The following is a 72,089-nucleotide window of genomic DNA, read 5'->3' on the forward strand; positions in this document are numbered from 1 at the left end:
CATGGTGGATGAAAAGAAAGATGAGGGGGCAAGAGATGCTATCAAAATCTTGCTCAAAGAGGCCCTTGAGCAAAAAATGAACGCAATGATGGAAAAATTTGCTCAGATCCTTTAATGGCTACCCAGGGGCAATACATCTACTTCCAAAAATTACTCTGGAAGTGCCACACCCTTTAAGGTACAATTTAACTTTTACATTCCCATATTTGAGGGTCAGATAGATGTAGAAACTGTAGATAAATGGTTAAATCTGCTAGAATGGTATTTTTTTGTTCATGATTTTTTCGGCCGAGAAAAGATTACTTTCAATCTTCTCAAAGCTGCCGCCCACGTCAAGGATTGGTGGGAAACCTATTACGAGCAGAAGGATGAAAGTACAACCTCACTGTTTTCAGCCGCACCCACTTGGAATTCATTCCAGAATGCCATCAAGGAGTAGTACTACCCTGTCAAAGGCTATGAGGATAAATACATAAAGTGGACCACACTGCGGCAAAGAAGGGACCAAGACGTGCCAGAGTTTACCAATATTTTTCATACCCTTCGCACAAAGTTGGGTATCAAGGATTCTGAGCTGCATTTGGTACTTAAATACCACGACTGCCTACATAGGTACATCCAAGACGAGATGGAGTTCCTGGACATCTCCTTGCTCGGCACAACATACCGATACACTGTCAAGATCGAGAAGAAGTTTAAACAGAAGAAGCGAGATTTTGGATTTGCAAATCTGAAGCAAGGGAAAGGCACCCCCAAACCGCTGAACAAAGGACAAAGCCAAGGTGGGGTGGCCAAGGACAACTCGCCAAATCTGCAAGCAAAGAACAACATCGTGAAGCCGAAGAAGGACACAGGAAAGTTGTGTGAGTTCCATAAGAGCTCCACTCACAGCACAAGTGAGTGTCGGGCCAAGCAGTCACTTATGGCCGAGCTAAAGTCTTCGGAATCAAATGGATGTTTAGACTTTGAGTCAGAACCCGATAACGGGAATGAAAAAGGGAAGTAGATTATGGATGCGGAGCCCAACACCATCGTTGCCACCACAAAGATCTAGAAAGAGGAACCTGAAGATCTAGAGGAGGAGGAGCGCCTCTTCCACTCCCAGATGTGGGTAAAGGGCTCCCCACCACAGTTCACTATCAATAACGGGAGCCAAAAGAACCTCATTTCGGCAGAGGTCATGAAGTGGCTAGGCTTACCGTCCACAACACATCCACAATCGTACACCATCGGGTGGCTTCACCAAGGATGGGATCTTTGCATGTGCCAATAGTGTCACCTTCCATACAACATCAAGCCCTTCACGGATGAGGTATTGTGTGACGTTGCTCCCCTTGATGTTTGTGATTTATTATTAGGTGAACCATACTTGTGGAAGCGGCATGTTGTATATGAGTCAAGGCCTCGTGCTATTATTTTTACTTTGGGAAATAAGTTTTACAGGATACCGGAGGTAGCACCGCCTACCACTGTCTCTTTGGTTACTGCAAAACAATGCATTAAGCTCATTTCCAAAACTGGGAAGTTTGTTTTCTTGATGATACTCCCTTAAGGAAATAAGAAGACGATGGCTACAACCTCCAGACAGGTCCACTCTGCACAACAACTGCAGATGGACAATGTCGTGGAGGAGTACGAGAACATCTTCACCTCCCCTGTAGGGGTTCCTTTGCACTGTCAGGTCAAGCACTCCATCGATCTGACCCCAGGTGCGTCACTGGTTAATGGACCAATCTATTGGCACTCCGTTCTAGAGAACAATGAAATCAAGAGGCAGATTCAGGATCTTCCATAGAAAGGTCACATCCAACTGAGTTCATCACCCTTTGGGAACTTGATCGTGTTGGTACAGAAGAAGGATGGGACATGGAGACTCTGTATTGACTGTTGGGTGCTGAACAAGATCACACTCCAGAATAGGTACCCAATCCCATGGATTGATGATCTTCTGGACCAACTGAAGGGGGAAAAATATTTGAATAAGATCTATTGGAAGTCAGGATATCACAGGTACCAATCGAACCCTCCGATGTGCGGAAGACTACCTTCAAAGCCAAGGAGGGCCTTTTCGAATGGTTGGTTATGCCTTCCAGGTTGAAGAATGCTCTTGCAACCTTCATGAGGCTAATGGATGACATCCTCATCTTCAACCAAAGTTGGGAAGAGCACCTCCACCACATCCGACAGGTTCTCCAAACACTGTGGCAACACAAGTTATGTGCCAATTTGGAGAAATGCACGTTTGGCATGACCCAAGTCCAATAACTGGGATACATTATAGATGAACAGGGGGTGCATGTGGATCCAACCAAGATCTAAGTCATTTGATATTAGCCATCTCCAAACACTCTGACAGAGCTCCACAACTTTCTGGACCTTGCCAACTTCTACCGCAGGTTCGTGTTGGGATTTTCTCATATCACTTGGCCCTTGAGTCAAGTCACCAAGGGAGGAGCGAAAGCAAAATTATTTTGGTCTAAATCTCAACAAAAGGCATTCACAGAGTTGAAACATTGCCTCTGCTTAGCACCAGTGCTCACATTATCAAACTTGCAACAACCATTTGAGGTCGAGACAAATGCCTCTGACTATGCTATTGGGGTAGTCCTTACTCAACACGAGCATCCAATGGCATATCACAGTGAGACACTTTCAAAAATAGTTCGGAAGTATCTCACTTATGACAAAGAGATGTATTCCATTGTGCAGGCCTGTTGAAAATGGAAGCATTACATTTTGGGGAAGGAAACGATCATCCACACAGACCATCGACCCCTGCAATTCATAAAGACGCAAGGGAAGTTGTAGAATATCAAGTATAAGAAGGGCAGTACCAGTTCCATTTGAATATCAAGTATAATAAGGGCAGCACCAGATCCATTTGAATATCAAGTATAAGAAGGGCAACACCAATAATGTTGTAGATTGCCTTAGTCAACCACCGATCATGGCATTAACCACCGTGCTCAACTCTTGTGGGAACGAGACTTTTGATTGGCCACTTCTCTACAAAAGCGACCCAAAATTCAGTCGCACATACTAGATGCTCTTGGAGGGTCAAAATGTTCCAGATTTTCACCTCCAAGATGCCCTATTATGCCACTTGGGTCACCTTTATGTTCCTTCAAGTGAACGTGCAAAGATGATTTGGGAAGCACACTTCACTAGGGCTGTTAGGCATTTCAGGGTTGAGACAATGGTGGTAGTACTGTAGAAGTATTTCTATTGGTCATATGTTTGATAGGATATCGGGAAGTACATCAGATCCTGCACTACCTGCGCCATTTCCAAACCGACCATCAAGAAGCAAGGCCTCTATACTCCGCTGCCTACCCCTAGTTGAGCTTGGGAATCCATCTCCATGGATTACATGTTGAGCCTTCCTTCTACTAAGCATGGAAATGACTGTGTTTTTATGGTCGTCTACAGGTTCTCAAAGATGGCCATTATGGCGGCCTGCAAGAAGAATATCATAGAAAAAGCCACTGCTAAACTCTTCTTTGAATGAGTGTGGGTACACTTTGGGATCCCACAGTCTATCATCTAAAATTGGGACAACTGGTTCCTCAGTACATTTTGGTCTAGTCTTTGGTTGATGTTGGACACCAAACTCACTAAGTCCACAGCCTTCCATCCCCAAACTGATGGTCAGACAAAGGTTGTCAACAGGATGATCGTAAACATTTTGTTCATGTACAATTCAAAGAATCCATGCACATGGGATAAGATCCTCCCCTATGCTCAACAAAGCTATAACTGGGCTCTCCACAACTCGACTGGCCACAACCCTTTTCAGGTGGGCTTGGGATTCCAGCCACTATGTCCCATTGATGTGGCCATGCCATTTGTAGCTACTCAGGAAGATTTGGCCCATGTCCAATTCGAAACAGATAAGGCAAACAACTTCATTGAGAACATGCAACATATCCACTAGAAGGTCCATGCCATTCTGGAGAAATCAAATGCCAAGTACAAGCAGTGACATGATCAACATTGGGTGCCACACAAGGTTTAGGTGGGCAACAAATTCTGGTTGCATTTGCAAAAGGAATGCCTTACCGGAGCCTATTGAAAACTCAGACCACTCTGATATGGTCCTTACACCATTACCAAGGTTGTGGGAGACAACACATTTGAGCTCAACATTCCCCCATTCCTTGGCATGTACCCAGTGTTCAATGTTGACCGCCTTCGGTCATACTTTTCACCATTATTAGACACATCCGACATTGCAGAACAACGCACACCAACAAAGTTAAATCCAGATTGCATGGAATAAGCTACAATTGATCAGATCATGGACATGCAAATCAAGCACACCCGCCAGCAGAAGATCCAACTGTATCAAGTTGTCAAAGCAGGCCAACTCCTTCACCAGGGATCAAGTTCAGCAGAAGTTTCCTCATCTCATGGAGGAACTCAACGCAATGGGGACCATTGCTTCCTAATGGGGGAGGAATGATCCAGGTGGATATTGGTGGCCATATTCCAATTCCACTTCGAACCCCACCATTGTGTCTTTCAGTTTTTCAATTTCTTGATTTATAGCACAATTTACTATTTTTGGCAGTTTTTCGGGTCCTGAACTTCCGAAGGCGTTTTGAGGCCCTAAATGACGTTTTTTTGGAAAAATGGTAAAAACATTAGTCCATGGATAGATTTTTCTCTTCCCAAAGTTGTAATCCTCGGATAGATCTTTCTAATGAGGTATTGTGCATGTTAAACGGAGATCGTATCACAAAGTTACGACCTCGGGAAGTTGATGTACCAATTTACCCAAAACAGGGCCCATAGTTTGGCACTTCATCTCCTAGGGTTAGGGTTTTGAATGTTTATGGTTTTCCATTGTTTCTAAAAAATAAATAGGCCTTCGAGCCTCATTGTAAGATAGTTAATAGGCATGTAGCCGCCACATCTCTCCTCAGAGATAAGCTACCATCGCCCGAGGTAGTTTATTTCCATTTCTGTTTGTAAGCATATTTCAGTGTTTTACATTAATGAAATGAAGTATTATTTTTGGTGTATCTCTGCATTTATGGTTGTCTCTGTAATTTGTTGTGTTCTTGTTTAAATATGGATCAAGGAGTAGGTAGAGGAGTATACAACCCTTACTTCTTAATTGTTGGTTTAGCAATGGAGCAAGCGGTGGGGGATCTAATATAATCCCCAACATCCTGACGAAGTTTCAACCAATAAAAATACTTTTGCAATACTGCCAATGTTTTCTCTAATCCGAAATGTCTAGCAACCCGACTGTAGTGCGCGTCCCAAATCATCTTAGCACGCTCACTTGAAGGAACACATATGTGTCCCAAGTGGCATAACAGTGCGTCCTGAAGGTGAAAATTTGGAACTTTCTTCCCTTCCAGGAGTGTCTAGTATATGCTGTCGAATTTTGGATAACTCTTGTAAGGATGCGGCCACCCCAATGTCTCATGCCCACAAGAGTCGAGCACAGTGATTAGTGCCATGACCGGTGATCGACTGAGGCAATCAATGACATTATTGGTGTTGCATTTCTTATACTTAATGTTCAAATGGAACTGTTGCAAATAGGTTGACCATTTCTGATGGCGATCATTCTTCAACTTCCCTTGTGTCTGTATGAACTGTAGAGGCCGGTGGTCTTTGTGGATGACCATTTCCTTCCCCTAAATGTAATTCTTCCATTGATGGTAGGCCTACAGAATGGAATACATTTTTTTATTGTAAGTGGGCTACTTTCAGACTGTGTTTGAAAGTGTCTCATTATGGTAGGCCACTAGATGCCCATGTTGAGTAAGAACTGCACCAATAACATAGTTAGAGGCATCTATCTCAATCTCAAATGGTTAATGCAGTTCAGGTAATGTGAGCACTGGTGTACAACATAGGTGATTCTTCAACTCGGAGAACACTCGTTGTTGGGTTTCGACCAAAAGAACTTTTATTTCGCTCTGCCCTTGGGGACTTGACTTAAAGGCCAAGTGATATGAGAGAACTCCAACACGAACCTACGGTAGAAATTAGCAAGACCCAGAAATCAGTGGAGCTCTGTTAGAGTGGTTGGGGTTGGCCAATCCCGAATGACTTGTATCTTGAATGGGCCCACATGTACACCGTGCTAATCAATGGTGTACCCCAGATATTGACCCTAGGTCAGGCCAAGGGTGCATTTCTCCAAGTTAGCACACAACTTTCATTGTCGAAGGGTTTGAAGGACCTGTCGAATATGGTGGAGGTTCTCTTCCCAACTCTGGCTGAAGATCAAGATGTCATCTAAATACACCACCACAAATGCACTGGTGAAGAGCTGCAAGATGTCGTTCATCAGTCTCATGAAGGTTGCAGGGGTGTTCATCAATCTGAATGGCACAACAAACCATTCGAAAAGGCCCTCCTTGGATTTGAGGGCAACCTTCCACACATCGGAGGGTTTGATAAGCACCTGGTGATAACCTGACTTCAGGTCAACATTGCTGAAATATTCCCCCCCTTGAGCTAGTCGAGAAGGTTATCAATCCGCGGGAATGGGTACCTATTCTGGACAGTAATATTGTTTAGTGCCCAATAGCCAATTCAGAGCCTCTAGGTCCCATCCTTCTTCTGTACCAATATAATAGGGCTCCCAAAGGGTGATGAGATTGGCCTGATCTGCCCTTTCTGTAGTAGTTCCTTAATATGCCTCTTGATCTCATCCTTCTCCAGAAAAGAGCGTGGATAGATCGGTCCATTGGGCAGCAGCGCGCACAGGGAGATTAATGGAGTGCTTGACCTGACAATGGAAAGGTACCCTTGTGGGTGAGGAGAAAATGTCCCTGAACTCCTCCACGACCTTGTCCATCTACTGCTGTTGTGCAAAGGAACCCTGCCTAGAAGTCGTGGCCACAACCTTCTCCTTGACTTGGGGGCGAATCATAAGGAAAAGAAATTTCCTAGTCTGGGAAATGATCTTAATACATTGCTTTGCAATGATCAAAGAAATGGAGGTAGGCAGGGCTACCTCCGATATCCTGTACGACGTATTAGCCAAAGTAATAATCACATAGCAAGGTCTAGACTCATATAAAACATGCCACTTCCACAAGTATGGTTGTCCTAACAATACATTAGAAACTTCAAGAGGGGAAACGTCACACAATACCTCATCCGTGAAGGGCTTGATGCTATAGGGATGGTAACACTACTGGCTGACACCAAGATCTCGTCCTTGGTGAAGCCACCCGATGGTGTACAGTTTTGGATGTGTTAAAGTATTTAGGCCTAGCCGCTTCATGAATTCAGCTGAAATGAGGTTCCTTTGGCTTCCGCTATCGATAATGAATTGCCGTGGATAACCCTTCACCCACATCTATGAGTGGAAGAGGCGTTCCCCCTCCTCTGGATCTTCAGGCTCAATTTTCTCGATCTTTGTGGTGGCCATGGTGGCACTGGGCTCCACATCAATGATCTGCTTCCCTTTGTCATTCCCCTTATCGGGTTCTAATTCAGAGTCAGAACCTACATCTGATTCAGAAGCCTTCATATTAGCAACCAACGATTGTTTGGCCTGACACTCACTTGTATTGTGAGTGGAGCTCTTATGGAACTCACACCATTTTCCCATGTCCTTCTTCGTCTTCGTGGTGTTGTTCTTTTCTTGTGGCTTCGATAGGTTGTCCTAGTCATCTCCACCTTGGCTTGGTCCCTTATTTTATGGTTTGGGTGCGCCTTTTCCTTCCTTTTGATTTATATATCCAAAGTCTCGCTTCTTCTGTTTAAACTTTTGCTCAATCTTTACGGCGTACCGATACACTGTGCCGAGCAAGGAAATGTCCAGGAACTCCATCTTGTCCTGGATATACTTGTGTAGACAACTACGGTATTTGAGCACCAAAATCTGCTTAGTATCCTTGATACCCAACTTCGTTCGAAGGGTAAGGAAAGTGTTTGTTGAACCCCAACACATCTTGGTCCCTTCCTTGCCGTAGCGTGGTCCACTTTATGTATTTATTTGCATAGCTACGAACAAGGTAATACAATTCCTTGATGATCTTGGAAAGAATTCCAAGTGGGTGAAGCTGAAAACAACGAGGGTTCACTCTCGTCATTTTGTTCACATCAGGTTTCCTACCAGTCCTTGACGTGTGGGGCGGCTTTGAGAAGTGAAAATGTAATCTTTTCCCAATTGGAAAAGTCATGAACTGAGAATATCCTTCCATTAGATTTAACCATTTATCTATGGGGTCTGGATCTATCAGGCCTTCGAATATGGGAATATCGAAGTTAAACTGTACCTTGAAAGGAGTGGCACCTCTAGAGTGGCTACTGGATGAAGATGCATCGCCTGTGGGTAGCCATCAAAGGATCTGCGCAAGGTTATCCATCATCGTGTCCCTTTGTCACTCGAGGGCTTCCTCGAGAAACATTTTGAAAGGATCTCCTGCCCCCTCATCTTTCTTTTCTTTCACCATGGGAGGTCATCGGGTTTTGCAAGGCTAATCCTACAATGGTTCAACCAGATCGAGCCCTAACTCCTTATACCCTAACCTCATTGGGGACATGCAAAGAAAACACAGAGAAAGAGCAGACCGCTCTGATACTAATGATCCGAACTTAAACACGAACACAACAAATTACATATAAAATCATAAACACAGAGATGCAGCAGAAAAACACTTCATTTCATTAATAGAAAAATACTAAACTATGCTTACAAATAGAATGAAAACAAGATAGCTCGGGAAATGGTAGCTTATCCCTGAGAAGAGATGTGGCAACTACATTCCTATGAACTGAGTTACAAAGAGGTTCAAGGGCCTTTTTATTATTGAACAATAAGGGAAAACCCTAAACAAACAAAACCCTAACCCGAGGAGATATAACACCAAGAGTTGATGGGCCCCGTTGGGGTTAGTTGGGAAGTCAACTTCCCGAGGTTGTAACTTGGTCATATTATCTCCGTTTGATGCCTATGATACCTCGTTCGAAAGATCTCTTGGAGGAATATAGCTACTAACATGCTTTCATTGGCAATCACCGAAAGGAATTTTTCCAAAAAAACGTTGTTTAGGGCCTCAAAATGACTCCGGAAGTTCAAGACTCGAAAAAATGCCAAAAATAGTAAATTGTGCTACAATTAAGGAAACAAATGAAACTGACTAGGTAGTCTAGGTGAATAGGTGGGTAGCTACCAATATCCACCTTGATTAGGCTGGAAGGGCTGAGAGTTGATGAATCAGAATAGCTTGAGGGACTGCTTTTAGGAGGACCAATTGGCCTGCAAAATTTACGACCAAGAAGGTCCAACTAGAGAGTTTTTTTGTCAATACGACATACCATGTCCTTCCAATAAGTTGTTCGTAGAGAGTTAGAAACCAATGGTACACCCAGGTAGGTACTTTGGAGTGATCTAATTCGGAAGCCTAGGGTCTGAGCCAAACAACTTTGCACCCTTGGGTGGGTATTGAAAAATAAGGTATCAGATTTATCCTCGTTGATGAGTGTGCTTGAGGCCTGCTGAAACTATTCAAGTACGGAACCAAAATGCTTGGCTTCTTTGAGAGTCGATTTTCAATATAGCATATTGTCATCCAAAAATTGTTGGTGAGTGATAGGAGGGGCCTCCTAGGAAATTTTAATGCCGTGGAGATGACTAAATTCTGACGCTGCTTTGATGAGACGACCAAGACCCTCTGCTGCAATAATGAAGCCCCTTGCCGCAAATCTCTGGAAACCTAAAAAGGCTATGATGGGGACCCATTTACCAGGATGGAATAGAAAGGGGTTTCAATCACTGATTTAACCCATTTAATCCAGGATGAGGAAAAGGCAAAAGCATCAACGACGGACAGGAGATAATTCCAACTCATACGATCATAAGCTTTAAAAAGATTGAGTTTAATGAGAATACTTGTAGTTTTGGATGAAGATAAGGAGTGGACTACCTCATTAGCCACAATAATTTTATCCATGATTTATCAACCCTCCACAAAGCCTGAATGCTCTAGACCAATGATCCATTTCAATAAGGCTTTGAGTCTTATGACTAGGATGCCTACTATAATATTATAAATAACATTGCAAAGGGCTATTGGTCGAAAAACACTTGGGTCCAACACCGCACCTTTCTTCGGGATAAGCGTTAAGAATGTTGCGTTCAGACCTGACCATATTCTTGGGAGAAGTAGGAGTCCTTCACTAATTCATGGATCTCAGTCCCAATAAAGTGTCAGACCACTTTTAAGAATTCAGAGGTGAATCCATCCGGGCCTAGGGCTTTGTTTGAGGGGAGTGCACGAATGACTTCTTCCAGCTATTCATAGGATATCACCCACATTAGGGCCTCATTCTGATCCTTCGAGATAATCCTAAGAATAAATTTCCTTATTTTGGAGATAGACTCATGTCGATCCTCACCCGACTCAGTGAACAGGGTCTGGAAATGGGCGATCAGCTCCTTTGAGATTTCCGTATGTTGCATAAGCCTACGACCGTCTGAGCAATGAAGGGAAAAAATCCTATTAAACTGTCTGTGTTTCAACATGGTCCAATGGAACACATTTGTGTTTCTTTCACCTTCTTTGAGCCATTGGACTGTCAATTTTTTTCTCCACAAATTTTCTTCCTGTTTTCGGCATTGCTCTAGGTCATTAAGGGTTTGACCCTCCTGTGCGAGGAGGGTTTCAGTCTGACCTGTTAAAATGATCTACTACTGGATTGATTGCATTTCTTCCTCCAGCTTCCATTTTTCATGATGAATGTTGCCAAAGTATGAATGATTCCATTCTTTAATCTTTCCTTATAGATCCTTAAGCTTTAATTAGAAAGTTTCAATTAGATTGTGCCCAGTCACCCAAATATATCTCCACCATTCTTCCAGCTTCGCAATGAAATCCAGATTTTCGAGCCATAATGATTCAAAATGGAAATGATGATTCCTTGGTGTCATCCTTAGAGCAATTTCTAAGCAGATGGGTGTTACACAGTAATTTGTCACTCTCCTATCACTCCCCATCCCTGATCCTGGAGAACCCTAGTAGTGACTACTGTGTTATACTTTCACCATGAAACCTATGCTCTTACATCTTGAAGTTTGAAGATAGTAGTCCCCACTCCCTTTAGAACATTTCCAGAGAATCCTTCTTAAAACCCAATTTCTAAGATCAGTGCTCTTTCCTAGTGTCTCACCCGTGATGATTTGTAGAGTTTAACAATATGACCCGCGTCGATCGATGCTACTTTTAGCCCAATACCCATGTCGGTATACTTATGGAAAGTTTTAATAAAAAGAAACAAAGTTTCACGTCTAGAAACTTCTAGTGGCAATGCACTGGATGTTTGTTTGGTTGGATAAGGGTCGAGAACTCCATAAAAGGTTCTTTCCCCCTTAAAAGTGGACCTTCCCAAGAAGATAAGACCTTCTTCCTCCTTGAGTGGATCTCATTCTTATCGTCCTCTCCCTATATAAACCACTTCCTCTTACCATTTTTGGTTACAATACACATAATACAACACATAATGAAGCTGCAAAATTATGAAATCTTTAGCTTTTGATAGAACAAGATTAGTCTTAGATGACAAAATACTAGCCTTTGGTAGCTAAAGTATGAGGAAAGAGAGTTAGAGCTTGGAAGCCATTTCATGTCAAGTTATGGGAGGAAAAGAGTGTTGAAAATGCATGTAGCAGGACTTGGATACCACAAAGGAGATCTCCAATGTAAAGGCTTCGGTTGTATTTCTCTTTGAAGATTATTTTAATACAACTAATGGTTTATTTCCTATATCGGGTATAATATTACATTTGATAGTTTAGAACTCCTTGACCTTTTAATTATATTGGATTCGATTTTATGCTATCATGTTTGATGTTGTTTCTTGCATGTTTGTTTCAAGTACTTGAACGAAAGGAATGAAAGGAAGCTGGAGCAGGGAAGCAAGATCACAATTAAGCGGATTAGCGTTATAAGAGGTAGGCCCTCTTATTAAATTATAATCTAAGGAAATTTACATTAGATTGTCTTGTTTATGGCTAGACCTACTCTCCTGGGCTAGAGGAATCATCTCTATCCGCAGAGAAGATATTCCTACACCACAAATTGGCGACTGTTAGATGATCCAAAAATACAATTTTATCATAGGTTATAAAATTAGAATAAAATAATTATTAATTTAAGATATTAAATTAATAATTATTATTCTAGAATGTTTAATTATTTAATGGAGACTTTTAGAATTAGCATATTGTTGTAACTATATATGACTCTCCAAATGTGTCGTATCTTAGGCTCTATTTTAGGAGATTAGTTAGCTAGTTGGTTTGAATAGCATTTATTGTAAATGGACACTTGTTATTTAATAAGTGATCCATAATTAGAGGTAGTTAGGACATGGAGCTTATAAATAGCTCATTGCAAGAGTGTTTGTGTTGTTCGGGTGTAAACTCTTGCTAAATCAATTATGTAATTTTTTTTATGATTAATAAAATTACGTGTCTGAGGACACTTCTGCCATTATTGTGGTATCAGAGCTCCAGTAATGCTGCAGTGGATGTGAAGAGGAGATTCCAGCCCTAAAAGTTTGTGCAAAACTCCATTGAATTGCCCAGCAAATAATTGGTATGAAATTTGTCAAAATTTTGTTCAAAAGGGAAGAAATTTTATTGTTTTACTGGTTTTAGATTTTTTAAAATCTGAAAATCATTTTTTAGTATTATCAAAAATTTCCTCTATTTTTGGAACTTTTGTTATCTGCTCCGCTTCAATATGATGTTGGCCATCATCACCTTGGCACGAAAGCGCTAGAGATCCCTCATGGCTGCTGTACTCATTTATGATGAATGCTTGCTGAATGGCTCTTGGATTTTTCTGCCATTATTGCCAATGAGCATTATAGTCATATTTGAATTTGCATGTTGCTAAGCATCCTCAAGCCAGGTAGCAAGGTGATCATGCACACCCCAAATTCCCTATCCTGGCACAATTGGTACCATTTCCTTTAAAAAGTCCACGAATTCCTTCAGTATTCCATATATAGCGTAATCCTTGAATTGTAAGTCGCTCTAAAGGGGCTACAGCTGTACGAGACACTCCACCTGCTACACCACCAGCAAATAGTGATTTACAGACGGTAAGAACAACATGTCCAGGTGCCTTCATGCCTTCGCTCGCTAACTTTGCTTCCTCGGCTAGATTCACTAACGTGGAGACAGCGGCTTCTTTGCTTTCTGCATAGAGCGGAGGAGTTTGGCGGAATGCGACTGCGTTGCTCCCTCCCACTACATCATTGGAAGCCATTACAATTAAAATTGCAAATCAATGTTTCATTTTACTTCGACTAGAACACAGATTTCCCAGAAGCAACATGATGAATCCACTGCCAACGGCTGGTTCGTAAAATTCAGAAAGGCAACACAACCGCAGAGAATTATAATTATGCCGCAATAGAAATCATTGTTTCAACAACAAGAAGTTGGGCTCCACGCTACGAGTCTCATACTTGCAGCGCATTCACTTTTTAATGCAAGTTTTAAAGACTTCCATAGAGTTCGTATAAATGAATGAGAGTTTAAAAGAGCTTAAAAATGGATCAATGTTAATGGAGAGATAAGGATTTTTCTTTGGTTTGTAATATGGAGAAATCAGGAAGTTTTTTATTAATTTGTAATATTTTTTTGAGAAATAAGGTGTGAGCAGTTGTAAGGCTTATTTGTAAATATTAGAGATAGTACATTTTGTAAATTTTTGGAGTAATAAGGAGATTTTAATTGTAATTTTTTGAAGGGATAAGTGTAACTCAAAGTAATTTTACTTTGGGGGGGGGGGGGGTATTTCATTTTTTTACCATATTGTGCAAAAGCACCATTGTAAAAAGTCAAATTTTGAATGTTGCCTTGTAGAAATTTGAGAAATTGACTAGAGCCAAGTGCAAAGCTCAGTAAATTTTCTCCTTTTTTGACGACTATTCGAGGGTCAAGGCCAAGCCCCGATAGATCGTGTTTTTTGTGTGGTGCGTTGTGTTGACTATCTTTTCCTTTCTGTTCTGATTCTTGGTGCGATGCTTCAACGCTAAAATGTCTAAGTTGATTAATTTGTTTTCTGATTCCAACAAACTTGAAGGCACAAAATCATATAAAACATGGCATCGTCTCATCGAAAGCACTCTCATTTACAATGAATTATGGCAGGGAATATGTGATGGAGGTGTTAAGCCGAATAAACCCACAGATGCAGCTGTACTAGCAAAATGGGAAATCAAGAATGCTAAAGCCTTAGCTCTTATTAAATCTTCTGTGAATGATGAAATGTATTTCCATATAGAAAATGCTACAGATGCATGGTCTGCTTTGAAAATTTTTAAAGACCTCTTTGATACTCAACCTGAATCAAAGAAAGTCGATCTACAATTAAAATTGTTGCAACAAAAATTAACTGAAGGCGGTGATGTTCTTGAATATATCTCAAGACTTAAGAATATTAGGCAAGAAATTATTAATGCTAGTTTTCCCACAATTGATGATAGCTTTATGGTCACAATTGTAATTGCTGGACTTCCTTCTTCCTACACACATTTTTTGGAGACTCTACAAGTAACTGGGAAATTAGAAAAACTAAAGTTTGATGAACTCTGTGAAATGTTGACTCAACATGACAAAACTTTTTGGAAGGAGAAGAAAGTTGGTGAAGATGTTTTTCTCACAGAGGCCAGCACTAGTAAGTCATCAACAGACAGTTCTCGAGGCAGAGGCAGAGGGAATCAAAATCAAGCACCACATAATCGAGGTCGAAGTCAAAGCAGAGGAAACAATTTTAACAAAGGAGGAAGAAATATTTTTCAAAGCAGAGGATACAATCAAGAAAGAGGCAATTTTCAAGGACAAGGATATAATAATCAAGGTAGAGGACAATCGCAACATAGAAGTAAAAGCAAAGGCAAAGGACAATCTACAGGAAGAGGAAGAGACTTAAGTCAAATTGTGTGTCGAAGATGTAACAAAGTTGGCCATTATGCTGAAGATTGTCGAACATCACTTAATAAAATTCCCAAGTTTCAGCAGCATTTAGCACAATTTGCAAATGATCAAGATGAAGATAACTCAGAATATGTTTTTACTTCCTCGCCAGCATCACAAATTTCATCCCATGTTAGAAGTGACTATGAAGATGCCTGGATCTTGGATTCCGGGGCAAATCAGCACATGACTTGTCGACGTGATTTTTTTTGGAATTTTCAAGATTGCCAACTTAATTCCATTTTTCTTGCTGATGATACAAAACATACTCCTTATGGAAAAGGATTAGTAAAAGTTTTTCTCCCTGGCATTGGAGAAAAAATGATTTCCAATGTATGGTATGTACCCAGTTTCAAGAAAAATTTGCTCTCTTTAGTCACGATTCGACAAGCAGGACATCAGGTGATTATGGAAGATGGTTTAGTGAAGATTAATTCAGTGAAACAAAACTTGAAAACAGTCATGACAGGTTATCAAGATGGAAAACTGTTACGCATGAAAGGGACAGATATTCCAAGGCATTCTGATTTTGCAGGGGCGGTGACTACAGGTATTTCACCTATAAGACTATCGCATGTAAGATATGGACATTTGAATTTTGAGAGTCTTTCTCAATTGCAGAAACAAGGAATGGTTAAAGGACTTCCCACTTTCAAAAGGGAAAATGCAAAATGTGAAGCTTGCATTTATGGCAAACAAAATTGAGAAAGTTTTCCAACAAGTTCATGGCGTGCAAACAGGCGTCTACAACTAGTTCACAGTGATGTTTGTGGACCACTACAAACTTCCTTTGGTGGATGCAAATCTTTCCTACTATTCATCGATGATTTTAGCAGAATGACTTGGGTTTACTTTTTGAAGAACAAGTCAGAAGCATTTGATAAGTTTAAAATTTTTCGCCAACTTGTTGAAAATGAAGTCAAAGAAAAGATAGGTACTCTCAGGACAGATAATTGGGGAGAATTCACTTTGAATGAATTCAAAACTTATTGCAGTGAAAATGGCATAAGACGACATCTTACTAATGTTTACACTCCACAGCAAAATGGAGTAGTCAAAAAAATGAATCGCACTTTGTTAGGAATGGCGAGATCCATGTTAACTTTCAAGAGGTTAAGTCCAACATATTGGGCGGAAGCAATTCATACAGCTGTCGACTTAAGAAACAGATCTCCAACTCCTTCTTTAGACGAAATCACACCTTATGAAGCTTGGTTTGGTTTCAAACCTCGAGTTAAACATCTTAGAGTTTTTGGGTCAGTTTGTTATACCTTAGTTCCGAAAGTAAAACGAACTAAGCTTGACTCACGAAGTTTAAAATGCACAATGATTGGCTATCATGATGAGAAGAAAGGGTATCGTCTTTTGACCAATGGAAAATTCATTGTAAGCAGGGATGTCATTTTTGATGAAACTGAGAGAAAAATTGCTGAAGAAATTGAAAATCTTCTTCACAAGTTAGAAACTAAGGGAAGTAAAAGAAATGGAAAAATGAAAATTCAACCAAATTGGTATGAACTTGATTTTCCTTCCTTTGAAGATGAGTCATCCAGTCCAACTACATCAACAACATCATCTGGGTCTTCAAGCAGTTCATCCGCATCTCCAAGCAGCAACAATTCTTCTGACAGTGATTCTCCACATTCTTCACCTGAACGACGAACATCAGTTTATATTAATCCTCTTTACAATGATGGAGACTTTACAGAAGCACAAACAAGTGAGCACCAACTACCAAAATGGGCAGTTCAACTTTTGAAAGATGTAAAGCCTGATGAGCAGAATAAAAGAGGCGCCCGAAGGGCACATAGAAGTGAAGGCAATTTTGCCTTAATAGAAAATGATTTTACTGAACCCTCCACATACAAAGAAGCAGTAAAACTTAAAGAATGGCAACAAGCTATGGTTGAAGAATATCAGGCAGTAATTGATAACAACACTTGGAAACTTGTTGATTGTCCAGCAAATGTTAAACCCATAGGATGCAAATGGGTTTACAGAATTAAGTATAATCAGAAGGGAGAACTTGAAAAGTATAAAGCACGACTTGTCGCAAAGGGTTTTGCGCAGCAGGAAGGCATTGATTATGAAGAAACTTTTGCTCCAACAGCAAAATGGAACACCATCCAATTAACACTTGCATTGGCCGCTCAAAAAGGATGGAAAGTTCATCAAATGGATGTGAAAAGTGCTTTTGTCAACGGGGATTTACAGGAGGAAGTGTATATGACCCAACCACCAGGATTTGAAGTTGAAGGACAAGAGCATAAAGTCTGCAAATTGATCAAGGCTTTATATGGATTAAAACAAGCTCCCCGAGCTTGGTATGCAAAGATGGATGAATACCTTAAGAAAGTTGGTTTTCAAAGAAGTGAATCTGATGATACTTTGTATGTGCGACAACAGGGAAAATATCTAGTCATTCTTGTTATGTATGTAGATGATTTGATCATTACTGGCAACCATGATGATCATATTGCACAGGTGAAAAAGGAGTTACATGCAGGTTTTAAATGACAGATTTGGGATTACTTCACTACTATCTTGGAGTTGAAGTATTCCAACGTCCACATCATATTTTCATTTCTCAGAGTAAGTATGCAGCAGAGATTCTTCAGCGATTTGGCATGCAAGATTGCAAGCCCGTTCTCACCCTCATGGAGAAAACTTGAAACTTTCAAAATTTAAAGGGGGGGAAAAGGTGGACAGTACAACTTACAGACAGTTGATTGGCAGCTTGATTTATTTGACAAATTCTCGTCCTGATCTATCTTATGCAGTTATTATTCTTTCACGTTTTATGCAGGAACCACGAGACAACAACTGGAATGCAGCCAAAAGAGTTCTTCGATATATCCAAGGAACAAAAGATTTTGGTCTTCTTTACACAAAGACTAAAAATTTTGTACTTGGTGGATATTCCGATGCCGACTTTGCTGGGAGTATTGATGATCGAGCATCCACATCAGGTTATTTAATGAATATGGGGTCAGTGGCAGTATCTTGGAGTTGTAAGAAACAAGCTATAGTGGCCACTTCTTTAGCAGAAGCAGAGTACATTTCAACATGGGAAGCAGCATGTGAAATTGTTTGGTTGCGCTGAATTTTGCAGGACTTGGGCATTTCTCAGGCAGAAGCTACATCATTATTCATTGACAGCCAGTCAGCCATCAAACTTGCCAAGAACCCAGTTTTTCATTCAAAGACAAAGCATGTGGACACCAAGTATCATCATATCAGGTCTCTCATTGCCAAAGATGTCCTCAAACCAGTTTATTGTCCTTCCGAAGATCAAATCTCAGACATTTTCACGAAACCGCTTGGCAGAATAAAATTTACTAAGTTCATGGATGAACTTGGTATCTGTTGTAATGTATCTTTGGATCATAGGGGGGAGCGACTCCACTGGGGAAATACATCTCCTTTTCATAACTCTGTTTTTTTCTACTTGTGTGCCTAGTTTGTTTATTTATGGTCTTATGGATATTTATTGACTTGTTTGAAGGCATATAGACACTAACCCACCCTCTGATGTGTTAAGTCTGGCACTATGTGAAGTTTTTTTTTTTAAATTTTTTCTTTGAATCCCTCGATCAACATTATTTTTGGCTAAACAGTTGTGCCGATCAGGCCTATCAGCGCTAGTTTTAGCTTGATAGTCATGTTGGTCATGCCGATCAGCGCTAGTTTCAGCCCAAAAGTCATGTCGGTCTCTGAGTTAAGAAAATATCAGTTTTTCCCCATTCCAGTGCTAGTGTGTCTTGACCCTCAGACTCTCTTCTTCTGCCCAAAAGTGACTAGGATGCTTTGTTTGCTGGGTTTCATTGATTAATTGGCTTGAAGTTTCATTGCTTGATTTTTTTTGAGTTTTTTGGATGGTTTCTATGACCCTAGGACATCTACGTCAATTTCCGTTGATTTGTTGATTCACTCATTGTTTCAAGTTTCTAATTTTCTGCTTCGTTTAGCCTGTCTTTCAGTCCTAGCCTCTTCATTGCTTCAGTTTTGATCGAATGAGTGAAAGAGCCTTGCTTTCTCTCTTGTTTTGAGTGTCCCTTTTCTCTTTCTGAGTATAGATTACATTGCTTGGTTTGTTGATTGAAGAATTTATGTGTTTGGTTTGTTTGATTCAGGGAATAAGTTGTTTTTAGTTTCATTGATCATGCTTTGGATTTGATTGATGTGTTTGTTCGGAATTGTCAAATTTTCATTAAAAATGCTCTATGTGTGAAAGATTCATTTTTCATTTTATGAAAAGAAGAAGATCATTCTAGTTTACTTAAGTGAAAATATTGCATTAGTAGCGTCATTGAGAAGCCATAATTGAATCATCATAAGCATAGGAAATGAAATAAACTTCTTTTATTGTTAAGGGAAGATTGAGTGCATTTAGGACATGTATTAGTGAAAGATTTCGTTCTTTGATTGTTGCATTGATTGTGTGCTCCCGATCCCTCAATTAGTCTTAAATTTCATCGAAGAAAGATTTCTTTTCTCATACAACTGCATATAGGAGTTTTCATATGATAGTGTTAGGACCTTGGAATTGAAACGTAATTCAAGATCAACCGTTAAAATTTATTAAATTAACCTAAGGAATCATTAAAACTTAACGCTCACATTTAGAGGTCTAGGCTAGAGACGTGTTCTGACGTCTTTAAACCTAGAAATTTTTGTTCGCTTCGGCATTAGACAACGTTAGTACGAACTTGTGCTCCCCATACCATCACGTATATAAAGGGATACCCCACTAGGTTTGTAATCCTTTATCTGTAGGAAGCCGATTCTTCCACCTTGTAAACGTGACACACCCACTACAACAAAACCAGCGATTAGCGTCCCTTTTTACTTCTTTTTTTGCATCTAGAGCCCATTTTTGGTGGTATTTGCATCCATTTATCAAATATGGTGCAAAACTTGACACCAAAATTTGCATCAAGTTTTGCACCAAATCTTACACCAAGTTTAGCACCAGGTATTGCAATAGGTTTTGCACCACGTTTTGCACCAAATTTTATGCCAAGTTTTGTGTCATCCTTTGCACCAGGTTTTGTTCCAGGTTTTGCATCAATTTTGGCATCTATTTTTGTTTGACATACTTTTGCATCCACTTTTTGCACCTACACTTGCATCAACTTTTGCATCGACTTTTGCATCCTTTTTAAAATCATTTTTTGCATCCATTTGTGCATCACTTTTGCGCCACGTTTTACATCGAGTTTTGTGTCTAGTTTTGCATATAATTTTGCATATACTTTTGTTGCATTCATTTTTCCATCTTGTTTGGCATCCATATTTACATCCTCTTTTGCATCTATTATTGTACCCACTATTGCATCTAATATTTTTGTGCCACAATTGGCCCCTAGTTTGGCACCTCCTTTTGCACCCACTTTTGATTATAATTTTGCATCCATGTTTGCATCTAGGTTTTCATCAACTACTACATCTATTTTTGCATCCCTTTTTGTATCCAATTTTGGACCAGGATTTGCATCGGGTTTTGTGTCTCGTTTTGCATCTACTTTTGCATCGACTTCTATTGCATCCACTTTTGCATATTCTTTTGCATCCACTGTTACACCCATTTTAAATTTCACTTTTTGCATCGCTTTTTACATCTTCATTTGCATCATACTTTGATTCTTTTTTTTCATCTATCATTAATCCACTTTTAAGGAATTTAGACTTATGTGATCCATAACATTGTTTAGATAATCTTCGGCAAAATCACATAACCAATCTTTTGCCGACGCGTTTCAAACCAACCAGTGTGGTTCATCGTCAGGACAAGTTGAAGAACCAATCCAGCTTAGCTTGATTAAATAGAGTGTGCAGAGACTCCAACAGCTATAATGCTAACGGCTAATTTTGACCTAATGATCCTGGTCAAACCCCTAAATTAGTTAATTAATATTTCTAGAAATAGCTAAAATAGGTAAATAAAGGAATTCATTTGTCAATTTAAAAATAAATAGATATATTATTATTATTATCTCAAATATTAAGAGAATCCCTAGTATACTATTAATATTTTAATTATAATGGTCATTAATAAATTATATCTCATAAAATATATTAAATAATCTATATTTATTATTATTCCAATATTATTTAGTTACACTAGGTAATTGTGTAATAATTATTTAATGGTCCATTGGTAAGTTAGATCTTCACTCTTTAGTTCTTTAAAATATATCATATTTATTATTTAAATATAATGGTCCTTTTGTTATGCCATAATTTGCACCATGTTTTGCACTCACTATTGTATCCACATTTGCTTCCAATTTTGCATCCATGTTCACATCCTCTTTTGCATCAAATATTGCATCTATTTTTGCATCCACTTTTGTGTCAGGTTTACGCATTGGGTTTTGCATCTCGTTTTGTATCTACTTTTGCATCTACTTCCATTGTATCCATTTTTTTCATCCAATTTTGTTTTGCCTGTTGCATCAATGTTTGCTTCCACTTTTACATCCATTTTTGCATATTTTTTGTCTATTGTTACATCCACTTTTGTTGCACCATATCTTGCGCCTACCATTGCAACCACATTTGCTTCCACGTTTGCATCCACATTTGCATCCTCTTTTGTGTTCAAGTTTGCATCAGATATTGTGTATGTTTTTGCATCCCCTATTGTATCCACTTTTGTTTCATCCATTTTTGCATCTACTTTTGTGTCCGTTGTTGCATCCACATTTGTTTGACCACAATTTGTGCCAAGTTTTACACCTACCATTGGACCCATGTTTGCTTCCACTTTTGCCTTCATGTTTGCATCCAAGTTTGCATTGACAACTGCATCTACTTTTGCATCCACTTTTGTGTTAGGTTTTTCATGTTGTTGTGCATCTACTTATGTTGTATCCACTTTTCATCCAATTTTACTTCTATTGTTGCCCCCATTTCTATGTTTGCTTTTGCATCCCTTTTCCAACACTCATCATATTTTCTGCATTGATGATATTCCTTATGGCATTGACAATTATGAACAATTGATGACAATGTCAATAATATTGACAATGATGAAAATGAAGATGATGGCGATGACATGAATTGTGATTATGATGATAAAGACGATAGTGGTTACAATGACATTAATGATGATGATGGCAATGATTATGATGATGACGACGATAATGACCTTGGTGAATCTTCCCAATTTTAGATGTTGTCATTGTCATAATCATAAGCATTATCTTTGGTGTCATCATCATCATTTTCATCTAGGTCATCATCAAAAACAATAATGGCATGAATGATGATGATGATTACAACAATGTTGATAGAAATTACATTAATGATGATGATGGGGATGATAAAAATGACAATGACGATGATAATGGTGGTGATGATGATGATCATCGATCATCTCTCAAAAATAGAGTTGTTATTTCTCTTACGTATATCAATGTGTCCTAAACAACCCTTTTCTAGCACTGATCACATTTTTTGGGTTGATGATATTTCTTACAACGTCTATAATTATAAACAATTGCAAACAATGTCCATAATGATGATGATGATGGAGCTGATGATGATGGCATGAATGGTGATTATGATGATAATGTAATGATGGAAATAACGATGACAAGGATGATGGTGATGATGATGACAATGATTATGATAATGAGAATGAACAATTACTAGTTTCACTACCATCTTCTGGATACATATTACTATCATAATTTTTAAATTTTCTGTCTCTCTTGAGGTATCTTACTATAATGGTGTTGTCAACACTAGAAATATATCTTGTTGTAATGGTGGTTCTAATGTTAGCACTAGCAAAGTTTTTGTTAAATTTTGGTTAAAAAAAATCGATTTATGCAATTATTTTGACAATCTATGTAAAAAAGTAAATAACATCCAATTATTTTGACTGTAGTCCCATTGATTATCATGAATTCACCAGTCTGAAGACCATCTTCTACATACATATTATTATTAAACTTTTTGCATTATATCCCTCTTATATCTTGTTGTAATGGCAGTATTAGCACTAAAAAAATATCTTGTTGTAATGGTGATGTTAGTATTAGCACTAAAAAAATCACTAAATTTTGGTAAAAAAAAGTTTATCATTTATTTATTTTTAATTTGGGAAATTTTTGTTTTTATTTTTTTTGTTTTTAATTCTATTTTTATGCAGTAATATTTTTTTGGTTGAATTTTGGTAGTAACTAGTTTTTGGTCGAATCATATGTATTAACCATGTTCTTTATGCTACAAGTCTAATTGTTGGGAAAAAATTGCTCTTTCAAATAAGTTGCAAAAGTTATTTTACATCCATTGTTGCACCCATGTTTACACCCACTTTTACATCCCTTTTTGCATCCTATTTTTCATCTTCATTTGCTTCTTTTTTTGCATCTATCATTACATCTACTTTTGTTGTGACAAAATTTGTTCCATGTTTTGCACATACTGTTGTACCCACATTTGCTTCCAATTTTGCATCCATCTTCACATCCTCTTTTGAATAAAATATTTCATCTATTTTTGCATCCACTTTTGTGTTGGGTTTTGCATCTCATTTTGTATCTTCTTTTGCATGTACTTCCATTTCATCCATATTTTGCATCCAATTTTGTTTCTCATGTTGCACCCGTGTTTGCATCCACTTTTACATCCCTTATAGCATCTTGTCTTGCATCTAAGTTTGCATATTTTTTTGTGTCTATTATTACATCCACCTATTTTATGCTATTATTTGTGCCATATCTTATGCCTATCATTGCAACCCACATTTTCTTCCACTATTGCATCCATATTTGCATCCTCTTTTGTGTCCAAGTTTGCATCAAATATTGTTTATGTTTTTTGCATCCCATTTCGAATTTACTTTTACATCCACTTTTGATTTGTCTAGTTTTGCAACTAATTTTGTGTTCACTATTGCACCCATGTTTGGCCCATGTTTACATCCCTTTTTTCATCCAAGTTTTCCTCCTTTTTGCATTCAAGTTTGTGTCCCTTTTTTTTTACATTCATTGGAGTATCCACATTTGTTTCACCACAATTCATGCTAAGTTTTATGCCTACTATTGTGCCCATGTTTTCTTCCACTTTTTCATCGATGTTTGAGTCCTATTTTGTGCTCAAGTTTGTATGAACTATTGCATCTACTTTTTCATCCACTTTTGTTCAATTTTTCTGTCTTGTTCTGCATCTACTTATGTTGTGTCCACTTTTCATCCAAATTTATGTCTATTTTTACCCCCATTTTTTTGTTTACTTTTGCATCCATTTTCCAACACACATCATATCTTTTGCATTGATTATATTTCTTATGACATTGAAAATTATGAACAACTGATGACAATGTCAATAATTATAACGATGATGATAATGAAGATGATGACAATGACATGAATTGCGATTGTTATGATAATGACAATGATGATAAAGACGATGGGAGTTACAATGACAATGATGATGATGCTAATGACCTTGGCCATTCCTCCCAATTTTTAAATGTTATCATGGTAAAAATCATAATAATTATCTTTGCGTCATCTTCCAAGTCATCATCATCTGATCATCATTATCATTATTTTCATCTTGGTCATAATCAAGAACAATAATGGCATGAATGATGATTATGATGTTCATGATGAAGATGACAAAAATTATGATAAAACTTATATTAGTTATGATGATGGGGATGATGACAATTATAATGACGATGATAATGGTAGTGATGTTGATGATCATCAATCATTTCTAAAAAATAAAGTGGTTATTTTTCTTTCATATATCATGTGTCCTAAGGTTGGTGATATTTCTTATGATACCTATAATTATGAACAATTGACGACAATATACAAAATCATGATGATGATGATGATCATGAAGAAGACATGAATGGTGATTATGATGATAATGAAATGATGACAATAATGATCACATTGATGGTGGTGATGATGGCAATAATGAAGATGATGACCCTCCCTCTAAACTAGCGAGGTACTCATAATGAGACAAAAAAGTACTCTCAAGTTGAAATATTCATATAAGAAGCGATCTAGATTGATAAGCATCAATGATGATTTACATCATCATAGCCAAAATTTTCAAAATAGTAAGGCCTTGACTAACAAGTTTATCTCTCCATTAGATCAGAGCACAATGTTGGGAGGCATAAATTTGGACACCACTGCTTTTCAAGGCACTTACCCCACCAAGATGTTTACCAGGTATGTCCTCACATGATCATTTCCTAATCCACTATCATAATATTTGACACCAGAAAATGTCAATCCTCATGACTATTCTTATCTTGGATTAATGTACTTGACTTATGGCGATCAGTCCTAGTCAATGTCCAAATTCTCAAAGAATATTGGTCCCAGATGTTTATCCAATCCACAATTATCCCTACTAGTGCCTTTACTAGGCTTACGATTGTTAATCCTAGCCATAGTACATGACACATGGATAACATGATGTCTACCCTCACTCCCTCTCAACCAGGGAGGAAACATCCACAAGCATAAGATTTTCTCAAGAATACCCATCATTTTCATAGAGAATAACATCATTAATTTGTTTTCATCACATGACGACTTTATGATTAAGCATTCATAGATTTGTGGCAAAATATTTCCCCTTTTGTATTTATGATGAAATACAATAAAAAAGTGAAAGCCAAAATCATTAAACATACACTATATTGATTTATCTAAGTCTAAACTCTAAGGTTGAAGTGAAAATTCATGTAAATCTTATATCTATGAGTTGTTCCAAACTTATGAAAACCTTATTCCCTAAGTCCTATATATAAGAAAATGAAAAAGAAAGAAAAATAAGGGCCAATAAATGGTAACTCATGTATTCACTCCCTCTTTGGAAAATATATGAATATATACACTCCTAGTCACACTTGATCACATGTATGTGATGGTTAAATCATGAATTCTTCTTTTCTCCTTGCATTTTCACTTCATCATTTAAGCACCTAATTGAGGATCTAAGGAATGTTTGTTTCCTAAGGCTTTCATGTCTACTCTTGGTTTACTTATGTCACACTACTGTCAATTTATGTGACAGAGTGAAATACATAAGTTTGTGGAGTTATTATAGAGGTGTATTGAGTTCGTAACCACACACACATGTATTACATCTCATTGATCCACATGTGTGGGTTGGAGACTCATTTCTTGACAACTTTAATGGAGACTACTTTGTGGCTTTAATGGTATAGCTTACAAAATATCTTGTTAAACATTTCGATTCATTCTTTCTTTTCCTTGAGACACTTATAATATTGAAGTCACTCCCAACAATCCATGGAGATGGGGAGTATAAATTACTTGTGCTAGAAATAGAATTGAGAAATAGAGGTTTTCCATTTGCGATATTGGAGTCATAGACATTGGATACATGGTAGTAGTCCTCAATGTCAATTAACTAAAATTGTATTGTCATAATGCGAAAAGAGGTAAACATATTGGTAACCTTGATGTCTTAATCATTTCAAATAATAACCATTCCACCCAAGTATCTCTAAGCATCAATCACTACTACTTGGAAATTCCTCCCCCATTTTCTAATTATATGAGGTTGAACCTCACTTAATATTTTTTCTTCTTATGTCAACATTATTTATGGGTGCTTTGCATACCATTTTTCTTTTAGGAGTTTGTTTTCAATTACTATTGACGCCCCTCATGTTCCAAGACTATTTTCATCAAAAATTTACATAGAAAGAAAGTATAAAGTGACTAAAAAGAAACATGTCTCAAGATTTAAGTGCTTGGACAATTCCACTTCATGACTCCTATATTTCCTTAACCTGGGACCAAATGGTGAACTTGATGGCCTTAAGGGAAATTGATCAATGAAAATCTAAAAAAGAGGTGATTTTTTACTTTATCACATACAATTTAATATACTAAAAAAAAAATCCATAACAATTTCATCAATCAATGAATCATTAAAAAAAATATCCAAAACAATTTCATCAAGCAAAGAATCATTGCATTATAAAATACAATCTATAAACATTTTGGGAAAGTTTTGCTAAAACATGCTTAAAAATCAGCATATTTAATATCAATATTTAACAATAATATGGACAATAACACATTTTGATAAATTAAATAACATATTATCAAGCCTAAAAAATGTCACTAACTGAAAACTAAAAAGCATGCAACTAATGGAAGTGACCACTCAAGGCCACCACAAGACAATTAATCTATTAAGACCAAGATTAATGGGGACAAAGATCTATAAAGGACAAAGGAAAACCTATTTTAACTTTATTGTTTTATTAGCCTGGTTCAAGATGAACATTTCAAGATATCATGAAGAACATAATTAGTTTTATTGCATTAAGAAAACCCAAGCACATTCTATAACTTAGCAAGAAAGAGATGTATAACACCCATCTCAGCAACACGACACATGACATTAAGTTACTTTACTATATATAATTTAAACTCCTATCATAAAATCAAAAATTTAGCATGAATGGATGTTTAAAATCCATTTTTATAAAAACAAAATATAATTTTTCTTATAGAAAAATATACCAAAAAATAAATATATTTTTCTAGAAAAAAAAATACTAAAACTAAATATATATTTAAAAAAAAACTAAAACATAAGCAAACTAGAATTTGAATTTGACATTCTTGGTCACTTTCGGAAACATATGGTGGAATGTAATCTCTTTATCCTCATCTTTAGCTTTTTCCTAAAAAATAAAAGCATACAAAAGTGGGAAAGAGCCATAAAGCACGGGGAAGCTTTTTCCTAAGCACAAAAGCATCTAAAAAGTGGAAAATTCCTTTTTTATATGAGGAAACATTATTCACCCAAAATATTTTTCCCAAATTGAACTAATGAGGAATTTTGGAAATCTTCATAGCCTCCACTTTCCTATATATTAGAGGCTTGGCCATTGAAAAAATGATGGGAATTTTGTATTGTCACGCTCTTGAGATCTGTCTTGAGAGGGAGAGTTTTGGAGCTATGAGTTGGGGGAGGTGATGTTGCAACTATATTTGATTGTTGTAACTTTCCTCCAACTCCTTTATTCATATAGATCAGTTGTTCTTCCTTCCATATGTTTCTATTCATTCTTTACTTCTTCTATTTAACTAATGTATGCATGGGTTTTTGGTTTATATTTATTTATTCAATAATATTTATATGTTTTTTATAGTTTTGATTATTAAGATATTATGTTGTGAAGGTTGCTTTATTCTCTCTCTTATGTGTAGGACCAAGCTTTGGAGCTAGCTAGGAGCGCTTCTTGGCTATACAAAAAACTCCAAGAAGACCTGCATGCGAGGACTCACAAGAATTCATTCTCTTTTTCTTAATCTATACTCTACATCTTGATCTACTAAGAATCCTAAGCCTTAGAACAACCTTTCTCTTAATTGGTTTGTCCTAGGTTTCTGAGATAAACTGAGAGGGTTTTGTTTTCATCTAACCATGCATTAAATCCTACAGCAAAATGATATTTAGAAAATTTAATATATTTCACTATGTAAATGAACTTAGTAAAATGAACCCATAGAGGTGGTCATAAATGGAAATAAAAGTAAAACTCTAAACAAGAAGCCAAAAGTGGATTTAACCATGGATGAAAAATTGGGAGTAGAATTGGATGTTAAACTAGCCATCAAAACAATATGCAAACAATGACACAAAAAGGTTTTTGTAAGAAGGGAACAAAATAGGGCATATGAAAGGATACCGAATTGGGTGCAAACAAGGATGCAAAAATGGACACCAAAATGAGGATGCAAAGAATGGTGTAAAATTAGGATGCAAAAAGGATGTAAGAAAAGACACAAAACAAGATGCAAAATGGGACTAAAAAATGGTGAAACCAAGGATGTCAAAGATGATGCATAACTAGATGAAAATTCCAACTAAAATCTAGGTGCAAAATGAGATGCAAATGTGGACACAAAATGTGGCAGAAAAAAGGATGCAAATTTGGAAGCCAAAAAGGATGAAAAACTAGATACCAAAAAGGATGCAAATTTGGACATAAAAAATGGTGCAAAATTGGACAAAAAAGAAGAAAAAATGGTGCAAAAATGGGCATAAAAATGGCTCAATTTTGGATGCAAATTGAGATGCAACATTGGATGTAAAATGATGCAACAAATCATTCAAAACTTGGTGCAAAAACAAATGCAAAAGTAGACGAAAAAATGGCTCAAAAGTGAACGTAACAATAGACACAAAATGGGATGCAAAGGTGGATGCAATATATGGTTCAACATAGGATGCAAATTTAGATGCTCAAAAGGATGAAAAATTGGATGCAAGAAATGGTGTTAAAAATGATGCTAAATTGGATGCAACAAATGATGCAAAATTAAATGCAAAATATGGTGCAAAATAGGATGCAAAAAAGGGAGATAAATAAAATGCAAAAGTGGATGCAAAAAATGGTGCAAAAATGCATGCGAAATTTGGCACTAAATCAGATTCAACATATGGTGCAAAATTGGATGGAAAAGATGGTGTAAAAAAAGGCAGAAAAATTGGCACAAAAATAGATGTAAAAATAAGTACAAAATTAGAAGCAAAAGATGTCATAAGACCAGATGCAAAAATTGGCACAAATTGGATGTAAAAAAAGGCGCTAAATAAGATGTCAAAGATGGTGTAAAAATCGATGCAAATTATGACACAAAAATAGAAGCAAAGAATTCCACAAAAGAGGAAGCAAAAAATGATGCAAAAAAAGGCACAAAACTAGAAGCAAAACCTGTTGTAAAACCAAATGAAAATCTTGGTGCAAAATATGATGCAGAAAATGATGGAAAATTTGGCGTAAAAAAGATGCAAAATTTGGTGCAAAAAAGGATGCTTTAAAAATTGAACAATAGAGCCAGATTTAGCACCAGGTTGCTCATCCCAATTGAGAAAAAAATGCACTAGAATCTTGTGCTAAATCTGGCGCAAATTGCCTATTTTGTTGTAGTGACCAAACACAAAATTCGAGGAGATTGCCTGCTCATACTTTTCAGTTTGTTGGGAGCTATTCTATAGTTCATGGTTACCCGGTAATCCTTTTGCCTAGATAACCCTGAGCAGTCATTTTAATCTTTTTGACTCTTTAAATTTAAAATATCATCGAGCACTTTTCCTTTCGAGCTCGTTAAATATGAAAGCTAGTAGAGTCATATTTCACCCTTTTCTCAACTATTAAAATATGAAAAGGTAAAGTTTTGTTTCAGTGTCTTAAAATTAACTGCCCACAAAATATTCCTGGTTAAAGTTATATTCCTTAGTGATTCTTCAAGGTTGATTCCAATGGCAACATTTCCAGAGTCTACTAGTCAAGGATTCCCCTCGGATGGGAATCCTGGTCCTTTTCCTTCTTTTGGAAATGTTGGTGCTCCTTATATGGAAGCGTTGTCCCTCCCTGGGTTAACCATTGGTTTACCTATATGGTTATTTTTGACCTCGGTGGTCTCAAGTGTCCCAAATCCTATCCAACCATCTCCTTCATTTGAACCAGTTCACGTTGATTCTAAGGTTGACCTCTCACCTTCCTCCCTTGCTTCTTCATCTTCCTTTTCTACTTCGCCTAGTGGAAGTTTGGGATCTAGTAACTAGGAGGCTAAGAAGAAGAAGAAGAAGAAGTCAGATAAGTGAGAGGCCAACCGTCTAGCTGTTACTCCAAATGCACCTACTGTAGACAAACCTTTCGATCCTCCACAGAGGGTCTAATTCCCCTGCAGGCTATGTAAGGGTGACCATCTCCTTCGAGACTATCTTGGTATTCCCAGAGTCTTAGAGGTATGGTCCCAAAATCTGGATCGACCATCCCCATTGACCTCTGGAGATCATGTTGATGCTACACGTACCCTCAGCTAGTGATGGTAAGAAGAAGAGAAAAATGAAATTCCCCTGTGGGTTATGTGAAGGAGAGCATATTCTTCACCTTTATCCTCTTATGGATAAAGCTTCCAAAGTTTTGGAAAATGTTACAGCTCCTCTACCCCAACTTCCTGTTGGTTATCAGAGGTTTTCTTCTAACCCTCTCCTAGTTGGTAAAGAGACTGACTTGGATTCATATCTTGCCCATCCTACTCTTCCAGAGCATGAATCTCTTGTGTTCATTCCTGACCAACCATTTGTGGAAAAGAGTGTCAACTTGGCTCCATCTGCAGCTGTTCACTCTATTCCCGAAGAGAGTGGTGATCATGTTGCTCATGTTCTTCACGTCTCCTCATATTCCCATGAATTAAAGAGTGACCCTATTGTCTCGGTTATTCAAGAGAGTCCTCCTATTCATGTAAAGCATGGGGGAAATCCTATGATACCCTCGCCAAGTAGTTATGTTGTTTCTTTTGATTAGAGTCCATTGACTATTTTTTCCTTCGATCTTATGTGCATTTCTAGATCACAATACAAGCCTATAATATGGTAGTGCATGGCACTATATTATATGAAGGTGCGTTTGTTAGCATCATGCCTTCTACTACTTGGCAAGATTTGGGTTTCCCACAGCTTGTGCTTGTCACCCAAAATCTGTTGGCTTTCAACGGAGGAACTAATTAAACCTTAGGGATCCTTCTGAAGCTCCCTATTACTTTGGGAGGAAAGACCGTCTATATAGACGCGATGGTAGTCCAAGGTACCTTAGATTTCAATCTTCTACTTTGATGCGACTATGTTTATGTCATGGGAGCTCTTGTTTCTTCGCTTTTTCGTGTGGTTTGTTTTCCACAGGAAGGGAGAACATTGACCATTTATCAATTATTGTTCATTGGTCACCAAGTGCCTCCTATGAAACCATCACCCATATTGGTTCTTGTTTGAAAGCAGTAACCTCCTCGCCACAGGTCAATTATGTGGTTACTCATTCCATCTCCACATCTGCTGATGATCACACAAATGGTATAGTACATTTTTTACTGGGGGCATTGGAACCCAATCTGTCATTGGTACCAATTGACATGTATTCCTCCCAGAGTGTAGTTCTCCCATCTAGTGAGGACCTCTTGGGCACCATGTTGTTGGATGGTCCATGAACAAATGTCATGAGCATAGTTCCTTGTCTTGTGTCAAGCTTGTTAAAAAATGAAAGCGAAGTGTCAAATCATGGTTCCTGGTCTTGTGTCAAGCTCAAAAAATGAAACAAGGAGTATTGACAAGAGTTTTTTTACTGTGTCAACCTCCTTAAAAAATGAAAGAACTCCCTTTCCAAATCGAGTATTTGATTAAGATCTCGTAAAATCCTAGTCAAGTCTTTCCTAGATCTCGAAAGTGAACCTTCATTCCATCCACCTAGCTGAATGAAATGAAGCTTGGGGGGCATGTACCTTGAATTGAGTCATTATGTTGGGGGCATACAAACTTAAATCAAGCATAGTTTGTCTTTGTTTCAAGCTTGTGTAAAAATGAAACCAATCTCAAGCATAGTTTTTCATTTTCAAGCTTGTGTAAACATGAAACCGAATTCAAGCAGAGTTCCCCGTGGTTCAAGCTTGTATAAAAATGAACCCATGTCCATTTTAACCCCCGTGATTTCCATTTTTATCAGCCTCTCCCGCCAGATAAGCCTTGGTTTTTTCTCCATTCCATCACCACCATCTCTTTGGCTGATCATTCGTTTTCACTTGGTTGTTTTACCCTTTCTTGAGGAACCGCATCGATGAGTGGTTTTACTAGCTAGCCTCTTGACCTCTTAGTTTTCTTGCAGTTCTACCATAACCAAAACTAGTTGCTACCCTTTATACCACTTGTTCCTCTAGGACGAGTCACCTTTAAGCTCTTTTCTGACTCGTAAAAAATGAAAATATTGCCAAGTATTTTTCCCTTTTATACTCGTTAAGAAAATAAAAGGAGTCATCTTTGAGCTATTTTCTGACTCTCAAAATATGAAAAGATTGTCGAGCTCTTTTCATTTTGAACTCATTAAAGGTTGCGAAACATTGTCACCTCAGTATACGTTTACCCCTTTTTTGGGTTGAGGCTGACTATTTATGAGAAAGGTACACCTTAGTCGAACATGACTAGGAGGTTCTCTCGAGTATTGTTTTCTACCTTTTCGGGCTCGAGAGACAACTTTACGAAAAGGGACCTTTTAGATTTTTATTTTCCATGTTTTTTTCAAACTCTCTAAAAATGAAAAAGATTTTGAGTTTCACCTTTGTCGAACTCGTTAAAAGATTAAATGACATAGGACTTGTCATCATGACGAGACCGAGCCACTCCTTCCTAGGGCTTCTAAAAGCTGACTAGGATGGATCCATTTGAAGGATGGACTTATATTACAAGCATATGCTATCCCCGTCAAGCTTGTGTAAAATTAACTAGGGTACTCCCTAGAAATGGTTGGGGAAAATTGGAAGTATTTCATAAATTTTATTTTTCACTTGAGGCAACATGTCGGTCTTGAACATTGACACTCATCTGCTATTTGTGTGGGGTTTTGGGACATCCTCACTCTATCACTTACCTCCCTGGGTTTTGGGTTATTCATTTTAAACCTCTCATATAATCTCTTACACGTCACCATGACCTTTGATCATATGATGTCAAATGCTGCCAAAATCCTAAGTCATGTTATCCACATGTTCAAGAGAAGTCCTCCTACCTATACATTGTTTGATCATATGTCACCATCAGATTACTCTCACTCATTGTGTTTCCCATTTTGTGTCGATGATGAAGCATTCATTATGAGCTTCCTTCAACAAATCACTTCCTTTCAACTTCAGCTCATTATCTAGGAAGTTGATCTAGAAACTCCCTTCCAGTACGTTAGAGCTTGCATGCCTCAATGGCAAGTTCTTTGCACTCGATGATAGGTTCTCATCATTGGTCCTCAGTTGAGTGATTTCACAGGTGTTTGAATTTAGTTCCTTATTCACACTCCATGAATTGTACTGATAGTATCTTGAGAGCCATTGAAATTATGGGTGGTTTCACTCGTGCTTGTTAATGGTTCACATCATTGGTTGATAATCAAGTGATTTTATAGCATGTTCAACTTCAGCACGTTTATTCACATGTTAGAATTTGTACTTTGATCAGGTCGTATTGGAGTGCAAGACCCTGGGCTTTGATCACAAAATTCCAGGTTGTGAGGAGTGATGAGTCATTCATGATTATATACATGATCCCTTCAGTCGGATGGTTGCATCCATGCCGAGGATCCATGCACATGATCCTTTTTGTGATGGATAGCTACGCCTATACCATGGATTCATGTATTGTTATATGCATCTCATGTTTATCAGGCATGACTATCAGATTTCAAATATGTACATGTACGTTTGAGTTGCAGGTCTTCCGATGCTAGTATTCCATGTCCTCGCTCCATCTTATAGCATTTTAGCCATCGCTCTCAGCTTTGGCTTCATGCTTTAGGAGGCATCTATTACACAGTAATTTGTCACTCTCCTGTCACTCCCCGTTCCTGATCTCAGAGAACCCTAGTAGTGACTACTGTGTTATACTTTCACCATGAAACCTATGCTCTTGCATCCCTTGAAGTTTGAAGAAAGTAGTCCCCACTCCCTTTAGAACATTTCCAGAGAATCCTTCTTAAAACCTAGTTTTTAAGATCAATGCTCTTTCATAGTGTCTCACCCGCACAGATTTACAGAGTTTAACACTGTGACCCACTCCGATCGGTGCTAATGTTAGCCCAATACCCACGCCGATCTACTTCTGGAAATTTTTTATAAAAGGAAACAAAGTTTCACGTCTAGAAACTTCTAGTGGCGATGTGCTAGATGTTTGTTTGGTTGGATAAGGGCCGAGAACTCCATATAAGGTTCTTTCCCCCTTAAAAGTGGACCTTCCCAAGGAGATAATACCTTCTTCCCACATGAGTGGATCTCATTATTATCCTCCTCTCCCTATATAAACCAATTCCTCTTACCCTTTTTGGTTACAATACACACAATACAACACATAGTGAAGCTGTAAAATTATGAAATCTTTAGCTTTTGATAGAAGAAGATTAGTCTTAGATGACAAAAGACTAGTCTTTAGTAGCTAAAGTATGAGGAAAGAGAGTTAGAACATGGAAGCCATTTCATGTCAAGCTAGGGGAGTAAAAGAGTGTTGAAAAGGCGTGTAGCAGGACTTGGATACCGCAAAGGAGATCTCCAACGTCAAGTCTTCGGTTGTATTTCTCTTTGAAGTTTATTTTAATATAACTAATGGTTTATTTCCTATATCAGGTGTAGTATTACTTTTGATATCTTAGAACTCCATGAACTTTTAAGTAGATTGGATTTGATTTTATGATGTCACGTTTGTTGTTGTTTCTTGCATGTTTTTTCAGGTACTTGAATTAAAGGAATGAAAGGAAGCTAGAGCAAGGAAGAAAGATCACCATCAAGTGGATTAGCGTTGTAAGAGGTAGTCCCTCTTATTCGATTCTAATCTAAGGAAATTTACATTAGATTGTCTTGTTTGTGGCTAGACCCACTCTCTTAGGCTAGAGGGATTGTCTCTGTCCACAGAGAGGATATTCCTACACCACAATGGGTCAGTGATCTGATACCATACAGGGGAGGATCGATAGTTGAAGGAACATATCATGTTGAGAAATGTTGTCTAAAACAATGAAACAATCTAGATGTGAAGTGATCTAGTGTGTATCACCCTGTCGATTGTTCCAATTGAAAGATCCATTAACAAAATCAATGTCTTCTGCTCCCATATCTTGTATAATCTCCTAAAAGGAAAGGGAGATCAGATCCAACCAACAGCCACCCCCCATCTTCTCTTCCAAATTCTTAATCAAGTTAAAGTCTCATACCAGCATTCAGTTGGTATCACCCAAAAGTTCCTTCATATGTGTAAAACTTTGGAGAAAGGAAACTTTTGTCCCTACCATAGTGGGAATATAAACCCCTATTATCAAAACCTTTTATGGGGAGCCTATACATTCAAATTGACCAGAAAGGGTATTTGGGTTGGTGATACAGTTCAAAAAGAGATGGATCTAGAATCCCACAGGATTCCCAACCTTTTGGCACTTCCCCTTGCATCCAGGGCCATACACTCTTCTATAGGCAAACTTTTACATATAATTTCCCTAAGTTTTTCCTTAGTTACCGTAGTTTCCTGCAGGATCAAGATGTTTGGTTTCTCCTGCTAAATTTGTTCCTTAAAGTACCTAAACTTACCCTTGGAGCTGAGGCCTCTTATATTCCACGAGACTACCTTCATTGAGGAGTAGTTGGGAGAGAGTGTCGGTAATACTATGTGAGGAAATTTGCATGTCATGAGTAAACTAGGATCGCACCGAATTCTCTGATCACTTACCTCTTCTTGAATAACCAGAGCCATTTGGGGAGGGGGCTCCAAAGCAGCTTGAAATTGTTCCTAGTTCTTGTAGGTCTGGTGGAACTGATCGAGATGATCTTGAGGGATTTATGTCGATCTATCTTTTGCCCAGTTTCATAGGAAAGCCATCATAACCCTTTTGTCCAAGTTGAGTTGGTCCATTTTGATTTCTTTCTCAAGGGCTTTCCAGACATGGGATAGGAATTTTTATATTTCCTTTCTTGTGGATTGTCCTTCGGGTGATTTATGTTTTCTGGTTGTTTACTTTTATGTTTTTTAGGGCTCTCTTCTACCTCCATCGCGATTTGAACTGGAGATATTGTTAGGGGTGCAACTGCAGGTGATTTTGGTTGATCATTTTCACCCTGATCTACCAAGAGTGTGAGATGGTTCCCTGAAGGGCGGTTGGGGGCTGCGAGGGAAGGTCGGATTGGAGCTGCTATAGAAGGGCCCAATGGGGCCTGGGCTGGGGGAGCTCTACTGTTTGGAGGGTGTTGCTGAAGGACTTCCTAGAAACTATATGAGGGGGGAGAAGCCAAAGGAGTAATGACCTATTGTGGGTGTTAAGGGTAGTCAAAGAAAACATGTCCATAGTCATGACAGATTCTGCATTTAAAGGGAACATACTCGTAGTCTAGTGGCTGGGACCAGTTTTCATCCTGATACTCAATCTCAACTGAATCTGAGAGGGGTTGTGAGATGTTCATGTAAACAAAAATTCTAGAATAGGAAGAAAATTGTCTGTGTCTAGTAAGAAAATCCTCTTGAAAGGAGTACAAGCAGACCCAAATGGGTGTGGCTAAGAACTAATCCTTCTCTGGGTTGTAATAGGGCTCCTAGGGCCTCATCAACAACCCTGGACTTTTCATGGTCTTCCAGATCTTCAAAGATCACTGTGAAAAATCCCTTTGCATGGAGACATAAGTCAAATGGAGCTTTAAGCTACCATTTGAGTTGGATCTAGCAAATAATCTCCACTTCTCTGGGCTGAATGCCCATGAATTTGAAGATTATCATGTGGTCTTGCATAAATTACCTAGATTTCTCGAGATGGTGGCTGGGGATAATAGTTCTAATATTTTTTAATTTCCTTTGAGAGGCATTAGCTCCTCATTCGAGATTGTCGTTGGGGTCCCAGAGAAGGCGACTCTTCTTTTTTGCCGCTGTGCTACCCTAAGTTGGAAGATGGGTCACTGGAGGGCCAATGTGCACTTGTTAACACCAATTTGTAGGATGGGGTCGGTCCCCATCCCTAAGGAGGACCTGGCATGTGCTCGCTCAGCCGACAGGTGGCATTAGGATGTGACAAGAGTTGCATGAGTGAGGAGAGTAATGAAACTAGGAGTTGGATCATCGAAACCCTACGGAGTCCAAACCCTTGCAGAGAATAATTAATTTATTATTATTATTATTATCATTATTATTTTTGTTATTTTATTTTATTTTTATGTAATTAGGGTCAAGATGTTTCAATTAATATTATAGTTAATAAATTTATTTTTTTCTTTTTAATTTTAGTTTTATGTAATTTTATCGAGCCAAAATGTTTAGATAACCTAACATAATACGACATTACAACATCTCTTCCATATGGGTGGCCACAAAAAGTAATAAAATTAAATTAAACAAATAGTTATAAACTATTTTGATTATGAAATGATTGATGCTTTTGGGCATGTGGTATTGATAAAACATGGTATTGGCCCATGGTATTGTAACAAGGCCTATTTACAATTTAATAATATCCATGGTAAAGTGGGGCACAAAAATATAATAAAGTTAAATTAAAAAATGTCGCTTAATGCATGAGGTACAAAGGCAAACTCACCGCCAAAATGCATTACAACTAGGTATTAAAATGTAAGGAAGGAATCAATAATCGAGGAACTAGATTAGAGCAATGAAAACCATCATCCCAAGGTAGGCATTCCCATGCTTTACATAAATACCAAAACTATACATTGTGTATACATGACATGAAATACTAGCACATGGTGATGAAGAAAACACAATGGATCTATGCCATAAATAAAAATATTATAGCCACCAACAAATGTAATGTGGATCTATGTCATAGTATACATTAGTAGAAATATGAAAACATAATAGAGAAGTTCTCTAGAATATCCCTTAAAATATATTATATGGTACAAAATCCAACACATCTTAGGAGGGTGCCATATTAGAGAGATATATCCCCATTTTCCAAGCTCCACTCAATCCCAATTATATGAATATGGAGCATGTGAATAAATGAGATTGTGTTGAGTATGGTAGGAACTATTTAATTACTGGATGATTGAGGTAAACTATTAACAAACATTAGGGGACCCACCATTGATATAAATGAATGCCAAGATACCTAGCACAGTCCATTGAATGTGAGTAAATGAGCTAACATTAATCACTCATGGAATCGACCAATCAAGAGTCACTGAGATAAACTAAACTAATTGTTGATTGCGAGGAAGCCTTCTACTAAGTACTACAAGCTCCAAGATACTACTAGTTCATAGATCTACCTCCTAAATAATGAGTTGAACTCAACGAGAGAAGATATATTGATGGAGCGCCTTAATGTATCCAACCAACTTTAAAGACTTAAAAAAAAATATTAAAAGACTTAACCAGTTCTCACTTTGTTGTGCCTAATTTGAATCAAATCTGCGATAACGAACTTAAAAAAAATTAATTCATATTAAATAAAAATCAAATCGATGTTCTTTATATCAAAATGCATTGGCCCAATTGGCCTCACTACCCACTCTGTGCATGCCAGCCTGCCTCTTGGCAAACGTATCTACTTTGAAGTTGGCTCCACACATTTGCCCCTTGCTATCAACACGCGGCATCGGCTTGAGCTTATGGAGAGGATGTTCAAAACTCTGCAAGCCACCTGATGCAGAGAAAAAACAACCTGCAAAGGCAAAAGCAACATCATTATAAAAAATAAATGAGAGACAAAAATTACATTACTAGGCGTTATGTGTCAAACAGCTATTTAAAGAATAATTTAGCAGTGCAGTATTACCTCGGGGAAAAGGAGCAAAAGATTTTCCACATCCTTCTTTCAGAACATTGGGCTCATCAGATAGGACAAGGCAACCATCAGCTGCTGTGCCCCAAAAGAAAGGCACTGACCCATCAGCATCCTGGCAATAAAAGTAGCTTCTCAGTCAAAATGCTAAGAAATCCACAATTTCCTGGCATACCTAAACGGAAAATCCAAAACAAAAAAAGGGAAATAAATGGATGAGAATGATAAGCGTACAACTGCAGTGAAGAAAGCCTGTGAAGTGGAGTCGTAAAGAACGAAGGCAAACTTTCCAGAGAGCTCTCTGAGGACCTGATCTGCAGGGTAGGGGCCACGATCTCTGAGAGTACGATACGCTTCAATGACAATAGCCACTTCATTTGCAGATTTGTTGAGACCATATCGTTGCCTCAACACCGCTACGTTGTCCAAGAAGCCCTCGAATATGCAGAAGATGTCATCTACAGCACGGAAAGATCTGCGCCATTCCAGAATCACCAAGTATAAAGAAGACATTAACAAAAGAGGAGATTAAAGAAAAGAAGTGAGAAGAGAAAAGATGCCTGGGTGAGAAGATAGTCTGGCGCGATCGGGTGTAAGCCATGGCACCTGCATCCCCAAGGTTAATGCAGACGGTTGCAGAATCGGCAGAGACGAAAGAGTCAACCAAATCGATACCATTTTTCCTCTGGTCAGCCTCAACATTGGGGCTGGTCAATTCCTCAGGGCCTTGTGCCACGGATCTCTTCAATACTGTCAGCATTTTTGAACCCAGAAACAACTTTAAACCAAACTACCTGGTTGGAGAAAAAAGAATACAAAGGGATATTTTCTTCGGAGGCACAGCACTGTGATTGGCTAATGAGGTACAGGTTGGTTGCTTCCTTGCTTCCTTCTAACAAAGAAGATGGGGTTTAGTGACAAAGAAGGTTAGTATATATACAGCTGGCCATTGTTTCAAAAGTTGTAAAGACATGTCGATAGGGTTTTAATTGGAAAAAATTGTAAATTGATTTCCATAATAAAAAAAAATAGATTAAGTTTGTATTATATTTTCAAATATGAGGTTTATATAGGGATAAATTTGATACCTGTTAAATTAGGAGTTAAGATATTTGATATATCAGAATTAAAGATTAATCTTTATAAATATTATGCAGATATTGTATATATTCAAAATATATTTTCTATTATTATTGTTTAACAAAAAATGTGATTAAATTGATTAAGTTGTTTGTATTTTATAAATGAGGTTTTTTATTATTTTTTCAATTGTTATTATTGTTTAATAAAAAGATGTTAAATTTATTAAATTATTTGTATTTTATAAATGACATTTTATTTTTATTATTAAAAGTTTTTTTTAAGTATGTAGTTGATCTTCAACGTTAAAAAGTAAATTCTTACCAACTCTATTGCTACATTGGTTCTTATTTACATTTATGTCTTAAACTTATAAACAATTCTTATATATATATGTATAGTCTTTTGGTGTCAATCAAGTTAAAGCTAAATACATTTTTCTCTATTCTATGAAGTCAAAATTTTCATTATAAAAGAAGAAGATAATGGTATTAATGAAATATGACATTAGAGGTAATCAATCATAAATCCCTACCCAGTATAGGAATACCCCATTAACATCATATTAATAAACACCACACACACAAATATATATATATTACATTAAGGTTCACATATGACCAATATACATGAATAAAACTCTCTAGAACACATATATATTACATTAAAGTTCACATATAATCAATATACATGAATAAAACTCTCTAGAACAGAAAAAAATAACAGCAATACAAATGATTAATAAATCTCTTAGCTAAAAAATCTAAAAGCAAATTATATAACAAATGCATTACAAAAACCAAAAAAATTACCCCAAGAATGAAACTGATCAAAGTCACCAACAAAGAGGGATCCCAGAAAGGAAAACCAACCATCTAAAAATTTCATTGTACCTTTTCGATCAAAATTATTTGTTATATTACTTAAACTTTCACTTTAAAAATAAATATTTTTTTATCCATAAAAACCCATTTTCGGAATCTAAAGAGACTGAACTAGGCACAAAAGAACACCGTTGGTCAAAAGAAAAAAAGGCCAACTTGGGAAAAAGGGCAGGCGGGGTTGGCTTTTGCCCAAGCCACTTCATTATTTATATCTCACAAATGAGGCACATCGAGGCACATCTCCACAGTTTTCAAAGCGATTTCCTCTTACAAAGTGGGCTGCCTCCCTCTCAAAGTGAATTATTTTCTTTTCTGCCTGGTCGAGAGAGAGGCCCTGCAACGGTTCACACCTTTGCTTCCTGTAATAAAATTTCAAACCATACGCAGTCACAGTCATCGACAAATGTTTCCTTAACGATGTCTCAAGTTTATTTGGCGGATCGACGCTGTCTCCAGTGTTGTCCATAAGTTTTTCTTCGTAAAGGGTTACCCCGGGTCGACGCAGTCTCCAGTGTTCATGAGTTTTTCTTCGTAAAGGGTTACCCGGTTCTCCTTTTTATCCCACAGTGTCACAGAGTTACCCATGGAGGGCAGCCATGGCTAAGAAAGATCATTCTTTCACTTGCAGGCGATTGAGCCATCTATGGGATTTACCTTCCTTGCAGCGGAATCTGGTAATGGTTTTTCCTTTACTATATTAGGGTTAAACTGTACTGTTGGTTTTTCCTTTCTGCAGTGCTTAACTAGGGTTTGAACTTCTTCTTGTTGCAGGTGAGTCGGTTGTCCTCCAGATGGATTGCAATGGTGGATGGTTCCTGGTCTTTGACGACGACCCAACCTCATGGTCTGCCAGGTTGGTTTCTGGCCAAGTTAAGGTTTCATTCGAGTTTTATGACTGTAATCCCCTGTGTAATTGCTAAGGGAACATTTTCCCTATTCTCTGCTAAGGATTGAATATTTTTGGCTGTTTTTTGAAATGATTGGGTCGTCTCCAGACCCTTTTCCTCTGTGCCTGTTGATTTAGCTGAGATCTATGTATATCCCTGCTTCAGACTTTTATGTTAAGTGTTTGTTCTTGATTACTAGTTTTCGAGCTAAGACATAATTATGTGTGACTATGAATTCGGTCTTCAGTGCAACAGGAAACTCGTTCTATTATGCAATTGATAACTTAATAATTTGATGGGTGTAACGTTTATTTACTCATATTTGTCTCTTTTCTATTTATTTTCCGTGCTCCAGGGGTAAGATGTCTGTATTGTTTAAGAGTAGGCTTATTATTATGGTAACAGGTTTTTGGGTGCTTGTCTTATGCCTGCTGTCTGTATTTATTTGCATTCCTACTGGAATGGTCTTAACTAGCTTCCGGCGATTCTTGTAAACAGTTTAGTTCTGCTGTTATGTGTTTGATTACAAGCTTTTTCCATGGATTTTCAACTGTCAATTATTACATACAGGGGTTTCTGTTTACATCTTCTATCTAAGGTCCTGAATGTTAATAGTAATCTCTGTTTCAGATTATCACGTCAATGTTCAGTTTGATGGTTCCATAATGATTGTTTTTGTAAAGATTGTTGCCCAGAATTATTATTATCCCAAGGTTCCTCATGCCGCGCTTATTAGCAGCCATCGTGCATTTTATTTCCACCTCGTTTATTCAATTTTTCAATGCGAAAGGGGGATTTAGTTATGGATTCAGCGTGGCTTAACGGTGCACAGTATAATTTGTAGGCTGAGTTTCCCTTTTTCTTTTCGATTATACTTTATTTTATGCTCGCAAAACTGTTCTCTGACTTGGGACTGCCAGTGAGGTTGCTGGAACGGCTTGGCCTCTGGGCTCACCCAGGTAGCAGACGCAGTTGCCTACCACATCATACAAGAATTTCGCTTCGAGAGTGAATTTATATTTTTATTTTCTTCCTACGGTGACAATTTCTTTCTCTGATACCTGATTGAAATCTTCACGACAAAACTCCCCATTACTAGGTTCTCTGCTCTGACGCAAGAATTTGTCTTTTCTTTCGTAGAGCCTATAAGCCAGACTTGTTTCCTCTTCCCATAGCCCTACAGATAGGTAGGTAATTCTACGGTTGCAGAACAATCCTAATGTCGTCCCCTCCAATTAGATATGTTCTGTGAAAGATATGCACCCGCACTTGCAATTTATAACATCACACCCATATCTTAGACAATTTCCAGTTTATGAAAAAGAACACCACTTAATCTCAAAAAAATCTCTGTTTACATTGCTATATCGCTTTCTATTAATTGTTATCATCAACATTTAATTATGGCTCAAGCCTCATATACAGTAAGATTTTCCAGTTCCTTGCTCTTAAAAAAAGGTAAACAGTTCTTACAGTGAGCACATAAATTCTTGCTTTAACACCCATTATATAACAACAGGAAAATGGAACTGGAAATTACGGCCAGGTTCTCTTCTCATTCACTTTCCAGCACAGTTGAACATTAACCTCTACAGGATAAGTTCTCAGACCTCAGGACCTTCACAGTCCAGTCTGAAGCAATCAGATTGTCATATGACTTGAGAGTTTCCACTGGTCCAAAACTAGCTCACGACAACACTCTGGTAGCGTTTGCATTCCTTCTCTCTCTTTCCTGGAAATTTCTCCCTTCCGGTGGCTAACCCTTCTAATCCCTCAAGAGATCTTTTATCTCCGGGATTAGAATAAAAGAAATAATTTCCTTCAACTATTTTTGATAACAATATTAACAAAATTATGGAATTTACTTTAGCATGTGAGGGTGTTACAAGATGCTCGATTTATAAGGTATAAAGAATTTGTAAATATTTATATGCAGGTCAAATTAAATAATATTTATATTTAAAATAATAATATTATAAAATTTAATTTATTATTTTATAATTTTATTTTTATTAATAAAATTATGAATAACTTTTTAGATTAAAGAAAATCATATATCTGGTAGTTATAAGATAATATTTATTTTACTTTATAAATTAAAATAATGATTATGTAACTATATATAAATTCAATTAATAAGCACATTAAAACTTTAATACCTATAATAAACTTATAATGTAAAAATATTTTTAACCAAGGATGTTCACAACCACTTTACCATAGATATTATTAATTTGTAAATAGACTTTGTTAGAACGCCATGCAAATACCATAGCTCATCAATATCACATGTCCAAAAATTATCTATCATTTCAAAATAAAAATATGTTATAAATATTTTATTTCAATTTAATTTTATAACATTTTGTTAGCTAAATCTAAAAGAAAAAAAATTATAACTAATTGTGAGATATATCTAAACCCTCTATCCCATTAAACCACATAAGATATAAATAGTAGCTATAAATTAAAATCCATTTTACCATATAAATTAAAATAATAATTTTGTAACCATATTTAAATTTCATTAATAAGCACATAAAAACTTAATACTTACAATATAACAACATTTTTAACCATGGATATTATTAATTTGTAAATAGACTTTGTTACAATATCATTGGTTAATACCATGGCTCATCAATACCACATGCCCAAAAACCATTTCTTATTTCACAATCCAAATATTTTATAAGTATTTTTTTTAATTTAACTTTATTACGTTTTTGCACCCCACTTTACCATATATATTATTAACTTGTAAATAGGTTTTTCTACAATACCATGGGCCAATACCATATCTCATCAATACCACATGCCCAAAAACCATCTCTCATTTCGTAATCCAATTATTTTATAACTATCTCTTTAAGTTTATTTTATTACCTTTTGCACCCTTTATGGAAGCATTGTCGTAATGTCCTATTATGTTAGATTACATAAACATTTTAAATCGATAAAATTACATAAAAATAAAAATTAAATTAATAATAATAATAATATTAAATTAATTAATTATTAATAATTAATCTGACCTGCATCCATCTTAACTCTAGATCTATCAAGCTTTGAGGGATCAAATCTCTTGAGGTGCAAACAAGTTTTTCACTAAAAAAGAGGTTTGCACCTTGAGAGGTTTGATCCCTCTCAACGCTTGATAGATTTGGAGTTAGATGGATCAAGGTTGGTGAACAACCCAACTCTTCCGTAGATCCGCGGTCCTTCATTTAGAATAAACTCAAATGCTTTTGTGTATATAATTGGACTATAAATAAACCTTTGGAGTATAAATAACTACTACAATTGGTTGTCCAAGAAGGGAAACCCATTGGAATAAAGCTTCAAGTTATGGCCAAAAGCCATTAAATCTGCGAATAGAAATATCTAAATAGAGGGTAGAGAAAAGGGAAGATAACACTGAAAAATTGACTTCCATGGTAGGAGCTTGCTCCGTTTGATCTACTATATATGGGCCTAGTCATTTTTACTCTATTATGCTAAGGCTGAAACCTTCCCTTGCACTGCTTCCTCAAAAGAGAAAGAACTTCCAATTCATTTCTTGGCACCAAGAGCACCCCCACACAACCTTGAGTTCATGATTATGGTTGAGTTTCTTATCATACTATGGTATTTGATCTGGAAGGAATCTTTCATAAAATTCGCTTTGAATTGAAGACATTGAAATCTTGAAGGAATGCCCCATTTATCTTCAATAAAATGCTTAAGAGAAGAGACAAAGGTTGAGATTTTTATCGAGATAGTAAAGTTATTCCCAATAATATTCTTGATAAATATCTAAAAAATATTTTGATCCTTCTCTCCTTGAGGGACAAAGTGCAAAAACCAAGAAAGATGGGGGGGATCTCATTGGAAATAAGGGACCACTATATGCACAGGAAATAAATTCGGCCTCGTATTCACCATCCATAAGAGAGAGTATTTAGAAGAAAAAACAAAATAGAGGGAACATGGGACACGAAATAGCCCCATGTTGTGTGTGCCTCTCACTTCAAACAAAACCATCTTTCTCAATTGACAGAGCTAGTAAGAGGTATCAGTCCAAAGGATAAAAGGAAGATGAAAATCATCCCAGGAGAACATTCCCATCACTTCAACCTGAAGCCATATCTTCTTGCACCCTTGATGGTCAAAAGGGAACCACAATAGAGGGAAGACTGGTCCACTATAGATGAAGGAAAAAGAAAATGACTTTCGACTCACAGGAGAAATCCTAGAGGCATATCACCACTCCATGGTGCATCCACTAAGTAGGAATTGATGCCTTAGTTTGTGGCGGTGGGAAGAAGAGATCTAATACGCAGGAAAACCCAAGTCTCCATCACATCCCAATATATAGTTGATGCTTCTATCTTCTGAACCTGTCGATATATGAGATAAACATATATATATTTAAAAAAATATGTAACAAAGAAAACATAGTAAAATAATAATAATAAACAATACATAATAAGACTTCAATGGGCTCTTATGGATACAAATTTTTTTAATTAAATTGAAAAACAAAAAACACATGAATACTTTTAAGATAAATCTTAATATTCAATAGAGTTTAAATCCTTATAATATATATAATAATTATTGATAATTAAATTAAAATATTAGAATTTCCATATTTTTAAATCTTTATAATCTATATAATAATTATTGATAATTAAATTAAAATATTAGAATTTCCATTTCCAAATAGAGATGCATATCAACTTAAAATTAAGAAGAAAAAAAATTAGAGGAAATTTCATCCTAAAAGTGGTCTCCTAAGGAAAAATAATAAAATAATAGTTAAAATATAAAAAATATTATTTATGAATTTTGGAGGGAAAAAAATAAAAATATTTTTCTTAATTGTATTTTTGACTTATCTGCTTATAGTTTTACTCAAATTTCAAGTGTAGACACTCATTGGATGCGGAATTAAATTCCACATCCAACGAGTACCCATTATTGATACTTTAGAGAAACCCACATTGACAAAAATTGAAGATACATTAAAAAAATGTGTTCAACATGCCCTTTTAATGCATTTTCATTTTTTTTTATCAGTATGGGTCTTCTCAAAAGTATGCCTAATGGTATTCGTTGGATGTGAAATTTAATTCTGCATCCAAAGAGTGTCTACACTTGAAATTTTAGTAAACCTATAAGGAGGTAAGGAAAAAATACAATTAAAAAAATAGTTTTTCTTCTTTTCCTTTCAAAATATTTACATGTACCTCTTTTTAAATTTAAAGGATTTTGATTGGTTTACATAATATGGCATGAAAATTACCTAAAATTTCGTGGGCACCTTTACTCTAAAATTTCCTCTAATGAATGCAATACAAGTTAATTTGAAATTATAATTATGATAGTTTAAATAGGTGGCTCTCAAGGTGTTTTCCTTTCGACAATCTCCAACATTCACTTGCCCTCTAAAAGCAATCGATGGTAATCATATGCATCGTTCCCAACCCCTGGTCAGTAGATGTTTAGAGACATGGGAAGAGAGTGTCACCCGCAAAGGATGAGATATCACTCAATCGCATCCCATTTCGTCAACCATACAAAATTTCTTAGGTGTCTGAAAGATACCTTGCACCAAGGCCATTAAGCAAATATGGGATTATATCAAGGAAAATAACTTTCAACAAACCCTAATCTTAAACCTATGCAGAAATCTCTTATCCATGGCCAAGGAGGTAGGTTTGCATGCCTAAATGACAAAGGGCTTGAATTAGAAGCCCATTACAGATTTTTAGTTTGATGGATCTACACTTTTAGTGGGAATTAATTTTGTTTCTCACGAGGGTCTCAAGAAATCCATTTAGCTTCAAAATCTAGCCAATCATAGGTGTTCTTATTCTCTTTAGAATCTTTCCTGCAACTCAGATGAGGGTTTTATCCCAAATCTTGTGAATTTTCTAATCTTTTCACAACCATTCTTTGGGGGTTCCTTTTTCATGTTTCTCAAAGCCTTGGATCTCATTTCTTCACTTGCCACCAAAATCTAGGATCAATTGAAAATATCCTATGGAAGTTTCTCGCTTGTTCATGGCAGAAGGAAACTTTAGAACTTGAAATCCCTTGGAGAATATGGCATAGTTAAGGATGCCTCTATTTCTATAATCACCAGATTGAGAGGCAGAGCCAAAATATGGGGGGCGCCTTCCTCCTCCCAACCCAATAATTTTAAGGAAGTCCTAAATCCAAGACATTCATCTATGTTCCCCAAATATCCATCAAGACCATCATTCATTACGGTCTGATGGCAACAAATACCCCATCTCTTTAAGTGAAAAGTGTTTTAACTAACTTCGTTCTCATAGATTATGAACGAAAGGCAATTATTTACCATTTTAATGGATTTTGGTCGTAAAAATCAAAACAAAATCGACAATGGAAGACTTTCAAAAGGAATTCCCACATCCGTTCGCATATGTGTCGAAGTGGACCTTAGTAGAGGGTTGTCAGATAAAATCCTACTCAAGTGGAGGGGTAAGTTTTTTTGCAACCATTGGATTATGAAAATAATGCTTTTCATTACAAGAATTGTCAATAGTCCTGTCATCTCCAAAATGTATGCCCCTTTTTGTAAGGGACCTTTCCCCCTAAGATTCGAATAAAATGAGCCATGGAGGGAAATATATGAAAGGAGCGAAAGGGTCCAAGAGTACTTCAGGTCAAAAACAAGACAACCCTTACTGACATAAGAAATCTACTGTCAAATCAAATCCTCCACAAGAGGCACCATCTCATCCCTCAACAAAGGAGATACGTCCTTTAAATGAAAAGGAAGGAGACTCAACCATAAGTGTGACTTCTATAATGAGTGGGAAAAATTTTACCCAGGAGTCGAAGTAATCAAATAGCGATAAGAAAACAAATATTATGGTAGAACCTTCGACAATGGCATTATCTCAAAGAAATGATGTCAATGTTACCCCTAGAATTGTTCCTAATAATTCCACAGAATGGATTGACCTCCACAAAAGAAAAGGAAAAAGGTAAAAGTCCAGGATTAATAATGGCATATGATACAAAGAATATAGTAAATGTAGTCTAACATGTTGGAAAAAATGTTATGCGATTTTTAAAAGTGGACCAATACTCAAATTCTATTTTATAAAATATTGGTAATGGATGTTATGTTGTAATATCATATTTTGAGGCAATATAAATTAAGCTAAAAATAATTCTAACTCTAATTATGAAAAAGTAAATTAGGAAAAAAAATATTTAATTCACTACAACAAAACCATGTGATTAACGTCCCTTTTTAATTCCTTTTTTGCATCTAGAGCCCATTTTTGGTGTTATTTTCATCCATTTATCAAATATGGTGCAAAACTTGATGCAAAATTTGCACCAATTTTTACACCAAGTCTTACACAAAGTTTAAAACAAGGTATTGCAATAGGTTTTGCACTAGGTTTTATGCCAAGTTTTGTGCCATCTGTTGCACTAGGTTTTTCATCAAGTTTGGCACCTAATTTGTTACACCTAGTTTTTTGTCATCTACTGCATCCACTTTTTGTGCCTACACTTGCATCAACTTTTTCACCATCTTTTGCATCCTCTTTTGTATCATTTTTTAAAACATTTTTTTCATCCATTTTTCATCATTTTTTGCATCCCCTTTGTGCCAAGTTTTGTGTTAGGGTTTATGTCTAGTTTTTCATCTACTCTTGTTGCAACCACTTTTGTATCTTGTTTTACATCCATATTTACGTCATCTTTTGAATCTATTATTGTGTCGACTATTGCATCCAATTTTGTTGTGCCACAATTTGTGCCTAGTTTGGCACCTCCCTTTGCACCCACTTTTTCTTCTAATTTTGCATCCACATTTGCATCCTCATTTGCGTCTAATTTTTCATCGTATTTTACGTCTTTTTTTGCATCCCTTTTTGTATCCACTTTTGTGTCATGATTTGCATCGGGTTTTGTGTCTCCTTTTGCATCTACTTTTGCATCGAATTTTTTTGCACTTACTGTTGTACCCACGTTTGGCTCCAATTATTCATCCATGTTTGCATCCTCTTTTGCATCAAATATTACATCTCTTTTTGCATCCACTTTTGTGTTAGGTTTATGCATTGGGCTTTGCATCTCGTTTTGTATCTACTTTTGCATCTATTTCCATTGCATCCAATTTTGTTTCTCATGTTGCACCCATGTTTGCATCCACTTTTACATCCCTTTTCGCATCTGGTTTTGCATCCAAGTTTGATTGTTTGTTTTTTATGTCTGTTGTTACATCCACTTTTAAGTATAAGTTTATGTCCATCGTTGCACCCATGTTTGTATCCATGTTTACATCCCTTGTTTCATCTTATTATTCATCCAAGTTTACCTCATTTTTACATCCATGTTTGTGTCCTTTTTAATATGAATGCATTGTTTTTTCTATTTGTAGGAGAATGGGCTTCTTGAAGGGATAAATGTCACACTAGAGAAAGGTATAAATACGAGTGAGAAGGAGGCTCATTCCCACCAACTCAAATTCATGTAGAAATTCCTTGTAGAGTCAAACTGCAGATTGTAATATGCTAAAACAATTGACTTGAATCTACTCTACTCATTAGTGAAAAAAATAAAGGATCAATGAAATCACAAAGCATATAAGAGAAATAATTCTATCACGTATAACATAATGATTTTTTGGGAAGCCACAGCTAAAAACCCCTGCTATCTGTATATTGCATTAATCATAAAATATGAGAAGATTACAATGCTTTGCTCAATCCCAAGAAACCTCTACACTATCTCTATCTATCTCACTGCTTCCTATACAATATCAATCCAATACTTAGTCAATTCCACTGCTTACCAAGCTCCTATTTCCTTGCATAGCTCCCTTGGGAATAAGCCCATATTTAATTGGGAAAACCCACAATTATGAATTGTGCAATCTTCATAGATATTCCTTTGATTTCATGTACTACTTGTACAATTCAGATGATTATACAATTGATAGTACAATATCCCTGAACTCTAATCTCAACTAGGTCTTTCTCTGATATGGCATGCATGAGTTAATTATGAGTGAATCTTTAGTTTACTAATCAGTTCTTGCTACACCCCACTACCATAGGTTACACCACACTAAAATAAGTTAGACCTCACTACAGTAAGTTACACCCAACTACAGTTAGTCACATCCCACTGTAGAGAGACACAACCCACTATAGTAAGTTATACCAGACTATAATAAGTCACACCCCACTACAATAAGTTAGACCCCACTAATGCTCATTACAACCCACTGTTTTTGATCGCCCACTAATTCCTCCATTAATTGGAACTAGTTTAACTAAATTTAACTCAATTATATTGAATTAAATAATTACAACTCAAAATAAACTCAACTAGTGCTCCTGGTCGTAGAAGACACTCTACATGAATCTAGATAGACCCTCAACTCAAATTAACTGAGCTAACTAAGTCAAATTAACTTAGTTAACTATTAAAAGTTGTCATGAGATATGGAATTATAATTTAATTCAAGGACAAATTAAATTTGAATTTTCTTGTTGCATTTTCAATAGTACATATCATCATTGTGGAGAGCATCTAAAGTAGCCACAACTCAATAGTACAAGTTCATGGGTGAAAAGGGATTTATTTTCGGTTTGTTTGTGTTTAGCACAAGTTTGAGTAGGGGTAGGAGGCTAGATGCAGGCTTGAGGGATAGAAAAGTGCATGGTTTGGCACTGATCTTCTTAAGGAAATAGGGTCGAAGTCTGCTGGTCTACTATAGGAGAGACGGAGCCCTATATCAGGGTTGTTCTGCAGTCAAAGGGGAGTTAGAACAACATCCTAAGGTGGAATAAGTAGTAGCGAATAAGGGTTGGTCTATTTACAAGGGACAACAAGAATTTTGAGGTAGCTTGAGAGCTAGTTTGGTGCCCTATCTAGGTCAAAAATCCTAGGTCTAATATTTGCACAGGTCCATGAGAAACAATAGAGGAACGCGTCCTTGATTAGAGGTAAGTGTTCTCCTAAGTTGATGGTTTTTCTAGGTGGTTCAATGTCCTAGTTAAGGAAAAATTGTATTGTAGGAAAGCCTTATGATTTTTTGATAGCATGATTAGATCTTTGGATCAAATTCCATTTGTACATGTTGATGTATAACTTTGATGGTGGTGATAAAAATGTCTTGAAGTCAAAACTTAAAAAGTGTATTGAGCTTCGTTAAACCAATATGAGAGTGCAATCATTTTGTTAATGTTCATGATTCTAACAAATAAAAGGCAACACATGAATATCTAAGATGAATTTTGAATCCATAATTTGAAGATGTGTATGAAGGCACCAGGTATGTTCATGACCCTAGAAAAATATGTAGGGAAAATTCTTTAGTCACACGCCATTATCTTTTGCTGATTAAACATAGTTATCAATCAAACAAGAACTATTACCTCAAAACGGGTATTCGAGTCCGAAAATCCCCAAAAAACATGAAAAAACACCTTGAAATAGAAAAGTGTTGATGCCAGAATAATTTTTTTTTTAACAGTAAATTTTCAATATTTTCTAAAAATAATAGTGAAAAACAATAAAAAGCCATTTTGTTTGGTGTAAGAAATACCTTAAAATAAAAAAGTGTTGATGCCAGAATAACATTTTTTTTAGGGTACATTTTCAACATTTTTTAGTATTGACATTAAAAACAAAATATCACGACTCTGAAAAACTTTAAATTTCCAATGATTTTCAAGCATGACATTAATGATAAAATATCACGTCTTTGAAAACCCTTAAAATTCCAACGATTTTTAAGCATGACATTAAATTTAAAATATCACTTCTTTGAAAAACCTTAAAATTCCAACAATTTTCAAGCATGGTGCTAAGAAAACATATTTATAATTGGTTTCAACCATAACATTAAAAATAAAATATCACGGCTTAGAAAAGCATTAAAAATATTGACAATTTTTCAACCATGGAATTAAAACCAAAGATTATGACTACAAAACAATCTTAAATTTTCAAAATATTTTAAGCATAACGTTATGGAAAAAAGTTATGACTATAAAAACTTTAAAAATGAACACCTAAATGAAAGACTTATTATACCAAGGGTAATTATTTTTAAATGCTAAATGTATATGGATTTTGAAATCTTAGTTTAAGATAACACACACACACACATATATATATGAAAAATACATAAGAAAAAAAAATCAAATATTGAAAAAAAAAAGGTGGTAAAACATAAAAAAACATGACCAAAAAAATCAAATATAAAATATATATAGTAATGATATAAAACAAAACTATAAAATGTGACAAAAAATTAACCATACCATGTAAAAGAAGAAGAAGAAGACGAGTGTAAGAAAAAAAAAAATTACAAAAAAAAAACAACTTAGCGACCCCGAGGCCCAACTGGCCATGGGTGACAAGGGACGATTCATGACAAAAGATAAATTAAATTTCATAATATATATATATATATATATATATATATATATATATAACCCATAAAAATGTAAAAAAAAATAAAATCAAAATTAGCTTGTAAAAATGAAAAATTTAAATAAAAATAAAAAATAAAAATTAATAGATATATATATATATATATGTGTGTGTGTGTGTGTGTGTGTGTGTGTGAAAAATTCAATGAAAATTAAAAGAAGGGCCATTTTTTAAGTTAAAAAAATAAAAACATCATTCAAAAAAATGTTAAATAATTATGAAAAAATTAAATTAAATTAAAAATAAAAACAAAAAAATTCAAAACAATTAAAAAAATAAATTTAAAATAAAAATAAAAATAAAAAAATAGTATATATATTTTAAAATTTAAATGATAAAAAAATTTAAAAATTAAATTTAAAAAAAAATTAACTTTAATATATATATATATATATATTATTTTATTATTTTATTTTTTTTATTATAAAAATTAAAAAACACAGAAAAATTTAAATTGAAATTAAAAAAATTTAAATTTAAAAGTTTAAAAATAAAAATAAAAAACAATTAAAAAAAAGAAAAACAATTTAAAAAAAAACAATATAAAAAAATAATGAAAATAAAATAAAATAAAAAATAATTAAAACATAACCCCCCTCACCGTCGTCCCCACTTGTCCGTCGCCCAGCCAACCCAACCCAACCCATCTCCCTCACCCACATTCCCTCCGTCACCCTTGTCCCTCTCCTCTCTCCTCCCGCACCCGACCCACACTTCACCCCCCTTCCCCCTTACTCGCCCCCCTCCCCTCGTCTCCTCTCCGCCCCTCCGACACCCGACCCTCACCACACCCCCGTCCCCTCCCTCACCCTCATCCCTCCCCTCTCCCTTCCCCCACCCGAGCCACAGCCCACCCCCTTGCCCCCCTCGCTCTCCCCCTTACCCCCTCCCCTCCCTGCCTGGGGCTGTAGCCAGCGACCAAGAGGCTGCAGGCTGATTCCAACGCCCCTCACCATCGTCCCCTCTCGCCCCTCTCCCACCCAACCCAACCTCCCTCCCTCACCCCTGAAATCAATTTGCGGTCTCTTGGCCGCTGGCTGGGATCCCAGGCGGGGAGGGGAGGGGGGTAAGAGGGGGAAGGTGGGGGATCATGGGGGTGACGGAGGGGATGCGATGTGGGTTGGGAGGGGAGGGAAGTGGAGGGACAAGGGTGAGGGAGAGGACGGGTGTGGGGTGGAGGTCGGGTGGGTGAGTCGCGGAGAGGGGATGAGGGGGGGTAGAGAGGTAAGGAGTGGAGGGGGATGGTGTGTGGGCTGAGTAGCGAAGTGGAGAGGGGAGGGACGAGGGTGAGGGAGGGGAATTGGGTCAAGTCGGGGAACAACAACAAGGGGATGGGGATGAAGGGGGTTATGTTTTAATTGTTGTTTAAAAAAAAAAATCATTGTATATATATATATATATATATATATAATTTTTTTAATTGTTTTTCTTCATTCATTTATTTATTTATCTTTTTTAATTGTATTTTTAAAATTGTTTTTAGTTTCTAATTGTTTTGAATTTTTTTTTAATGTTTTTTATTTTTATTTTGTTTTTGAATTTTTATTTTTTTTTAATGTTATTTTTTGTTTTTATAATTTTGATTTAAAAAAAATTATTCTTAAATTTTTATTTTTAATTTTGTTTATTTAAATTATTTAATTAATTTATTTTTTTTTCTTAATTTATTTATTTTGGTAATTTTTTTAAGAATTTTTTTTTGGTTGTGTAATGAGGTTTTTATTTATTTATTTATTAACTTAAAAAAAAATTGTTTTTTTGATTTTTTTCGTGGATCAATTTGTTTTTCTTTAAATTTTATTTTTTTTTTTGAAAAAAATTCATTCATTTATTTATTTTCTTGATCTTTATTTATTTATTTTTCATTAATTTTTTATTCAATTATTTATTTATTTATTTATTTATTTTTTTACGAGTTAGTTTTGGTTTTGTTTTGTTTTTTTGTTTTGTTTTTTTTTTTTTTTTACATTTTTATAGGTTTTTATTTTTATTTTTATTTTTTTCCTCTTTAATATATTTTTTTGTATGTGATATTTTTTTGTTATTTTTATTTTTATTTTTATATTTTATTACTCACATGTTTTTTTTTTTTTTTTTTTTAATATTATTGTTATGTTATTTTTTTTATCTTTCTTATTTTTGTTATCTTTATTTTATTTTATTTTATTTTTATGTTTTACTACTAACATGTTTTTATTATTTTTATTTTTGTCATGCTTTATGTTTTATGTTTTTTTCACATTTTTATAAGTTTTTTGTATATATATATATATATATTGTATTTGAATTTTTTTGTCATGTTTTTATTATTATTTTTTAATTGTTTATTACTAACATGAAAATCACCAACATTTAAAAAAAATTAACCACACTTAATTCATTAGAAAATTTAAAGTGTAAAAACTAAGACTTCTAAACAAAAAGAGTTTATGCTCATCAACCCTTTTCAAAATCAAGATTAAAATCACTAACAAAAAAAAATGTTCACACTTGATACATAAAAAAAATTGAAGTGTCAAAAATAAGTTCTCTAAAAAATGTGTTGATGCTACATCAACACTTTTCAAAATCAACATGAAAATCAGTAACATTTAAAAAAATGTGTTGATGCTACATCAACACTTTTCAAAATCTGCATGAAAATCACTAACATTGAAAAAAAAAGTTCATATTTGATACATAACAAAATTTAAAGTGCTAAAAATATGCTAAAAAAGTGTATTCTGGCATCACCACTTTTCAAAGTCGGGTGATTTTTTGCTAACTCAAAAAAATGGGTACCAATTCACTTTCTCGTTTGATCGGTAACTATGTTATTAGTGTAGCCTTGCAATGAAACACTTTTTGATGTAAAGGTAATTCTTGGGTTTGCTTGATATGGCGTGTTGTAGCTAAAAGGAAAATATAACAAGAGGTTGTATCTCCTCTAGTTGTTCATTGATGAAAGGTTGTTTAATGAATGTGGTGTCATAAGTCCTTAGATTAGTAGGTATAGAGTGCAAGACCAATTTGGATGCATTCTATATCTATAAAATTTTCCTAGAGAATTAGTGGGAACATTATTTGGGTACATAAGTGTCTTGATAGATGGAAATATGCTCATAAAATGCCCTATTGTTCAATGTTTATAGTTAGGTTGATGTTAGGCCTTAGAGTACAATAAGTTCCTGATTATTTTGTGTAGTTCCAATGTGTGGCCAAAATGTATGATTGGTCTCCAGTTTGTATGTTGTTTGAGATGAATATCCTATAAATAAATCATAATGGAGGATAAAATATGAAGAATTTGTTGTAGAGATGTTAGAAAGTTTCTATAATGAATAACTAGTGGTTGGTTTTTATATTGTTGAAAGATGAACTGAAACAATATTGTTTGACGCCCAGTGTTAATGGTAGATATTTCTTTGTTGGAATTACGAGTTTGCTGTAGGGAGGACATAATGATGCTCTAGAAACAATAGATATTTCTTAGAATTTAATCCAAAATCATGGCAATTATATTCCTTGTGGTGGCAATGGAGATTGGTTGGATATGGACAAACAAGGTACACCTTCTATTATATTGAATCAAAACTAGGACCATATGGAAAGATGAATCAAATATTATATTTGGAGGAAGTATAACATGGTGTGTGTAGATTATATATATTGGTCATTGATGTTAATGAGCTTTATCTTAGTTAGAGTTGGTACTTTGTAGGAATACTATAATAGCATGTGATATTACAAAATCTTGTACTTATTGCCTCCATGACATGGTGCATGTAAATAATGTGTAACCATATCTATATATGTATTTTGTAAATGGCATATAATTATATGACTCTTCTAAGAAGGCATACCCATTATCCATGCGTCCTTGATGATCTGGATAACTTGTTTAATATAATGTGCAACCTCTAATAGAATATGGGCCCTTGATGATCTGGATAACTTGTTTAATATAATGCACAACCTCTAATAGAATATGGGCCATGTGTTAGTTGAATTCTCTATGAGTGGATTGTGTTGGTTGTAACTCTAAGGGGTGTGATAGGCCTAAACACTTGAAGTTTCCTATACATTTAGGTGGATTTAATTGAAAAAATGAATGAACCATGTACTCAAAGGAGATCTTAGTGGGTATGTAGTTGCAATAGTTAGGTACCATGGGTTTTGGGTGGATTTCGCCTCCATTATGTGGGTGCTAACAATTTGGTGATGTTTACATGATCGAGGAATTAGACGCAAATGCCAAGTTAGATCATATTATATACACTTTATCGATCAAGAGTGTCTTTGATGTATTAAACCAATAGAAGATGGCAATGAAGACTTATCTAACAAAGATAAAGACATGTCCAACTCACTAAGGGTGAAAGTTGGGATTATTAACTCCTACCTATCATATAGAATATTATGCGATGCTTATGATCATATATGAAAAGGTTTTGGTTTGTTAATGTATTTATCATTGTGATTTAGAGTTGGTCTCAACATGTGTATTATTTTTATGTGTTTTAAGGAGGTTGTTGGATCATGGCTTGATGAAATATTTTGGTTAACAATATTTTTTAATTTAGTGCATAAATGAAATTTACTCAACAAATTTTTAATGTACCAAGATAACACATCTATCTCAAAACAAATTCTTATTTATTTATATATGTACTATCACATTGTTAAATCAATTGAACACACATAATTTTGGTGTATAAAATATGTTCACTCTCTTATTATTTAGCTTAAAATTTCAAAGATTAAAATATTTTTATTTAAATATATATATATATATATATATATATATATCAAGTAAAAAAAGGAAAATTAATCTTACATGAATTTCATTCTATCACATGCATTCATAGGTTATTCATCCATCAGTACCTATGTGAACCGATGAAAAGAGAACTATATGGTTAGGTATATCACGATCTAGACAATTTTCCTCATTATTACTCAAACAAACCATGTCGGGAGAAATAAATGGGAAACAACTTGGGTAGGACCACAATCCACATGGATCCATATGTTTATCGAGAAAGTTCACTTTAACATAGTAGTGTCACTTTTAGAGATGGTGTACCATTACCCTCTATAGAATAAAGATTACAAATTTAACCACCCATAGGTTTTTAATTGTTTTATCTGGATGGGAAAAGAAGAAAATGTCATGCATGAAAAATAGCATGTAGGTCTCTCTAGTGTGAAGGAGACGTGTGTATATGAAAAGTAGCAGAAGAAAACACAAGTGCATGTGATATATGGTTGTTTTTTATGGTGCAAAGACCAAAAGTAGAGGTGATATATGCATTGTTTTCAGCTACAACATCTCCTCCATCTATTATTATCGACCTTCCTTTGAACCTTTTGATGCAATTGCTAGTTTTAATAAGTTAAAAGATTAGAAAAGTGAGTGTTGTAACAACCTTTTTAACATTAAATCACAACGGAGGAAAAAATATATTGCTAGTTTTAATAAGTTAAAAGATTAGAAAAGTGAGTGTTGTAACAACCTTTTTGATGTTAAATCACAATGGAGGAAAAAAAATAGATATCCATTAGAGGGAAAAACATCCCTTATCTTTCCTTTTTAATGAACTATCTTATTTTTTAAAACCTTCACATCTTTTGGTTGGACATTGTTTTCCCACGCTTTACCAACCTTCAAATCTACATTTAGAGATTTTCTCTGTCCCCACTTTTAGGGCAACTCCAAGTTGTCGAAACCCCATTTAGGTAATTATAGTTTTTCTTAGTGCACAATTTTACTCAATACCCTAGTATAATTTCTCATTTAGCCTCTGCAATTTTTATTGTTGCTTACTTGAAATGTTTTCCTCAATTAATATAAAATTCAACGATGGTTTTGTCGAATGCCATTTCATAGTGAGATGTTTATTTGATCGAGTGAAAATCATTGTAAATATTTTGGGTGGGTTTTTGGACTAAAGATGCTCTGCGAACAAGCAAGCAAGAGATGCAAGTTGCAACAAGAGGTATTTACTGAGAAACGACAACTCATTTCTAATTTTTATCTCCATATTTTGTTGGGAAAATTAATAAATGCATTGTGATAAAATTTCTCTGTAAATGTGTATGGAGGTATTTGGTTATTCAAATAACTTTAGATATATAGCTTGTAGGAATTTACAGGGTAAGTTCCTTAGATAGAACACCAAAAGACACAGCTCACAAATAAATCACAGATCAATACACTTGTATTCTTGATGTGGTTAAAACCCTCAAAGACGGAAAGAATCCATGGCCTGAGCCAACGTGGCCATTTCAGGTAATTTATTAATGTGAAAGAAATAAAATTTACATAATCTTCTCTCATGAACATTCACCCTACAAATGACCCTCCACGCTCTTTAAATAGAGATCATGGACCAACTGGGTGTTAAGCCACGGATCAAGTGTCGGTAATATCGAGGAAAGAATGAACCGTCAGATCACTTCATGTCTAGAACATATCGTGATTGTCGAATTGTAAGTTACAGAAGTATATAGTAAAGAAACACACTTTTCCTAACTCTAGACTAGACCAAGTTATACTTAACTATTTCCTATGTGTCGGAATATCCTAACATCCCCCCTTAAGAACAACTTGTGATAGGATTGAAGGATGTACAGATATGACACAATAGGAGAAGGAAGGAGGAATTAGAGCCTATCACCCCTTAGTGACAACTTCCTAAACTCCAACCATAAATCGAAGTTTAGAAAACTTCGCCTCAGTGAGAGCCTTTGTAAAGATGTCTGGAACTTGATCATCAGTTGAACAATATTTCACTTCAAGAACATTGTCATGAATGAGATTTGTGATGAAGTGAATGTGTAGTTCAATGTGTTTGTTGCATTGACATTGGATGGGATCTTTGCATAGTGGAATGGCACTTTGATTATCACACCAAAGTGTAGTCAGATGCTACTGCTAAAAGCCAAACTCTGACAGCATTTGAGGAAGCCACAAGGATTCCTTACTAGCTTCTATGGTGCCATAATACTCTGCTTTTGTTGAATAAAGGGAAATGACACTTTGTTTCTTGCAAGCCCATGTAATAGGTCTAGAACCAAGAGTGAAGACATAACCTGCAGTAGACTTCTGATCATCAGGGTCACCAGCCCAATCAGAATTAGTGAAACCAACCAATAGAGGAGATGCTTCTGCACTGTAATGAATCCCAAACTGAATTGCACCTCGTACATAACAAAGTATTCTTTTAGGTTCTTTCCAATGATTTTCATGTGGGTTTTGCATAAACCGAGGAATTATGCCAACAATAAAGGAAAGGTCAAGACGGTTATGGGTCAGATACAAAAGTTTTCCTACAAGATGACGATGTAAGGTAGCATCAACTTTAGGGGATGTACAATTGACTAATAGTTTGGCTCTAGAATAAAAGGGAGAAGGGGCTGGATTACATTCTTCCATGTGAAAGTGGTGTAGAAGATCACAAGCATGCTTGGACTGGGAAAGGAAAATACCTTCCTTGGATTGCAAGACTTGAAGACCAAGAAAATAATGAAAGTGTCCTAAGTCTATCATTTCAAACTGCGTTTTAAAGTTGTACTTCACATGGTTTATAAGGTTGGGATCACTACCAATAATGATAAGATCATCAACATAAAGAACAAGAATGATAAGAGACTTACCCACTTTCTTGGTGTAGAGAGTATTGTTAGAATGACACCTAGAAAAACCAATATCTAAAATAAATCTATCCATTTTGGCATACCAAGCCCGAGGGGCTTGGTTGAGACCATAAAGGGATTTCTTAAGTCAACATACAAGGCTAGATTCTGTTTGTATAAATCCAGGAGGTTGTTCCGTATAGATTTCTTCATGCAAGTCCCCATGCAAGAATGCAGATTTAACATCCATCTAATGGACTTTCCATTTGAAACAGGAAGCAAGGGAAATAACAAAGAGGATAGAGTTCATTTTGGCAATAGGAGAGAAGATTTCAGTATAGTCAATGCCTTAAACTTGTGAAAAACCCTTAGCAACAAGACAAGATTTATGTTTATCAACTTCCATCTGGTCCAAACTTGGTTATGTAAACCCATTTGCATCTAATAAGTTTTCATCCCTTTGGAAGAGGAACAAGATCCCATGTATCATTTGCCAATAATGAACGATATTCTTCGTTCATAGCTGCGTCCCAATCTGGATGGCCTGAAGCTTCTGCAAAGGTGTCAGGATCATAATTTGCTAAAATTTGAGCCATTAAAGAAAAGGCTCTATCGAACTGAGAACGTGTATGTTACTGATATGTAGAATTAGTTGCAAGAGCACCTGCTGCATCCCGAGTAGCACGGACCCATTTTGGAAGCTGAGGAGCTGAAGGAGGATCCTGAGAAGGTGGGGGAGGATTTTCATCCTCGCTATCATCATCTGAAGAAGAAATATTTTCAGAAGTAGAAGGGATAGATAGATGTGGCACATCCACCAATCTAGGCTCATAAGCCGATATATTTTCAGCAAACTTTACATCTCTTCTAATGATAACATTTTTGGACTTAGGTGAAAGAAGTCTATATCCTTTGACATCTTTAGAATATCCAACAAAAATACATTTTTCACTCTTAGGTTCTAAGGCTTTATGTTTCTCATCGGGAATACGGGCCCATGCTTCATTTCCAAAAACATGAAAGTGACTTACATCTGGTTTAATTGAGCTCCATGCTTCTTTTGGAGTGATATTCTTTAAAACCTTAGTAGGAGTGCGATTTACTATGTGATTTGCACAGTTAATTGCTTTTGCCAAAATATTAAGACTAAGTCCTTTAGATTGAAGCATACAAGTAGCCATTTCCTTTAAGGTGTGATTCTTCCTTTTAGCTACACCATTTTGTTTTGGAGCATATAGAATATTATGTTGCATTTGAATTCCATGCTCAGTGCAAAAGTTGATGAATTTGTTGTTAACATATTCTCCGCCATTATTAGATCTTAGCTTAAGAATTTGATGTCGAAATTGTTTATCAACAAAGGCCTTAAAGGCCAAGAACATGTTAAATACTTCACTCTTGAGTTTTAAGAACTATACCCAAGTGCGTCTCTAGAAATCATCAATGACAGTTAAGAAATACTTGTAGGCAGGGAATTAAACAACTGGAAGTGGAGCACATAAATCACTATGCACAAGATGTAAAGGGGTTGATGTGTGCCAAGAGGAAAATTTGTCAAAACTCTCTCGATGATGTTTTTCGAGTACACATTCGGAACAAATTCCATCTCTGCAAGATACCATAGGAAGACCTGTCACCATATTTTCCTTACATATATTTTGAAGGGAGTGAGAGTTTAAGTGACCAAATTGCTCATGCCAAAGTTTTATCACTTCATCATTATGAGCAACAAATAGTGAGGGAAGAGTTGATGACCCAAAGTAGTTAAACTTATACAACCTTGTAGAATCATCAACAATGCCAATAGCTAAAATCTGTCTAGGATCTCTTAGGTCCTTAATTACAACATCATGAGATGAAAATTCAATGATTTTACTTTCACCTAAATGAGTTATCTGATATACAGATAGAAGGCTGCAGGATAAGGTTGGAACGAATAATACATCATTAAATTGACCATTGTCTAGATGAATAGTTCCAGTCCCTACAACACTAAGAGATCTATCATCACCAACATATATATTTTTGGTGTTACAATCATTTAAAAAAGAAAACATGGCTTTGTTTTTGCCATGTGATAAGAAGTTCCATAATCAATGAGCCACTCATAAGAATGAGAAGAAGAAGATACATTTAGTGCATAACCAGACGGAGATGCTTGACAACCACATGTAGAAAGTGTTATTCATGAAGATGAAGTTGAAATTGAAGAGTGATCTAATTGGATGTTATGCTTCTTCATTGCTACTTCCAAGGCTTCCATCTTCTTAAAGAATTTGGATTCTAAGTGGCAATCTCGATTACAAAAGTTGCAATGTCTATCATCCTTCTTCCCTTTGTTTTTATTTGCCTTATCATTTTGTTGAATTGATTTTTTATTTTGAGACTAAAAGTGCATAGAACCCTTGGTTGGTTTAGGACCGTTTCTTTTAGGATGCTATTTCTTAGGATTCTTTGAACTTGGTTGTTGCTGGGCGGCTAAGGCTTTCTTAGAAGATTTTTGAAGATTAAGAAGACCAAGATGTAAGAGTTTTTCTTGTTCTCTTATTAAATAATCACAAAAGACATCAAAAGAGGGAGACTTGTATGCTTCTCCTTGAGAAATAAAGGCTTCTCTAGTATAATGGAAGGTGGAAACAAACACAGAGTAAGATGGTCCTAACTTGGTAAGAATGGAATAGATAAGGCTACTATTTTCTTTCGTAACCTTAACACCTTCCAAGAGAAGTCTAGGGGTCTTGAACTTGGACCAAAAAACTTCAATGGAAGAACAATTGTTGGGGTCCAACGTAAGAAACTCATTTTCAAGTTGATGGGTTGTAATTTCATTTTTAATTCCAAAAACTTTATTGATTTGTTTCATTGCTTCATCAGGGGTATCAAGTTTTGTGATATGGAATCTAAGGGCAGGAGAAATAGACATCCCTATCAACCCACGTTCTTGATCTTGCTTATTTTCCCATTTGATTGCCTTATCTTCATCGTTAGGTTTAGACTCTTGGCCTGACGCTATTCTAAAAATACCTTTACTTCTAAGTAAATCCTCCATGTAGGACACCCATTGGAAGTAGTTGGTGGTGTCAAGAATAAATTGGCATGGAATTTCCATTTTAATTGAAACTAAAACTGTATATGTTGAAACTAAGTGTTCCAATGGAGATATCTCAAAAAATTAGGCCAATTAAAAAAACGGTTTTGAAAACGACTTCTAGATGAAGAAGTTATGGTTTTTTGAAGAAAAAATGTTGAAGATGCCGATGAAGTGAGTGAATGTGTTGAAGTGAATTATAATATTATATTTAAAAAAAATCCATCCCTTTCCAAACTTAATATAATTAGCTCACTTTTAAAAAAAATTATGTGACCCACTTTTATAAATAAGTGAGTCACTTTTTCAATGGTACTTTATGAGCTACCCATTAAATTGTAACTTAAATAAAAAATAAAGAGACTTTAGAATTATAAGTGATTCACTTTTTATAGTGGGTGAGAACACTTTTACATAAAGTAACTTTAAAACATAAGTTACATATGTTTTTTGAAAAATTAACTCAATAAAAAAAAAGGCTTGAGCCCAAGACCTCTAATCTCATAAAATAACTTTGGACCAAGTGAGCTAGTTTAAAAGATTAGTAATTTTTTGAAAAGAGGAAAATTTTTTTTACTCACTAAAGCTTAGGGGTATGTTCTTACTTTAAAAAGCCCTTTTTGCCTACAAAACAAAAAACCACACAACCCAACACGAACATGCAAAAAAAACCAAACCTTATGCCTTGAAGTTACCTTTCGTCGGAAACTAAATATTTTCCTCAATGTTTTTGATTTTCCAAGATCACACTAAAGCATGGTCGAAAAGAGCATACACATGAGGAAAATCCTTCATTTTTTTTTATTTTTATTTTTATTTACCCAGATTGCATAGAGTCGTGGGGCAAAGAGAATACACAAAAATGAAAGGTATAGATCCGTAATAAAAAATAGAGAGATAAATAAACCAAAATAAACAGAGATATAAATAACTGCAACTGCAAATTTATGATTGTATATCTCGAGATCTTTAAAATGACGTAACTAGGGCTACCAAAAACCTTTTCGTGTGAAACAAAAGGGGTTCCTCACTGGAAAATATGCTCATAACACAATAGAGTAGTCTTCTCGGTCTGAAAAAATAGTAGATCTAGGAAACAACAATCGAATGCAGTTGTACCGGTTTTAAATTTGGATCACCAACGAATGCAACCCTCAAATAGCTCTAATACCATGTAGGAATTTACATGGTAAGTACCTCAAATAGAACACCAAAGGACATCGCTCACAAACAGATCACAAATTAATGCACCAGTATTCTTGACATGGTTAAAACCCTCAAAGAGGTAAATAGTCCACGATCTGAGCCAACGCGGCCACTTCAGGCAATTTATTAATGTAAAAGAAATAAAATCTACATCAGCTTCTCTCATGAACGGTCGCCCTTCAAATGACCTTCCATGCTTTTTAAATAGAGACCATGGACTAATCGAGTGTTAAGCCACGGATCAAGTGTCGGTAATGCCGATGAGAGAATGAACCATCAGATCACTTCATGTCTAGAACATATCATGACAGTCAGATTGTATGTTACAAAAGTACATAGTAAAGAAACACTTTACGTAACTGTACACTAGACCAAGTTATACTTAACTATTTCCTATTTTTCAAAATATCCTAACATAGCTAGAAAATAAATGATTAAATTAGAGAATTCATTTTTTGGTCACCTGCATAGATCGAGGGTTATTTCGACATTAAATTTCACTCATGGCTAATTAAGTAAGATAAGAGCTTAAGTGTTGCCTCTACCTGGTCTCATGTTAAAGTTTTTCTTAAGTCTCAAGGACATTGTTGATTGAAATATGTCTTAAAACCTTCTTTTCATCTAGGATGCCATCAAAATTTTAATGGTAATCTTTATATCGAATTGGAAGAGGGTTGTAGTGCTTAGTCACCACATTCAACGATTTGAAATAAATTTGTTGAATCTAAAATAGTAGTTAACTTTTCGATTCATTTTGATTTGGATATTTCAAACATTGGAGAAAAGTTTTCCCTCTATATATTTAAAATATACATAAAACTTGCCTTCTCCAATTTTTTGGTTTCATAGGTTGGTCCTTCTCTAACTTGACTCCAATCACAAACACACAGGATGTTGTTTTTGTCCAAGCTTGTGTTAATTCTGTGTTTGAACATGCTATGGGAGATCTATGGAATTTAATCATTTTACTAAATGGAGTCTAAGATTAAGTTTTCTATTGTTTTATTCATAGGGTTAGTTGTTGAGCTTTCAAGTTCCCCAAACTACCCAATATTAATGACATTAATTCGGATTTAATATTTGAATCCTGATATTATAATGGGAGTGTTAAAACTCTGGATTTTTGTAGAGGAGGAAATAGTTGGATTGTTACCTAGGGAAGTAGAAATTAGCAAGGGGAGAATTATGGAAGATTCAATTACATAAAAGATTGATAAAAATGGGAGAATATCAATATTTCAAATGTTTTCCTCAAGCATATTAGCAGGATTGTAGACTTATGTCCACTAAATAATAAATGATCTACAGTTAAAGGTGTTTTATTTTTTGGCTTGGGGATATCAGATCTAGTAAATTCTTTTCTTGTTTTCATCCATTTGAGATCCATAGTAAAAAAATTCATGTTTTAACCACTGAGAAAATGACATTATGTTGTGTTTTTACTTCTCTAAATTTATATTTCTGCATATTTCCTCATCTGGGTGCTTTTCATAGTTCAAGTTATCACTTTCTCCTTTGCTAAAAAATTCATTCCATGAAAATACAGTGAGTTGATTTGTGTTGGTTTATTTAAGCACATTAATTTCTAGTTGCCTAGGGATTGTAATCTTGTATGGCCATTTCAAGAGTTTACCTTATGATGTTTTCACTTGGGCTTCACTTTGGTTCATGTGAAGGAGATTCGTGAAGTGATGTCTAATGTTTCATATTTCAATAGGAGTATGAGGCTTACTGGGTGGGAATTGTTATATCTATTTCGAAAAATGGTTGAGCTTAGAGAATTGTTCCTCTCGACTTATCAAGTTCATTTTTCTAACAATTCTAAAATGCATTTGCCCAATTGATACCTACTGCGAAGTGATTTTAGTAATTTGTCACTATAACAAAAGTAAAAATTGGCTCCAGTCATGGGATATCATCTGTGTATTTATTTTTAAAGGGAATTATCTGACTTACTGTTGAAGTATATGATATTTTGAGTTGGAATATTTTGAAATCTCAAACCATTATTATGAATAATCAATAAAAATTTGGCATGGATTTATACATATGGTAGTGCTCTGCTTTCATAGGTCCATTGTGTCAAATGCACGCCATTGATTTTTTTTTGGTTTAATATTCTTGTTGAGAAAGATTGTGTCTTATGTTACAAAATTATAAAAAATACATCAAGTGCAAAGCTCTAGGTCGTCGAGCTCCTTTTCGTATTCCACATCTTATGTTGGATGCCTATGCTGCTATCAACTGCTCGGCTCACTATTGATGCAACTTTATTGTTGGAGATAAAGGGGCTCTTTGGGGTTAGGCCATGTTGAGAATCTAATCCCAATCACTTGGTAAGTGTCAAAACCATTATTCCAAGTGTCCCAGTTTAATTTCAGTTAAGTGCAGTTTAGTGGAGTTTGACTGCGGTTACTGATGTTTCTGATGTAATCTTATTTAAATGATCTGTAATAAAGTCCTCTGCTCCACGTTTTGTTCTCTTCAATGTTTGTCATGGTATCAAAGCATAGATTGGGTAAGACTCTTTGAGAGAGCAGCAGAGATAAAATAAGTTTGCATAAGACTCCCCGAAAGAGCAGGGACATGAGTGAAGAGAAATAGCCAAGCCAGCATAAGGCTCCATAGATTGCAGGATTTCAAATCATTTGGGCTTGCAAAGAAAAAGCGTTAGAAGCCAAAAATAAAAGAGATTTTAGAGCAATTGCGCAGTTGTAAAAGAGGCCCAAAGTTTAGTATTCACCCAGAAAAAACTGTGCAGAAAGTCGTGAACTTACGAATACCTTGAATTCCACATCCCGTGCGTTTAAATAATTGCGCACAACTGTGCACAACAGATCCCGTTGTAGCTGCGCACAAGGCAAAAGTTAAAATTTTGAATGCTCGGCTCACCAAATTCAAACACTCCTGCAAAACGACAAAAGAGTTTGAAAGAATTTGGTCAAAGCAAAGAAAGTAGCTAGGTCGGCCTCACGGTTCATCCTAATGACACACAGTGCGTGATAGTGACATAGGGCAAAGGCATTAGACGCAAAGAAAGAAGCCCGATTGAGCAAATTCGCAGCCACACCGTTGAAACATTTTTTCTCGAATATAATTTTTTACCGAAAAAAAGGGCACCAGGAAAGTTTTTATTTTGAAGTTTCATTCTTCATCTTAATATAAAAGGATCTCATGACCATATGAGATGAACGTTTCTCTTTTAAATCAAAAGTGTTGAACAAAACGATGATATTTTTTTTTTAAGGAATGATTTAAAAAAAATGTGTCTTTGCTATATTTTTTTTATAAGTTTTTTAATAAAAACTTGAATTTTTTTAAAGGGGTGCTTGATATAATTTTGTTATAAAATAGAGGGGCCTCTTATTTAGTTTTGGTTGTAATGGGAGATAAAAAAGGCATGGTTCCCAATCAGTTCTCGTCATTGTGATATTTTTGTGAAAGTTTTGTGAAAGTGTCACTTTAGTAAAGAATTTTTGGAAGCAAGGTCTTTGTAGAGAATTTGTGGACTCGTTTGTTTGTGGAAGCCCAGTGGCAACGACATTTTTATTTTAGTTAGATGTGATGTCTACAATTTGTTTTGCTTGTTGAGTCGTAGTGAGCCAACACTCAACAAATGGGAAAATCCAAGAGGCTTCCCCTGATTTCAGAATCCAAGACAACCAAGGAAGCCTAGGATACCCTTGAGACGCGGTTTGTGTAAGGGGGAGCATTGAAGTTGAAGATGAAGCTGGATCAATAGCAATAGATCTACATGGAGATGAAAAGTTTGTTCAATCCCACTATGCACAACTACAAGTGGATGAATATTTGGTATATCTAGAAAAAGAGATTGCTAATGAAAATATGATGATTCCAACAACAGAGCTGGTTGATGAAAATATGATAAATCCAGCAACAGGGCGTGTTAATGAAAGTTTGGTGAATTTAACAACAGAGCTTGTTGAGGACAATGATGCTACCATTGGAGTAGTGAATGCTATGGTGAATCCAACAATTAATATTGTTGATGTAAACTTTGATGAAGATTTTTTGACTAATGATGAATCGTTGCAGGTGATGCAACAAAAACATCATATTGTTATGATGCTATTTGGTGATATAATCTCACTTGAATCTGAAAACCAAGTGGAAGAGATAGAGACAAAGACAGAGATAGAAGCAAAGACAAACAAGAAAGCCCACAAAGAGAAAACAAAGACAGAGGAAGGGGCGGAAAATGAAGCACAATAGGAGAAAGCTCTCATTGCAGAGCAGAAGGAATAAAACCAATGTGGTTCTGTAAATATTTTTAATTCTAATATTGATTTCTGGTGTGTAGGTACACAAAATAATTTTGAAGAATAGTTAAATTTCCTTGTAGCATGGCTTCTAACACCATGTCTAGATGGAGTCTGTATAGAAGCCGCAAATATGAACCTTGAAGACAGCTTGGCTGATGAACAAATTAATGAAATTTTCAGGTATTGGAGTCGTGAATAAATATTATTTTATTATAATCTAATGTTGTAGCATATTGATGATGAAAAGAAGACTACAGAAGATAATATGTGGCAACAGCCCACATACAAGTCAGTTTTTGAAGAAGTCCAGGGTATGCTTAGACAACCTGGAAGAATGGAAGACTTGCACCAACAAATGAAGAAACTAAGGTTTGAAGGATAGAACAAAGAGAAAAAGTTGAAACAATTTAGAGGCTATAGAATCTGGAAAAAGAGAAGAAGAAAAGTTGAAGTCAAATTTTAAATTATAAACCTAGCTGATACATAGACCAGCAGGTATCTTAATTGAATTTTTTATGTGGTTGTAATTAACTGGGAGTGTTGGAGAATCTAATCCCAACCAATTTTTAGGTGTCAAAATCGTTCCTCCAAGTGTCCTAGTTCAGTTTCAGTTAAGTCCAGTTTAGTCAAGTTTGACTCCAGTCATTTATTACTGATGTTTCCAATGTAATTTTATTTAAGTGATTTGTAATACTGAGAAAAGGAAGTCCTTTGCAACATGTTTTGTTCTCTTCAATTTTTGTCAGGCGAATGGTGATAACGATGTCTCTTTCATCAAAGGCTTTAGTCCCACTTTGTCAATGGGTTTATCTTCAGCTGGAATTTTCAGGTTTTGCTGTAATTGTTGTTTTTCTCAATGGGCAATTTATTTCCCAAGTTGCAAAGCCTGATTTTGAAAGGCATAAATTCTGCATGTGCATGTGTGAAATTAGCTCAATTCGCTTATGATGATTTTATTTTATTTAACCTGTTAAGATCTTAGTAGTGCATTTTAATTTTTATTCAATAACCTAAAATTTAATTAATTAATGACAAGGCAATTATTAGGTAGTAATTTTTCAGTTGTTGGGGTTAAGGAAATTTAACATCAAGGAAGCGTTGTGAATGTATTTTCCAGTATTTGACTGGGAGAACTTCCCAAGCAGAGTAGTGCATGATCTTGGGCACTCTAATCTAGACAGTTCTTCTCATGCAAAGAAGTGTTGTGAATGTGTTTTCCAGTATTTGTCTTGGCAAACTTCCCAAAGAAAATATTGTGTGATCTTGGGCACTCTAATCTAGGCAGTTCTTCTCATGCAAGGTGGGCACATCCTCCTAGGCATTTACTCTTTGATTCAATCCACTTTCATTACAACTCGTTGACCTTTTCTTCTATTATAAAAACAAGACTTGCAAGTAGATTTATATATTCAGTTTTCTGAGTTTCAAATAGTGTATTGATTTTTTGAGTTGGCTCTAGCATATTTCATTTTCCGATCTACCAAGCAACAAGTAACACATTTGATAGTCCATTTCACTTTTGTTGTTTGTACCTTTCTCATGTTATGTGTTTCATTTTTCAAGCATACATTAGACTTTAGTTTTAGATAACAGTTTAAAGTTATCTAACTGCTAGGGTTTTAGAATATGTGCAGTAAAGTTTTACCATGACCTGAAAATTTTCACACAAGAAACCCATCAGTTAGATTCTTAGAGTCACTTGAGATCCCAAATCAACCTCAATCCTAGACAAGGGGATGACCCTTCTCTATAAGTGCAATGAGGGGAAGAATCTTGAGATTGACATAATGTCTTCTTCCATGAAAGTGTTTAATTTCTTTGTAAGAAAAAAACAAAAATCACATTTTAATCATATTTTAGACATCCTTCACCAATCACTTTACAATATCAATATCATTATGTAAGTTTCCAAAAGGAAAAAAAATCGTGTAAGTTTACAATGTTATATGTCGATGGAGGCATGAATTAGCAGGGGCTGAGTATACACATCATACTGTTTTCCACGTTGTTCAATTATAGTTGTGGCATAATATGCTTAATAATAACAATGATGATATGATGGCCTAAAGCAATCTAAAATATAAGTTAGAAAAAGTTTGATTTAAAATAACAATCATATTTATCAAAAGATTCACTATATATGTGCTTCTTATTGTAGTGTTGTTGTGCACATTGTTTTATGTGACGAGGAACCCACCGAAAAGGGTCAGCCATCGATTCCATTATATCTTGCATATTTGTCGCACTAATTC

At 35.7% G+C, this 72,089-nt stretch overlaps 1 protein-coding gene and 1 long non-coding RNA gene across 2 annotated transcripts; one reads left to right on the forward strand and one right to left on the reverse strand.

Annotated features, from left to right (window-relative positions):
• Window positions 1-39,003: 39,003 nt before the first annotated feature.
• On the reverse strand, window positions 39,004-40,071 carry LOC149254792 (stem-specific protein TSJT1-like). Its single transcript, XM_089457111.1, has 4 exons — window positions 39,872-40,071; window positions 39,546-39,786; window positions 39,306-39,426; window positions 39,004-39,191 (listed from the first exon to the last, which is right to left on the reverse strand). Exons 1-4 carry the CDS (start codon window positions 40,069-40,071, stop codon window positions 39,004-39,006), a joined length of 750 nt encoding a protein of 249 aa, XP_089313237.1.
• A 1,457-nt stretch (window positions 40,072-41,528) lies between these two features.
• LOC149254793 (uncharacterized) lies at window positions 41,529-42,454 on the forward strand. Its single transcript, XR_016266316.1, has 2 exons — window positions 41,529-41,949; window positions 42,047-42,454. It is a non-coding gene; the product is annotated as an uncharacterized LOC149254793 (long non-coding RNA).
• The last annotated feature ends 29,635 nt before the right edge of the window (window positions 42,455-72,089 follow it).

Source organism: Pinus tabuliformis, chromosome 7 (assembly GCF_031772625.1).
Source record: "Pinus tabuliformis cultivar Carrire ecotype Pingquan chromosome 7, CPIR1, whole genome shotgun sequence".
NCBI classification, from domain to species: domain Eukaryota; kingdom Viridiplantae; phylum Streptophyta; class Pinopsida; order Pinales; family Pinaceae; genus Pinus; species Pinus tabuliformis.

What these genes read in the sequence shown, in the direction of transcription:
- LOC149254792 (XM_089457111.1), bottom strand. Translation starts at nt 40,071, where the DNA reads ATGCTGACAGTATTGAAGAGATCCGTGGCACAAGGCCCTGAGGAATTG. An exon ending in AGGCTTTCTTCACTGCAGTT is followed by an intron (nt 39,427 to 39,545) that starts GTACGCTTATCA and finishes TTTTATTGCCAG; the next exon opens with GATGCTGATGGGTCAGTGCC. An exon ending in TTTTGCTCCTTTTCCCCGAG is followed by an intron (nt 39,192 to 39,305) that starts GTAATACTGCAC and finishes TTGCCTTTGCAG; the next exon opens with GTTGTTTTTTCTCTGCATCA.